At 44.5% G+C, this 60,948-nt stretch overlaps 2 protein-coding genes across 8 annotated transcripts; both read left to right on the forward strand.

The window, feature by feature from the left end:
* The first annotated feature begins 14,999 nt into the window (after positions 1-14,999).
* On the forward strand, positions 15,000-25,950 carry GGCT (gamma-glutamylcyclotransferase). Its single transcript, XM_059819074.1, has 5 exons — positions 15,000-15,005; positions 15,297-15,563; positions 19,090-19,235; positions 22,370-22,505; positions 24,489-25,950. The coding sequence occupies exons 1-5, from the start codon at positions 15,000-15,002 to the stop codon at positions 24,636-24,638; spliced, it is 705 nt and encodes a 234-aa protein (XP_059675057.1). The 3' UTR covers positions 24,639-25,950.
* An 8,665-nt stretch (positions 25,951-34,615) lies between these two features.
* On the forward strand, positions 34,616-60,602 carry NOD1 (nucleotide binding oligomerization domain containing 1). Of its 7 annotated transcripts, XR_009484031.1 has the most exons (12): positions 34,616-34,947; positions 36,809-36,983; positions 38,215-40,018; positions 42,046-42,129; positions 43,174-43,257; positions 44,809-44,892; positions 46,964-47,047; positions 49,181-49,264; positions 49,902-49,985; positions 52,066-52,149; positions 53,575-53,830; positions 60,466-60,602. XR_009484031.1 is itself a non-coding variant. In XM_009814428.2 (11 exons), exons 1-11 carry the CDS (start codon positions 34,732-34,734, stop codon positions 53,645-53,647), a joined length of 2,856 nt encoding a protein of 951 aa, XP_009812730.1. In that variant the 5' UTR covers positions 34,616-34,731; the 3' UTR covers positions 53,648-56,227. The 7 variants fall into 7 exon arrangements, 6 of the variants coding, with proteins under 6 accessions (XP_009812730.1, XP_059674448.1, XP_059674449.1 ...); XM_009814428.2 differs by lacking the exon at positions 60,466-60,602 and having other exon boundaries at positions 53,575-56,227; XM_059818465.1 differs by lacking the exons at positions 46,964-47,047; positions 60,466-60,602 and having other exon boundaries at positions 53,575-56,227.
* The last annotated feature ends 346 nt before the right edge of the window (positions 60,603-60,948 follow it).

Genomic DNA, 60,948 nt, shown 5'->3' on the forward strand with positions numbered 1-60,948 from the left:
TGGGCGGCAAACAGGAGGAGCTGGAAGCCATCGTGCGGCAGGGCAGCTATGACGTGGTCGCCATCACAGAAACATGGTGGGACGACTCGCATGGCTGGAGTGCTGCAATGGAAGGCTATAAGCTCTTCAGGAGGGACAGGCAAGGAAGGAGAGGCGGTGGGGTGGCTCTGTACGTCAAGGAGTGCTTTGATTGTATAGAGCTGGATGATTGTCACGACGGGGTTGAATGCTTATGGGCAAGGATGAGGGGGAAGGCCAACAAGCCGGATATCCTGCTGGGGGTCTGTTATAGACCACCCGACCAGGGCGTAGAAGCTGATGAAGTGTTCTTCAAGCGACTGGCAGAAGTCTCGCAGTCGCAAGCCCTTGTTCTTGTGGGGGACTTCAACTTACCGGATGTCTGCTGGAAGTACAACACAGCTAAGAGGAAACAGTCCCGGAGGTTCCTCGAGTGTGTCGAAGATAACTTCCTGACGCAGCTGGTAAGCGAGCCTACAAGGGAAGGTGCCCTGCTTGACCTGCTGTTTACGAACAGAGAGGGTCTGGTGGGTGAAGTGAAGGTCGGAGGCCGTCTTGGGCTTAACGACCATGATATGATAGAGTTTTCAATATTTAGCCAAGTAAGGAGGCGGGTGAGCAACACCGTTACCATGGACTTCCGGAGGGCAGACTTTGCCCTGTTCAGGACACTGGTCGGGAGGGTCCCTTGGGAGACGGTCCTGAAGGGCAAAGGGGCCCAGGAAGGATGGATGTTCTTCAAGAAGGAAATCTTGAAGGCGCAGGAGCAGGCAGTGCCCGTGTGCCGTAAGAAGAGCCGGCGGGGAAGACGGCCGGCCTGGCTCAACAAGGAGCTTATGCTGAGGCTTGGGGAAAAAAAGAGAACTTACCACCTCTGGAAAAAGGGGCAGGCAAGTGAAGAAGAGTACAAGGACCTCGTTAGGTCATGCAGGGAGGGAATTAGGAAGGCGAAAGCCCAGCTAGAGCTCAACCTGGCCACGGTCGTGAGGGACAACAAAAAAAGCTTCTATAAATACATTAACAGCAAAAAGAGGGCCAAGGAGGATCTCCATCCTCTACTGGATGCGGCGGGGAACCTTGTCGCGAAGGATGAGGAAAAGGCTGAGGTACTTAATGCCTTCTTTGCCTCAGTCTTTAACAGCCACACCGGGTATCCTCAGGGTATCCGTCCCCCTGAGCTGGATGACAGGGATGGAGGGCAAAATAGGCTCCCTGTGATCCAGGAGGAAGCAGTTAACGACCTGCTATGCCACCTGGACACTCATAAGTCTATGGGGCCTGATGGCATCCACCCAAGGGTGCTGAGGGAACTGGCGGAAGAGCTTGCCAAGCCGCTCTCCATCATTTATCAACAGTCCTGGTCAACGGGGGAGGTCCCGGATGACTGGAGGCTTGCCAACGTGACGCCCATCTACAAGAAGGGTCGGAAGGAGGATCCGGGGAACTACAGGCCTGTCAGCCTGACCTCGGTGCCGGGGAAGGTTATGGAGAGGCTCATCTTGAGGGCGCTCACGGGACACGTGCAGGTTACCCAAGGGATCAGGCCAAGCCAGCACGGGTTCATGAAAGGCAGGTCCTGCTTGACCAACCTGATCTCCTTCTATGACCAGGTGACCCGCCTAGTGGACGAGGGGAAGGCTGTTGATGTTGTCTACCTGGACTTCAGCAAAGCCTTTGACACTGTTCCCCACAGTATTCTCCTAGAGAAGCTGGCGACCTGTGGTTTAGACAGGTACACTCTTCGCTGGGTAAAAAACTGGCTGGATGGCCGAGCCCAGAGGGTTGTGGTGAATGGGGTGAAATCCAGCTGGCGGCCGGTCACAAGCGGAGTCCCCCAGGGCTCGGTTTTGGGACCGGTCTTGTTTAATATCTTCATTGATGATCTGGATGAGGGGATAGAGTGCTCCCTCAGCAAGTTTGCAGATGACACCAAGTTGGGAGGGAGTGTTGATCTGCTTGAGGGTAGGAAGGCTCTGCAGAGGGATCTGGACAGGCTGGATCGATGGGCTGAGGCCAACCGGATGAAGTTCAATAAGGCCAAGTGCCGGGTTCTACACTTCGGCCACAACAACCCCAGGCAACGCTACAGGCTTGGGGATGAGTGGCTGGAAAGTTGCCCGGAGCAAAAGGACCTGGGGGTGTTGATCGACACCCGGCTGAATATGAGCCAGCAGTGTGCCCAGGTGGCCAAGAAGGCCAACGGCATCCTGGCTTGCATCAGAAATGGTGTGGCCAGCAGGAGCAGGGAGGTGATCATGCCTCTGTACTCGGCTCTGGTGAGGCCGCACCTCGAATACTGTGTTCAGTTTTGGGCCCCTCACTACAAGAAGGACATTGAGGTGCTGGAGCGTGTCCAGAGAAGGGCGACGAAGCTGGTGAGGGGTCTGGAACACAAGTCTTATGAGGAGCGGCTGAGGGAGCTGGGGTTGTTTAGCCTGGAGAAGAGGAGGCTGAGGGGAGACCTTATCGCTCTCTACAACTACCTGAAAGGGGGTTGCAGAGAGGTGGGTGTTGGTCTCTTCTCCCAAGTGACTAGTGACAGGACTAGAGGAAATGGCCTCAAGTTGCGACAGGGGAGGTTCAGGCTAGACATTAGGAAAAAGTTCTTCACTGAGAGAGTGGTGAAACACTGGAATAGGCTGCCCAGGGAGGTGGTAGAGTCACCCTCCCTGGAGGTATTCAAGGAGCGTGTGGATGTGGCATTGTGGGATGTAGCTTGATGGACATGGTGCTGTGTGGTGTTGGGTGGGTTGTGGCTTGTTATTGTTGTTGTGTGGCGTGGGTTTTGTGGTTGTGTGTGTTGTTTTTTTTTTTTTTTGTTTGTTTGTTTTTTTTTTTTTTTTTTTCCCCCCCAGGTTGGACTCGATGATCTTACAGGTCTTTTCCAACCGTACTGATTCTGTGATTCTGTGTTCCAGGACAGGCACTGAGAAATTTTGTACTGCTTAAATTAGAAACAGACAGACTCTGGTCTTTTTCCTCAATTGCAAGGGTGATTAAATTCTGATCTACTTAAACTGGATAGTAATTACTTTGCTTGCTTTAGCATGCCCTCTAAAAACTGTACCATTGTAGTGGTCAGACCGGTGAGTGCTTATAAAATACTTCTCTTTTTTGCTGTCGGTGGTCAGAGGGAAATCCTGGGGGCTCCAGTGTTCACCTCCATCGCTGGTCAGACCCATTTCTGTCAGGAGCCAGATGTCCCTGGGCAGCAGAGAAGCAGCAAGCACCAGACATTCGGGAACAGAGAAACCCCCAGGAAACCTGAAGAGAAGGAAAGTGGTGACTAAATAAAATTCTCCTGTTCAGCTGGTGAATCTGTAAACAGCAAGACAAGAATATTGTCTCCACCAGGAGGCAAGTATGCAAGTCCTGGTGTAAAGTCAGCTTGTGGCTTCAACTGCCTGGCCCATGCAACTGCAGACCTCACATGGGATTATTTGGGTGGCACCACTGGCCTTCACACCCTATGCCTGGAGCAGGCGTCCGAGCATGGAAGGACCATTGCTTGCCCCTGTCCTCCTCCTTGCCATGTTTGACCCACCTGCTGACCACAGGGCTGGGAGGCAGAGGGGGAGGACGCCAGCCACTTCCAGTGCGTCACCCTCTTGCTCCTCTCACAGGGAAGTGAGTAATACTGCTTTCACGCTCTCCCCTGCTTATACCCTGGCTTGCACTCCCTCCACAAACCATCCCACATAAAACAAGCCTTTCCTCAGGTAACATCACTCCGCCTTCAGTGGGAGATTGACTGGAAATGGAGTAACAATCCAGATTTGGGTTGTAGCTGTGGGAAAACAACGTCATCCTCATAAGAGTTTGGTTATAACCACATTTTCATATTAGCAAGCTATTTAAAGCGTAAGAGAAAACTTCTCTCTTCTGCTCAGCTCTGGTATCTTAGTCTGTGTTCCAGCCAAGGAGTGCCTGATAAAGACTCAGTATTTTTCCATTAATTAAGATGCTTTAATTAGTTGGGACAGCTAATTTAAATTAGCTCTAGGAATAGGTATAGCCCTCAAGAGAGCAAAGGACAATGACTGCGGTTAGTGTGAGGGAAAGCTCTGCTTTAGGAAAGGCATGCAATCAGGTAGACCACGGCATCGTTGGATGCACAGCTGGTCACTTAAATGCATCAGATTTTATTTTATTTTTTTGCAGACAGTGCCTGTTGGCCCTTTCTGGAGTTACAGTTTTTTTCCCCATGATGTGATCCCAGATGGATTTTTGCCTGGACAAAAAAGATACTTTTGACAACCCTGTATTACCTTCATACAACATGAGAACTAGAAAGAACACCCCAGCTGTGTCTTTCCAGTGATGGCATACTGCATTTCCCCCAGCCCTGAGACAGTTGGGCCATTAGCAGTTCTTTCCATTACTGCCTTTCTTTCACCACACTGAGGGACCACGCCATGCGAAAAACCAACACGCTGTTGGCACGTACCAGGGTTGGCTCACCCAACTTGTTAGTGCATAGAGCAGGGGTGGAAAATGAGATCAGACGCTTATAAAGGAGTAGGAGGTCCAGGACTGATACTATAGAAGATCACCTGGTTCCTGATTTAGAAATGGGCAAAGAGCCTTTCCAAGGAGGCAAGCTGGACTAGAGGTGCAGAAAACAATCAGACATCTCTTCTTTCTCATTTGCACAAGCACACTTTTACCAACAAAGGAGGGAAATGTGGAAAACAAGGTGCAAATTTTGACTGGCCATTGTGATTATTCTAGCAATAGATTTGCATTTTAAACTCCCTGATGTGTTTATCACTGCAGGAAGAACTTGTTCTGCAGAACAGGTAGGGCCATCTGCAGGTGCAGACAAATCTATAGATTACTGTTCTCTATACTGAGACATGCCAGTACGCTGGCCTGTGGAAGGATTTTGACACTAGATAACAAAAAAACTGTTCACACAAGACTGAAATGTTCTAGCTAACCAAAACCTGCCAGAGCCAGGACAGACTCCTTATCACTGGCACAGATGTGCAGATAACAGCTGACTCCAAACCCAACAAAATACAGCTATTTTAGAAATAGCAGCAACTTCTCATCCTTGTATAAACAGCTGCAGTTGGACATTGTTTGCAAAGGTACAACATACTTGTTTCTCCCCCAAGCTGACATGAATCCTTCACATCAGATGTGAAGCAGGATCCCAAGCCAGTGACTTGGACTTCTTGAGATTATGCTTCTTTTTTCCCAGAAAATACCACTTTGAGCTTAACAAACACATCGCCCTGTCCTAACAGAGGCATAGGTTCTGCAGGACATGCATAAGACAGCAGATTAAATTTGGTTCTGCAGGTCCCCCTCAAGGGACCACATCAGAACAGAGACATGAAAATATGCTTGCAAAAGTCTCCATGGGGTTAACCACCCTACATTCAAATAAGGGTGTTGCATTCCCTGCTCTCCACCCTGTCAAACGTTGTAAATCCCTATCAGCCCTATATGAGGTACCTCACTCACCACTTGAAGAACCCCAAAGAGCTGGCCAGCACCTATGCGAGGCTGAGATTTTTCAACACATTTCTCAGTTCATATTTTTTCCAGGAAATCTGGATTTGTTTGAGGGTTTCTTTGTTGCTGGGTTTTTTTTAGCTCTTGTGTTTAAAATGGTAATCTGTTGAAAAACCTGATTGCTACTAAATACACCAGGAAGGCCTCTTCAGGCAAACAATTAAGCGATTACAACGGAAGATATTAAAATAAGGCTTCTGCTATATGATGGGATTGATTTAAGAGGGTTACAGGAAGCTGGAGCCTGCTGTTCTGTGACATATGATTTCACTGAGAAAACACAGTAAGTGAAACATAATCACATAATGGAATTGGTCTTGAAATATCACTAGCTCCAGGGTTTGGAAATCAGCAGCCCCCAGTGACCTTGTATTTAGTATCTTTATTCATGATCTACGAAAAGAAAAGGTAAAGAGCATCAACGATAAACCAGTAGACAAGAAGGGCCTTCAACTTTGAAGCAGAGGCTGGCAATGTCAGGTTTGTTTAGTCCATGGGGAACTCAAATGGAAAGAGATCTGATTAGAGAACTTACGTGAGATGATACAGGCTACATCAAAAACCAAGTCTGAGAGGTCATTTAAGGGCAGGACAGAATGGAGAGTTGTAGAATGGGAGAGCAAGGCAAGCAGAAGCAAAGGAAAAATTGAGCTTATTGGTGTGATTTAGGGTCATGTGAGAAATACACTTGGTGCACACCTGAACCTAAGAGGTCTAGAAGCCCTTTGCTTCTCAAACACCGCTGCACTCAAACATCAGTCCAGATCACCAAGATCAGAAAATCAAGAGTGGAAGTGCAAATTGTGCCTTCCCACCCCCTTCATCTTGAAAAATGAGAGCGGCTACAGCACCCCATCACAAGCTGACCCCTGGGGCCACTGGTAACGCCAGTCAGCCTTCAGGGCAACTCTCATGGTGGCAAGCAGCTACGAAAGCCTGCTTCTCTCCATGAAAACCAAAGTGTACTTGGGGCCCCAGAGAGTCTGGCAGTGGCTGTGGCTCCAGAAGGGATTGATTTAATTCACAAGTGAATATGGGGACCAGGAAATGCCGGGACCCTGTTCCCTAAGACACAGAAAACTGTGCCCAGAAGATGAGTAAAGCCAGGGAGGCTACACTGTGGAAACCTTAAGCTTGAATTCCACGGCCAAAACTGAAGGGGTAACTATTGCACTTAAAGCAACTACAAAATCTCTGTTTAGTGCTAAATAACACCATAGGGTGTTCATCCCTCTTGGAGGGGATGTGGGCTAGAGGAAGAACCAACTTTTCCCACATACGGCAGAATGAGGAGATGGTGAAAGAAGCCACAGCCTTCCCAAGCAGCAGCTTTCCATCCACATCCCTCTCTCCCTCCCTCCCTCTGCAAAAACGCTGCCGGCAAACTGAAACTTAGACCGGGGTGAGCGGTACCCACGGTTTTCCAGCGCCGGGGGTTTTCCAGCGTCCCCCTTACCGGAGAGTGGGGAGAGGCTGCTGTCTCAGCTATAGCCTGTAGGAAAATGGACAAACCGAGTGATGGGTGCCTGTTTTGGCCCTTCCTGCAAACTATGCCCGGCCTTGCAGCCACCCTGTATCCCCCGTGGAGCGAGAGTGGCACCTGGTGGTCACATCCCCCTCGCACTAGCCACAAACCGATTTTTTATTACTGTTGTTTTGAACGCTCAGTACAGTGGAAATGACGGGGGACCACTTTGTATAAAGCAGTCCTGATTAACTAGATCAGTGACAACTGCTGGCTGCAATTATTCCTGTAACTTACTATTTTTTGATGCCCCTCGTCATGCAAGTAGCACCAATTCACAATCTGTCGTTGCAGCATGCCCGCTGCATGAGCCTCCCTACCCACATCATTATGCTCCTGTGAGTGGGAAGGAAGGAATGAGGACCTGTCCTAGCTTGCTGAAAACATTTTTTTTTCCTGATTGCTTAAAAAAAATAATTCAGGGCTTCCTATGAGGGCAGATATAAAATAAGCCTGTTTCCAATCAGCTACCAAATGTCCATCCCTAGAGATGCTTAGGGCCACATGTGCCTTAGAAGAAAATGTTGTTATTCTCCTTCTGTCTGTCTCTGAGACATTCTGTGCCTTGGCAGGACACGACTTCTGTAAATCCCTGCACTCTGCAAACCCTGTGAATAATAGATGTGCTCTAAGGCAGAACTTCTGCCGCAGGTGCTCCTCACATCACTGATCTGTCTGGCAAGCTGAATTTTTGGTGCAGAAGTGCTCCTTCTGAGAGATGAACAGAAAAACAAGCCCACACAAAGCACTGAACCTGAGACAGCCTGTTTTCATTAAAGTCAGATCTTGCCTCTGAGTGATTTTTGTACGGCTGGAGCGTGAGTGCTTCATTACAGACCAGAGACCAAGGGGATGTCTGTCCCCTTACTTCTGACAAACATAAACTCCTACTGGAAGTTTTTCTGCAGCTGGGCCACTGCCACTCTCCTGGGCAGGGTCTTTGCTGCCTAAGACCAGCTGTACACAAACTGCTGCCATTCCCTGTTTGAGACTTAGATTTTGCCCAGCTGCCCCCTTTCCTAAAATTCACAGGAACATAACAGTCTCAGAGATCGGTACCTCTCTGCAGGCTCTTGCAGAGCTGCCCAATGTGTTCAGCAGTCACTACGATGGGCAGTGAAGGATGTGCATACAGTGGCACAGGCACACGATGTGATAGCACGAGCTGCGCTTCCTTAGGAAAACAGACTACAAAGTCTGGGGCTACATGAAACAAAATCCAGCGCTCCACAGCTGTTGTTGTGCAACAAAATTATGAGAGCAAAGATGAAGCAATTATACAGCAACTGCCACAGAGCAAAAGCTACTGGGGTTGGCCAGGCTCACCTCCCTGGGCACCATAACTGCACTCAGAGAGGGTGCATGCACCACCATGCACCAACACAGGCAGAAACCAAGGAAAGGGTGACTTTATGTGAGCACCACAATCAATTTTAATGATGACTGGGATCTGCAGGTACAGCCTGTGGATGGCTTCTCTGGCTTTTTTACCCAAGAGACCCTTCAGGTAACAGAAATGTGATAGTACATGATGCATCTCTGATGTATCCTGGAAGGTTCATCTGGTGAAAAAAGCAAAGACGTACTAGCACCCTTCCCTCCAGCAAGTTTTTTCTCCTGTCCTGCTTCAAGGGTTGCATCCCTGATGCAATGGCAAAGGCTGTGGAAGAAAGAGGTAAATGAGGGGAGAGAGATGGTAGGTAGAGCACTCCATCACTGGGAACAAGTGCTAAGAATATGGTCATTCAAAGACAACAACATAGGAGTGCAACATGAAAAGAAAAACAGCTTTGAGGGACAAAGGCTTCACTCTTTCTTGTTCCTCCTTGAGATCTGCCCGCAGATGGCAGAGGAGCATTAATATTCTTGCCCCATCTTCTGCAGAGATACAGAGCTTGCCCTCGGGCTGCTCTCTTCCCCGCTTGGTTTGCAATCATATGGCCCGAGTGAGGAAAACACTGCCAACCCCCTAACCACCGTCAAGTCCCATGCAGCTGAGCTGGACCATGTCTTGCCACTGGTTCCAAGATCTGCTTACATAGAAGAGCAGAGCAATGGTATGCCACAGTGCGAGCTCAGACTGCTGTTGTCACACCAATGCAATGCTGAGGGTCGACCTCTTTTTCTGACACACAGGGATTTTTCTGGTTTAGCTTATGTCATGCTGAAATGAGTTTAAAACAAGTGAAAAAAAAGTGCCACTTTTATTCCACAACAGAAACATCCACACAGGCCACCAGCCTAGTGGAAAGACTGAATTAAATTTACCAGTAATTGCTAAAACATTTCTGCCCAGAATCGCTCAGTGGGGACTTGTACCATGTTTTGCAAGATCTCTACAGAACTAGGAGGAGCGGTACAACCAGCGCCTGTTTTGGCATCCATGTCACATGCTTCTGCCACAGTGCTAGCACTGCACATGCAAACAGGAAAATGCTACTGCCTTTCTCCATCCCAACACCTCCCAAGCCAAAGCTGCCCTCAGAGCCCAAGAAGGGCAATGGTGCTGCTTCTGGGAAAGCATGTGGCCATGAGGCATGTTCCTGCACAGTAGCGGAGCTATGCGATGTGTTCTGCAGGCTGAAGGTTGGCAGCACAGAAATGGTTACAGACACAGCAGTGCAAAAGAAGTAGTACCAACCCACTTTGTGTGAAATACACTGCAGGGTTCAAATGTAAAGCCACAGGGTTAACACAGGACTGGAAAATACCATCTGGAACTGAATTTATTCAATAGTTTTCCTGTGCTGAAAGAGAACAAAAGGAGGAGGAAAACAAGAGTGCTCCCAGCCTATAGAAGGTAAAAGGATGGGAAGAAAGCAAATTAACATTAAACTGTAAATAATAATGGATATTAAATACAATAAAAAATCAGAAATAAATTGTAAAGGAACACTAAATAGCAGGGTTGCCTAAAGACAGCAGGATACATCCCTTTCATCTGCCAGTCTACATTCAATAGTCATAACATTCATGGAAAAAAAATTCTCAAGTACTCAACACCCTGGAGACACAACCTGTTTCGTGTCTGGTGAGACACAAGTCCTCACCAGAGGAGGACAGCAATGCGAACTGGTCCTCTGAAAGGAGCAATCACTTCTGCGGTGAGAGATGCTAATGCTCACTGAGACAACAGACCACAGAAATGTCACACTGACAAAATTCTCTTGACACAGCAAACTAAGAGATTTCAGTAACAAGGGAAACTATTTTGGCAAAATCTCCTGTAACCATTTGCTTTGTATCACTACAGAATTGTTATCATTCAGAAGAGCTTTGCAGTGAGAGAAGTAAAACACCAGGTCATAGGAAAGAAGCCAGATTTTGAATTGACTTACACAAAGATGAGCAGAAATTCAACATTAAGCTGTTCCCACTGTACACTCACATAGAAGATAAAAAACTGGACCCCAGGTACAGCCTGTGCAGTACAACACAGCATTCTTCCTTTGAAAACTGATGTAATATTTGGCAAGATTTTCAAACCAATTGCTGAAGTCATACCCACACGTACCTGTAGGTCTGTAAGCAGAGCAGATGCCCTCACAAGCCAAAGTGACTAAGGCCAGCTGCATGCCAGGACAGCGTGCACCAGAATCTGTTTGTAAAAGCTCTCTCTCACTTTTCATGTGTCCAGATTTCATGCACGTCATTCTTTTTAGCCTTTTTTTTTTTTTTTAATAGATGCCATACGTTTTGCCCCTCCAAGAGTTAGAAGGAGCTCAGGTGGCAAGAAGGCTGTCATAGTCTGTCTGTACAGACCTGGGCTCCAGGAGCAAAAACAAGACATGAATACACACCCTCCTCTTTCCAATATCTGATCTGGAGGAAGGATTCACGTGGCTCTCCTTTCCCTTTGCTGTTTCCTCCACCCCAAACAGCACACACCACGCAGTGACATCTGAGGACCGCGCTGAGTGGGCAGCAGCCAGGGAGAGCTGGGGGCTGCCTCATGAAGGGCTCAAAAATGACTGCACATGCTATTTGCAGAAACATGCAAAAACACAATTGCAAAATGAATGATAGATGATATTCCTCCTGGTCAGCAGGGTTACGAGCCCTGTGAGCCAGTGGCTCTTCTGTCAGGCAGGGCAGGGAAGGAGGATGGGTTTCTGCAGGACATCGTGGTCCCTGTTTTGTAGGGAAGGAACAAGCCCTGCAATACCATGAAACATTGTAAGATCATTTGCATTCATTTGCATGAACATGAAATCTCGGCAGACCCCCAGGCTGCGCACACTGTATTAAGAAGCTACCACCAGCTGTAACCATCTTGCAGCAAAAAAAAAAGTATCATTTCAATGAAATACTAATTGCAGAGCACATCCTACTATGGCTCCTCAGGGAGGAGAGAAAAGCTGTGGGGATGACTGCACATGCGGTTCATTTGCATCAGTTGCCCTTATTATTCTTCCAGGTTCTCTTTTTTTCTTCCATATTAATTAAAGCTCATGCTGTGACAACCATGGGGCAGAGAGGGAGTGATGGGGAGGCACACTGAGTGACTGGCAGATATTTCAGCAGGTTGAACTTATCCCACTACATCTTATTTTTTCCTAATTTCCTTATTTTTTCCCTAAAAACCTAAGTAGGATAGGCTCAGGAATATATTGCATCTAGGGATAAAAACCTGATGGAAACAAATTCCTGTTTTCTCTGCATAAATAACCCTGTTGATCTCCTCCATGGACAATGCACAAACTGCTGTGGATATCCAGAGCTTTCCCCCATGTTTGGGAAGCTCCCAAACAGGAGGCGTACTCCTGACTGCTTACTCTGCGCAGGTTTTGCAGTTACATCCAAGGGGAAACAATGCCTCCAAATTGTTTGGGGCTTCCAACAGGTTAACACAGGTCTCATGTCAGCAGCTCTGGAGATAACCTGTGACTTCAGAACTGATTTAACTTCAAAAAAAACAGGGTTTCATTTAACATCCTCCTCTCCAGGAGAGTTAATTGTCACCTGAAAAGGTCGTGAACCAGCAGAAGTGTGAAATATAGTAGTCCCACCAAAGCCCTGCAGGTTTCTACTCAAATTGCTGCAGGAAAGGTCCTCCCACCCTCCACCCTCTTTTTTCAACTGGAAACTCGGTTTCAAAGCAAGGTCTGCCCACAGTGCCCAAGTATTTCCCTATGCACATACAGCCATTCAGCCATGATGTGGACGAACATCATCGGAAAGGCTTGCAGAGCCTTCCCTCCAGACCAGATTCAATTCCCTTCTGTGCTGGCCTCACCATCAGACTGGCCACGCTGCTGCTTATGGCACCAGGGAGACCCAGGCTGGGGCACCTCCAAGGGTCATACCTGTAGCATGCCTCAGCCAGCCTGCCCAGTGCTTTCTGTCCCTTTTCTGGCTCATGGCAGAAGTATTGTTCTTCCATCCCAGGCCTGAGAGTATGAAAACAAAGACCAATGTAAGCTGTGCCACCTCACAGTGCTATGGTGAGAAGCTACAGACAATTCAGAGGCTGATTCCTAATAAGCACAAACACTGGCCTTTGCATCTTTGGATTAGCAAGGAAAACCTAGTTTTTCTGACAGTGGGATTCAGAGTTAACATTCCCTCTTTCAAGTATGCTTTTCATGCTCTGCAGACTCAGGAGGCATCATTTCTATAAGCTGCTCAGTGCTGTGCAGTGGACATTGGCCATCTCACTGCCCACTGGCTCAGAGCACGCAGTGCACATTCGGGTGCTCTATCAATTACAGTTTTTAATAAAGGATTTAATAAAAAAGGGTTTAATAAAGGCTGTTGGGAATAGAGGTTTATATTTTCCAGATAGTTTAAAGCCAAACCTTACTGTGACACTGACCCACACCATTACTGCTGGTTCTTCCAATTCAACTCTCACACCTATCACCCTCATGAATAGTTCAGAGGCTCAATGTGCCGTTTCCAAATTGCTCTGGGCTGTGCTGGGGAAGAAATGGGCTTCAGAAGTGCAAATTGATTGACTCAGTTCAATTAAAAATTTATCTAAACACCATAAATCTAGGCTTTACTTCAACAGCACTTGAATTAGCATTAGGCTATATCTAGAAAAGGTAAACGCAACTTACACCACGCACACCAAAACCATGCTCCTGGAAATACTGGCTACTGCTCCTTGGTCATAGAACAGGCTTGGTATTCAGTACAGACTATAAAAAATGGAAACCTCAACACATTTTAATGTGAAAACGCCTTTTTGAGTGATTAAATACTTAGAATTGCAAGTGGCAGTGTTTTAAATTAATTCCCGCCCCGTAAGTTTAACTGTAGTTTTGCTAATGAAGGCTTTCACATGCACAAACCCTGCTATGAGATCAGGGACTTGGTCTCCTCATTTGTTCATCATCTGACTTTGTAACATTTAAGTCTCAATTTGAATGGCATGAAAAAGGACAAAAGTTTAAGAGTTTCTCCTTGTTCAAAATATACATGCTTTTTGAAGGAAAAATCATGAAAATTCTTGTTGAAACTCTGAGTGTTGAGAAAAAATGGCATTTTTTGTGCAGAATGTCCGAAGTTCCAGTAATGTAAAAAGTGTTATGAAAGGCTGGTTGGGGTTTTTTTTTAGAAGGAGGTTGTTTTGAGATGAAAAAGTAACAATTCTTACATGCTTCATTCCAATTCCTACGTAAGATTTTTTCTGCTTAGAAAGAAATCTCAAGCTCGGCTCACAAGGGACAGCTCGCAGCAAATCCAAGCGAGCAGTTCAGCACACACCAATGCCTGGAAAACCTGTCCTCTGGCAGGCTTGGTCCCCGGGGCTGGCTGATTTTGGGGTACATGAAGCTGTGAGCTCTAGTCAAAAGCCAGGGGCCCTCCGGAAGCCTCTCCCGTGGGATCCCCACCATCTCACAGCCATCTCTGCCTGTTTTCTTTAAAGTGGCAGAAACTTAGTTATCTCTGAAAGCCCTTGCTTTCTGCCACCTCTGGTTGAAATTAGCCAACAGTCCAGAAGCTGCAGAAAGAGGAGAGAGATACACTTCTCCTCGTGGAGTTCACATTTCCTTATGGAGGGGACTAACAGCATATATCAGAAGCAGATTTGCAAAAGATACGTTCAGCTGCTCGCTGTCATAAGGAGTAAGATTGAGGAAGTCTTGCTGTATAATCCTATGACCCATGTAACGAGCGAACACAATGGTTCCCTCTCGTCCCAAAATATTTACTCCTACGTAAGAGAAAAAAACCTATAAAAATAGAAAACTGCTAGTTGCGAAGGATAAGAAGCACGTTTATTACTTCATGTGTTTTATGATGAATCTGAGTTTGCCCACACCTGTGTTGGGAAAACTAAAGCTGGGAGTCAAATGCAGTGCTGCACACGTCATTGAAGAAAGGGACTGCTTCAGCTCTCCTGCTCACTGCTTTCCCCTCTGGGTTGTGCGGGCGAGGGTGTGCCCAGAGACAAGGTGTTGCACTGCCAGGGATCCCGCAGTGAATCCTGCATGAGCTGCCTCGGCTCAGGAAGCCAATGTGGGCTGAGGGCTACTGTAACAGCATTAACGAATGGTGCCTCACCATTAATTGTTAGTATTGTTAATTAGAGCCTTCCATGGCCGTTTGGCTGTATTATACATATATACGTATATACATATATATGTACATATTGCTTCAGCAGCTTATGCTTAGGGGCAGCTGTCTCATTTGAGCTTTGCTTATGCCAGGGAAAGCAGAGACGCCTCTGAGGGTCTGCAGCTCTGCCTGCCCGCACCTTCTCGCCTTTTACTCCTGTATATTCCCAGCTGACTCTGCTCTGAGCGCTCCCAGCTGGGAAAAGTTGCACCATTTTACTTCTCACGGAATGTATTTGCAATTTGTCACTGTTTACATTTCTCTCGGAGGCGGCCAAGAGGCGCACAAGGAAAATGCATTGGCTTGAATTTAGGAGGGGGACTCTAACCCTCCCCATTTTGGTACCCGGGGCTGCGGGCCCTGCTCGATGACGGTACGTTCCTCCCCGCAGAGGATGCCTTTCGACAGGGCGTGGCTGACGCGCTAAATCGTGCATCGCTCCCGCCACGGCAAACGCAGCCTTGAAAACGCCTGCAGCGCGTCAGGAGGTGCAGGGGCCCGGGGCAGCGTGCTTCCCCCGCCCCGGCTAGATGGACGAAAGGAATGCACCTCGCTCTACGTCACTCGCTCAAAGGAGCCGGCATGACGTGCGCCGAAGGCGCTCCCCGCCACTGCTGCGTCACAGCACCACTACACACTGGTTCCCACGTGGCGGCGGAAGTAGCGACAGGGGGCGCGGCGCGGCGGCGGCGGCCAATGGCGGGCGGCCCCGCTCGGAGGCCCCGCCCAGGCAGCCGCCGGCGGGAGGGGGGCGTTAAAGCGGCGGCGCGGCGGGGCCGGGCTGGGTGCGGGCCGATGGAGTCGGGCGGCGGCACGAAGTGGGGGGGGCGGTGGCTGCTTCCTGTACTACGCGTACGGCAGCAACCTGCTGCAGGAGCGGCTGCTGCTGAGCAACCCCTCGGCGGCGCTCTGCGCCGTGGCACGCCTGCAGGTGCGCGCGGGACAGGCGCGGGGGGGGGCGGTGGCGGTGCCGCGGGGGGGGAAGCGAGGTCCTGTGGAAGTCCGCTTGCCGCGGTGGAGCCGCGCGTGGGTCTGGCTGTGCTGCGTGGAGGCCGGTGCTGCAGGCCGGCCGATCCCTCCCACCGGTGACGGGGGCGGCCGTGGCACGGTTCAGGCGGGGGGGCCCGTCGCCCTTAACGTCGCGGCGTGCCCCGTGACGCTTCGGGCTGCTGGCGCTCGGGGCCGGCTGTGTGGGCTGCCCTCGGCCAAAGTCAGTGTTTGCCTTCGTCCCACCTCTCTGGGGTTTATCCTGCTGGGCTTCGCCAAGCCTGTAAGGCTGCCAGCCAAGACCACGTGCCTAAAGAGTTACAAACCTGAAAATGTAAGTAGCAGGTGCTCAGTTGGGTTTATGGGACAAGTTTCTGGCAGTTTTAAAAGGATGATGCTGCGTTAAAAAAATCAAAATTCCTCCTTCCCCTCTGCTGCGCTGGTTACAAGTGAGGAGCCCTCCCCATGCTGTGTGTCAGGCGGGATGCAAGCTTTCACCCAGTACTGCACAGCTGCGGCTGACACCTTTCTAGGCCCTGGCAGTCCTGCCCCAGCCTGCGGTTATTAAATGTCCGTATATCAGCTTGGCTTTGATCTAGACTTGGAAATACAAGCTCATGGTCATTAAGCTGTTGATGTACAGATCTGTACAACTGGAAGGATCCTTGGAGGAGCAGAGCATTGATTGATACCACTTAAGGACAACTTGAAGGTTCTCTTGGGGTAACTGGCAGGAAGATAGCTACGTTAGAGTGTATGAAGAAGATCTGAAAACTTGTAATTAATAAACTCTCTATAGTCAGATACTTGATGTCTCTTGGGACAACCAACCTGGCATCTGAGGCCTGCTCCTGTAAAGTGTGAGGCGCTTAGAGATGCCACTGAGGAGCTGAACATGCTGAGAGCCCAGCACCTTGCAGGGTCAGACCTTGGAGGTGAGGAGGAAAGCAGTAGTATTGCACGCTTACCTTTGAATAAAAGAAAGCCCTATGCTTTAGCTCTCCTTTTGGGTTTCAGGCAGATCTTCAGGTGACACAGTAAGCGTGTCTCTCGCCACGCTGCAGTTGAAGAGCTGGCAGTCGGGTGCTAGCTTTTCTAGCCGGCCAGTGACCGATTGCTGTGCTCCCTGCTAACGCCGGGTGGCCTCCCTCCCTTGCTTCAAGCTGGAAAATCACTGATGCTTGGGAGCGAGGAAGCGTGCAAATGTTGGAGCTGATTTCTGTTAATTGGTCTATGGAGTACCACCTTGCCTTAAGAAAAGGAAAAATAGCCTGTAAACAAGGTACTTTCGATGTGAAACTAGAATATTAAATTCACTTCCCAGTTTTTATTTTTTAAAACTTTGTTAATCTTCATTCAAAAGCTGTAAGAAATGGGATGTGTAACAAGCACAGAAAGGGTATTACACTGGTACTTAGCAGAAGGGCCAAAGACCAAGCACTTAACCCAAGAAAGTATCTAGTGTGTTTGTTCCCTCTTCCCTGCAGTGTCTGCTGCAGTTGCCTGCATGGCATAACACAGGGTTTCCTGCTTCCAGAACTGGAGGTAACTGCGCTGTTTCTGTGCAGTCTCTGTTGCCCTTCTTGAGTGGTATCTGACTGTTTTATACACCTGACTGTTTTATACACATCCTTGCAGGTATTCAGTGCAGGTAAGGTCCAAGGAAATATAACTGGAGGAATAAAATAAAAATTGGTGTAGTTTTTTTTTAACTAGACTGCTGTGAGCATACTTGGTTCTACAGGAGTATTTCCTTGGGGCTGCCCTGCAAGCACTTGTCTGCATCTATAACTTCAGTCTGTGACTTGACTGGACTATTTGCTTGTGTGCAAATTACTCAGGCTTGACTGTCTGCAGGGTCTAGTCCAGAGTCCTCCTCACACAGTAATACAGTGACCCAAACATTGCAAAGCCATTTTGCAGCAGCTTGTTGAATGGTTGATGACTAGTGTGTCTGGGTAAACTTTTGTCTAGTGAAATTAGTTTAATGGGGGACATTTTATGGGGAAGGAAGATGACTCTATTGATGGAGTAAACAGTATGGCTTTGCCAGGCTGCTGATCATCACTTACACACACACACACACACACAAAATAAGATTAGTGTTCTGATCAGTGCTGTTCTTTTGTATGTAACCCTCCAACTGCTCAACTTTTGCAACCTTTTCCCCATGTCTGTTAGGACATATTACAAGAAGGTAATCTGTCTCAGAAAGTGAATATTAATATGTACATGCATATATTTCAAATCAAAATTATCTTATAGCTTAAAGAGGGTGATCATGAGAAATAAGCAAAGCTGTGGGGTTGTATAGGTTTCGGTTTTATTTTGTTGTTGTTTTTAATCCTTTTTGCCTTTGCCAGATTTTGTTGTAGTTAAGCAGGTAGTCTTCCTTAAAGTGTTTGTGGTTTGTTTTTTTTTTTCCCCCCTTCTCTGCTGCTAGGGAAGGATCCACAAATTGGCTAACAAGTAGGAGAGGAAACAGTGTATAGAGTCAGATGGGAAATTACACTGGAAAAATGCAAGAACCTCTTACTCTCTTTTGCCTATATAGTAATATTTGATATTACTTGTAAGAAAAAGTGATACTTGATTTCTAAAAAGGAGATACTGGATTTCTAAAAGAATGTTTCAACTGGCAAAAACCTGAATAAGCTCACTCAAGGAGGCATACGCCTTGGCTTAAAAATACACAAGAATGTTCCAGTTGAGTGATGAGATGGTACAAAACACTGGAAAATGCACAGCATGGTCTTTTATAATTGGGCAGTTGTATTAGAGCATGAGGACAAGACCCAAAGCTCACCGTCTTATGGGCTTCTTTACCCTTACTATTTTCCTGGACCCGGCATGGTAGCATTTAAGTCTTATAACAGCACCAAAAGCTGCAAAGGAATGGGCACCAAGTAGGCGTGTCTTTTGAGAAACAAGAAAGTGGCAGTAGTCAGTTACCTCCTTCATGGTACGCCTCAGCCAAGGGCCCTTCAGATTGTCTAACAGGAAGCACATCAGCAATCCTGTCACTGTCAAGTTGGACAAAAGTCAAGCTGACATTTCTTCAGCACTCCTGTGTTTACTGCAGAATTGGGTACCTGTGCTACTCTTGAAAAAGGGCTACCTCCACTTTCTTTTCACTGCTAGAAATTGTTAGCTAATGTTTAGCCCAGACTGCTAAGAGGTTTGGATGTTGATCCAGGTTACCATAGACCAAGACTTTTATCAGTCCTGTTCTCTGCCAGACCTCTCTTCCCTTTGTCCCAAGGCTGCCGTTTCTCATGGGGAGGTGGCAAAGGCTGACTTCAGCCCCTCGTGAGATGAGAGCTGGATCAGATCCCACCTGTCTGTTCCTCCTTCTGTGGCTCCAACAGACTACTTGCAGACTCTCCTTTAGCTGCCCCTTTCATGTCAAGAACAGCCAACAGCCCTTATCTTAAGTGGAAACTGATTCTCTGCATTGGTTTCATTTGCAGGATTTTAAGCTCGAGTTTGGCCATCATCAAGGCAGGACAAGTTCTGTCTGGCATGGAGGTACAGCTACCATTGTTCAGAGCCCTGGAGATGAAGTATGGGGAGTACTGTGGAAAATGAACACTAGCAATTTAAGTTCACTGGATAAGTAGGTGACTTAACTTTTGCTGTTTTCTACTATTTTAGAGAGCAATTGAAAAGTAATAGTTAATTTTTGGTAAAGAGCTGTGTGGAAGCTTTGGTGTTGGAGTCAAGAAGATGCTTTGGATTTTACGTGAATTTCACTTCACAGTACATTTATTGACTTCTAACTCATTTGTGATTAAAATGGCTTTGTTTTCAAGCTAAAGCTTCTTAGGGGTATTTTAATAAGGTGTGGACCTTGAGTTCGAGCTGATATATTGGTCAGGCTCCTTTTTTTTTTTTTTTTTAATTAATCCCTGTCCTCACAATGTCCTGTCCCTTAAATTACTCTATTTGCCCTATGACACTTTTCCCATTGCTTTAGGGAGAGTTTCCTTTGAGACTGACATCAATTTCTGTCTTTATACATCTGTAGACTCCAATTGTAGTGGAAAAGTAAGAGATGAAGACAAGACTTGGCAGAAGAGGAGATCTTTAATACAGGCAAAGGGACATTTTGAGGAGGTTATTTTGCATGTCTTCTCTTCTAAGGATTCAAACTTTTGTGAACTTGAGGTAGATCCAAGCAGGGAGCCAGGGTGTTTTGTTTTTCCCTTTGAATGGGAGAGGCTGCCTGCACCGTTACAATGCATGGCGGAGAATGTTCCGCCTGTGCCTGATAATTAAGACAAGTTTAAGGCAACCTGAGCAAGTCTCCAGGCTGAAGTCTGGAGGACCACCTGGGTAAACAAATCAAGGAGTAGCATAATTTCTTGCAGGGTCTAAGGCAGGACTTAGAACTTAATCTCCAAAACTTTGGCTGGTGTCATGTATTTATTGCAGCTTTGGGAAGCACCTGCACAGCATGGTGCTTCTGGTACACAAGAATTGTTTGTTCAGAGCAGTTCATCAGTGTCAATTAATTCCAGTAGAAATCTGGGCTAGTGAAGCTAAGGAAGCAGGGCATATTAAACCCATTGAAAGCATGACATTAATACAGTTCTCCTGCCTCCGGTATTGTTGCAATTTTGGTTGTGGCTGCACTGTGCTGTATAACCTTGGCCACGAAACTTAAAGGTCCAAATGGCTTTTCATTGCCTAGAGTGAACCTGAAATACAACAGAAACTGTTGCCCAAGTTCTGTTAGCACATCATGGGAAGGGGCACTCTCAGCACTCTCAAGTCCTGGTTGGGAGTGTTAGTCCCAAGCAGGAGAACATCTAGCTGGTATGTGTCTGGTTGGGGAGAGCTTCACATGTCCCTGCTTTATTATCTCCTCAGTTCCCCCTCTGTTGCTTACAGTAGCACTTACCTCCTTGTCCCCTTTCTGCTGACCTTTACTGAAATGTCCTGATGTACCGTGCTTTCCTAAAGCGTAAACTTTAGAAGTATAAAGATGCTGTCTGGCAGCATCTGCTTTGATAGTAATACTGTGTTCCCCCTACAGGGACAGCATTTTGCATTTTAACTTCTGGAAGTGTTGTTTACATACTATAGAATTGCAGATCCCTGGCATTTGTTTGACAGGGGATAAACTTTAATGCTGGCTAAGATGCTGGAGACTTTAGTGCTATACCATCACTAAAAACTGCAGGACAGACACTAGCATTAAAGATTGCTTTTTCCCAGCTGCCTCATTGATGCCATGAAGGTGGACTGGAAATGGAAGGAAACAGGATGTGCTCCTGGCTTTTATAATGATAGTTGATAGTGTTCTTCTAAGGACTGCTCCTTAGCTCGAAAGAGCTTGCATGTATTTCTGCTGAAGATCTTGGGATTCTTCGGCTGTGTGCAAGCAGGTATATTTCAATGTTCTCAACCAAGTAACTTCCTGGAATTTCCATATATTAAGAAAAAAAAAATTTCACTATTGTCGTCCCCCCCCCTTTTTTCCCTCCCAATCTGTATAAAGAAGTGTGCTTTGTTATGCAGAAGCAGAGAAGGGAATGTGTAATTGATGCTGCATGTTGTTAGTTGAAATTCTAGTAAAACAACGTAATACATAGCAAAAGATTCCCCTCCCATATTTGTTTTCTTAGATGGCTGAACTTTTTGGCTTCAAATTCATTTTGGTGGTGTCTCATGGTCAGATTTCTTTTTTCTTTTTGTCCTCTGTACTTCACAAATGTGTAAGTTACAGACTAAATCATGACTTTTCCTCATATATCCTAGCAACGGATGTTACTTAACTGTAACATTTTTCTTGCTCTCACATACCCATGTGACTTACTTTGCAGTCTGTTGGCCTTGAATCTGCAGTTAGCTTCCAGTCTCTACTTGCACTTAACCTAGTTACTCAAATAACATGGCCCGTGTTACGTACGTTAAATAACTTGAAATGGTAGTAAGTCTTTGAAGTTGTCAAAATGATATTTTGACGAGCAGCATTAAAACCCATGTTACCACTCATATCTAAAGTACATCTAAAGTTAATTGCACTATAAAGTCTGTCTTGTATTGCTTAAGCTTCTCGTTTACTTCTTACTATTTCCTCAGACTTATTGGTGGCTAAATGCTAAGGGTTAAAGACAAGTAGCCTTGTTTTTGAGTTTGGTTTTGTTTTCCTAAGACAGCATGATTTTGCTAATAAAAAAAATAACAATGGTTTTTGCCCTGATCTAGCTCATTGTTGCTGTACATGTCTTGCGCAAATTAAAGGGCGTCTTGGATTATTCATTGGACTGTGCATTGCAAAAGTTGTATGAGTTTCCCCTTACCCAAATGTAACACAATGGGCAAGATAAAACTTTGCAATTGTTTCATTATCTGAGTGGAAGGCAATGAATGATATGTGCCTGGCTCATTAATTCTGACAATCTTGGTTGTGTTTCTGTTGTAGATTACCAGACTCGCACAGTAATTAATTCACAAGGAGTATTCTCTCTTTAACTTTGCAAGTTAACAACTGGTCATCTTACAGAGCTGAAATGAAAGAAGTGAAAGCTGCTGCTTCTTTAGAAACTTATTTTTGGATAGGAAACAAGTTTGCACAAAAAGTACTGGAATATGTTTTGCTTATTTGTTTTTCTTTAAGTCTGTTAACAGTGCAGACCAGTCCTGCCTTGAATTCTGTTATAATAAATGCATATGTTTAATTGCACAGTTTGTTTGAAAGATGCATCAGTTATTTGGCATGAAAGGAACATATGTCCTTTACAGGCAAGAGGGAGTTGAAGATGGCATTTATGTCCCAATAGAAGTTGATGTCCACACTCAAGCAGGAAAGGTACTGACCTGTCGAAGCTACCAGATGAAGGACTATGTCTGTGGTCGCCCTTCTCCTCAGTATAAAAAGGTAGGTGTTGCATCACTGTAATTTTTGAGACAATGAACAGAAATATATAATGCAGTACTTCTATTGAATAAGTACTTTATTTATATTTATAGTGGATGGAAGGCATGAGTAACTCTAATGTAAAGGTATAACTTAATCCTTGTGCAATGTAATAGTGTAATGATGCTTGCAGAAGATTGCTAGCTCTTAAAAGCCTGCTAAATCAGGGGGTTTTTTGGCTTAGTTATGCCTTACATGAAGGCTGTATTTAACTTGTGAATTAGTTATGACTGACACAAGGATTTCTGAAGGATGTTGTTTACATATATGCAGCAATTCTCTGCTTGAAAAATTAAGGTACTCAAGTAAAAGGACAGAGGGAAGCTACTGTGGCGAGAATACAGCACCTGGCTTGTAGTCTCAAGGACGTGGATTATACCTATTGTCTTATGAAGTATCTGACTGTCATCTAATACAGTAGTCCACCTGCCTCCTTTTATTAGATGCATTATCAGTATACCGCAGGACTTCCAGCAACATTGCAGAGCACTGCAGGGTTCCCACTTGATGGCTGGTGAGGCAGAAGTGTTTCAACACTGTTCTGCAACACACTGACTCTACAGAGACACATGATCCAGTCACGCAGCAGGCCTGACCTGCTTAGCTTGTGAGATCTGATGCGGGCCTAGCCTCGGGTGGCATGACTGCATGTCTGGAATTGTGCAGCTATTAGCAATTGCAGATAGACATCACTGCTACATGTTGACTTTTTCTACCGAAAGCGAAGAAACAGGGCTTGAGCTTTTTAAATCCCAAGAGTGCTGCCTTCTCTTAACTGAGGAACTCACTCCTGTGAATAGGCTTCCAGGAGCATATAGCTAAGGCCAGCTGCTGCAGGACTTCTAAAGAGAAAGGTTGCTTAGAAAGCAGGCTCTCCTACTTCATAAATCTCCCTGCCAACCTGCTTTCTGTCAAGACAGATCTTTAGGACTTTTCAGGGAGTTAACGCATAGTCTGCTGCTGTGTGTCAGCTCTCACTAGTATGCTGTAAGAGCAGACCTCCAATATTGGCAATTTCATCTAGCTAAACATTCCCTCCTGCTGTTGTCAGGGTCAGTTGTTAGTTCTCTTCTTCCCCCATGCCCCCACCTTTTATTTGTTTAAGTTAACCAGGCAGGAGGGCTAAAAATTTAGTACAGGTGACTGCATTGGCACATAGTGATCTACATCCATCTACTGTTGTGTACTTTTTGTGGCAAAGTTCATTCTTTCTAGACACCTCATCCTTGAATTTCGTGGCTGTTGAATGCATGAAAGAATGTTTACAATAGTGTCAGCTTTTAAAATCTACCTATTTATCTATTCATTTCTATATGGGAGCTTGCTGGTGTCTCTTTCAAGCCTTGGCTCCTACAGGCTCCTCTTGTCCTCTCACTGTCACTTCTTTTCTCTTGAACCAATACTTAAGTTTATTTTGTATGTAGAAGGAAAGCTGCAGTAAAAAACTCTAAGGAATCTGTGCTTTTTCACTAAGCTAAGGATCTGATTCTGTTACTCCTCTAACCTGTCTAGGTACTCACTGTTGTGCCTTGGATTTGAACAGCTTAGTTTGAAAAATAACTTCAATAATATATGCTGTTTCTCATTCAGATGTGGTACTATGGCTGGCTAAAGGCATAAAAAGTAGTTCTCATCCTTGCTGGAAGAAAGAATGGAATAACTGAGTAACAGCTTAATTGTAGTCTTGTGCACGTTAGAAGAATCTTAGGGATATGCATTGGTAGTTACAAGCCTTTTCAGAGTAATTTTGCTGACACTATTAAGGTCTTCAGTGGTCTTCCAGAAGCCTTTGGCTATCTTGAGGTACAAATGGCACTATTAGGGATTAATTCTCTTGTTACTGTAAGTGGTTCTACCTGTACGAGTAAATGTTTGGAGGGGTCTGTCCTTCCTAATACTATTATTGAAGGCTTTTTTTTTTTTTTTTTCCCCTTTTGATTATAGGTTATCTGCATGGGTGCAAAACAGAATGGCTTGCCAGCTGACTATCAGAAGAATTTAGAAGCTATTGAAACCAATAACTATGCAGGACCGGTGCCAATCATGGAAGAGATTGAAGCTGCTATTAAAGCAAAGAAAATAAATTCTGCATAGAATACCTCTGCACTTGCTTGGCCATTCACCTTGATTTAGATACCTCTCCTCATTGTGCTGATCAGCAGTTTCTTTATTTATCAAGAAAAGATGAGTTTGCTGTGCATCTACAGTAAGCCATTAGACATAATTTGCAGTCTGAAGACACACTGACATTGGTAACTTCTTTGCTTTGTATGTATAGCTTGAGTACATGCTGAAGTTTTTGCAGATTTAGAAATTATATTTCTGTAATTGTCATGCAGTGCTGCATGCAAATTTGTGCTTAGTGTCCTGTTTACTGACACTGTAAAGACAAAGGCTATCTTGATGAGTATTGGCATCTGTTGCCTTCTGAGGAATAGGGCTGCAGGATCAGGCCCTTTGTTCTTAAATGTTGTATACACAAGTATCAAGAATTTCAAAAATTTGTTATATGCAAATAGGCTCAAAACTCTTAAACCAAGACTAAACTTCTTCCTCTGCTGCTTCTCTCAATGGTTTAAAGCCCAACCTATCTGAAGCTATGGAGTTCCTTTTTCTGTTTATATAGTTAAGAAAGAAAAGTAATATTTTTTTAACTATCTCCATGTTTTTAAGTGTTAGTCAAAAAGGCAACCCAGGCCTGAAGACAACATTCAGCAAAGGATCTCATTCAAAGCATAATGGCCTCTTCCTTTCTATGTCTAGTAATCATCATAGGTGAACTGGTTAGCTATAACCAACAGATTTTAAATAATACATTTTAGTTAGATAATTCCAAGGTTTTTTAAAATTACCTTTTTGACTGGCTTGTTTATCTAGGCCTTGGTCTCATGTCCAGTGAAGTCTCCTGTGAGTCCTAGCGCATTTGTTTCATGGTTTTGTCTATTAAATCTCAGATGACTAGACTTGGCCTCTTTTTTCCCCACAGCTTTGACAATCTCCTGCAAAACTGGAAGCTGTTGTAAGGTTTAGAGTACTTCTCTTCATGGTGCTTGGCAACCCCTGTAGTTAGTCTGTAGGGGACAAGGAAAAATTGGCAACCTGGAAGATGTCAAACAACTGAACTTTGGCTTATCATCTGTACAGCATTTTTGGGGGTTTTTTTCTTGATGTACAGAGGGGTGTAAGATATAATCAGTGTCACTGTGTGACTGCTTAGATAAACAAATGACAAAGTAACAGACTTACCATGTCTTCTCTGCATAAAATTTTTCTGTAAACTTCTGCCAGGGATGTATGGGTGCTGTCCTGATGTCATATGCCCTTTTCCAGAGCTGGGCATGGTACTTTCTGTATAACCACTGTCTAGTCTGAAACTGAGTAAATAAAACTGCGATTACCAAACCTCTCCACTGTCTGTTCATGCTTCAAGAATATCAGTGTTGCTTGTGTCGGTGAAAGCTGGAACGTGGAAATGTAACTGAAACTTCCATTGACTATTTGCATTTTTTTAATGGATATCATTTCAGTATGGAGGGCAAAACTATGCATGAACACACTCCTCAACACCAGCACCACTTCTTTTGCTTTACCCTTGCCATGCTCTTTCGGGCATTTGAATTTTTAAATGGGTATTTTACTCTTGCAAGAAGAAAACAGAAAAAAATACCCTGACAGCCTCCTTGGGGGAACTGACAGAAGTACTTGATGCCTCCTGTTGAGGAAAAGGGTGGGAGCTCCCGAGGGCCGGGGGAAGGCCTCCTTCTCCCGGGGTGGGACTCCCGGCACCTCTCTCGGGGGAGGAGGCCTTCCGCCATGCCGGCGTGGGGAGGGAAAGGCGGTGTTCGTGAAGGACAACAGGCCTTCGGCCATGCCTGCGTGGGGAGGAGCCGCTTCCCGCCGGGGAGGAGAGACCGTGTGTGGGGCGGGAGCTCCTTCCCGGCGGGCTGGGGGTTAGGGGAAGCGCCCGGGGGCCGACCCCCGCCCCGCTCCTCCCCTTGCCTCCGTCCCTTCGCCGCCGCGGTGAGTGCAGAGGAAGGGCCAGGGGCGGAGGAGGGTCGCCGGGCTGCTGCCCGCCTCGCTCACCACTCGCGGCTGCGTGTGTGTGGGCGCGGCCGCCATGTCGTGAGGGGTGGGCGGCGCGGAGGGACGGGAGGTCGCGGCAGGCGGGAAGGGGGGCGTTGGCAGCGGGTCAGCGGCTGGCGCCGGGAGAGGGGGTGAGGGCGTAAACCAGAGTTTTTGCTTTTTGTAAGCCGAAGTTTCTCTGTTACCGCGTGCAGTTCTGCGAGGTGGAAAGGGAAGGGCTGCGCCCCGGCGACTCCCGCTGGCGTCTGCCTCTTGGTGAACTTCTCGCGCTCCTGAACTGAAAATTTTGCGACTTTTTCGTGTTTCTTCAGAAGGGCCCCCTCCCGCCTCCGGGGAGGAGGTTGCTGTGTGGCAAGCGGTGCTCGGCAGAGAGTGAGGAGCAGGGCCAGCCCCGCCGGCCGGGACGGGCAGCAGTGCCCCCGCAGCTCCTCGGCGAGGGAAACAGCGCCTTCGCACAAAATACGGCAACGCTGCCAGGAATAAACACTGTTACAGATGCTGGCCGGTGATGTAATTTTCCTGAAGGCCGCTGGGGAAGGGTGGCGAGGTCCTGAAGGGGTGAGGAGGTGGGAGGCAGCGCCCCGCAGCCGGGCGGGAGGCGCGGGGTGGAAGGCATCGCCTACCTGCGCCCGCCTCGCCTTTCCCGTGAGCGACGGATAAAACAGTGAAAAAAAGGCATTTACTTGCCGTAAACCTGGCTGAAGATCCGTATGCATTCGCTGACTCACGCAGGAGTCGTTTAGGCCTCGGTGCTTTACTCACTTAACGCGACAGGAGCAGCAAGGGAGGGAGGCGGGAGCGGTTTGCCTGGGCAGCGTCGGTGCCCCGTGGCTGTGGGGAGGCCGTGGCACGGCATGGCGGGAGGGCGGTCTTCCTCCGCGCCAGTGTGCTGCTGGCGCCCGCACTTAACTCTGTCTCACCGTGATACTTGGGCAGCCCCTGCTCAGGACCCCGTTTTGCTGGATCGATGGGCGCGCAGGCACAAGCGAGCGGTGGTGTTCGGCAGGTGGAGTGGCTTTACCTAATTAGGTTTGCTGTTAAGCAGAACAAAGCTTGGGAGATAGAATTAGGAGAGCTGTGAATATGCGATTCCATCATTTGCAACTTTAATTGTAGAATTCACTGCAGGTTGAATGTGAAAATAGTAAATAAAGGTAGAAAAGCAGTTCCATTTTTTAGCTATACCAGTAAATTGTTCCCCTCCTCCTCCCATCTCTTAAAAAAAAATCCCCAAGATTTCTCTGATTGAAGAAAATTGCTTTTTAGTAGTGGTTCCTTCTTATTTATTGAACTTCTCCCACCAGGAAGGAGTTATCAGGAAGCCACATAAAATCTTTTTGACAGGGGCTTGTTAATTTGTCCAAACATTGTATACAAAGTTCTGTTTCTTTAAAAGTAAGTTGTTAGGAAATATAGCAGCAAAACCTGTGGGGGATATGAATATTTCTGTAAAAGCCTGTGCCTTTTAAACAAAAGCTTGTCAGTTTACCAGATGGAGGCAGAAATAAATTCTTCTGTCTTCTTTTATGCTGTTGCTCTTCAAACAACTTGGGATGGCTACAAAAGCTTATGCTACAGTCAAAGGAGAGAGAGAGGGAAGGGAGTGAAAAATCACTGAAAGATGCTCATCTCTGTGACCCCAGAGCAATGCAAAAATCACGAGTTGTAGTGGATTTACACTAGTGTGATGTTAATGTATGGCTCCCAGGGCATTTATTGACATATGTAGCATTGATGGTGATGGTTACACAGATATTGTAAACTGGGGTATGATGAGTGTGTTTTAACTCATAGATACAGAGTATCATTTAAGATCAGTACAGGTACTCTGTACAAGCTCTACCAATGCACCGTTTGTGCAAAAAATAATGAAAGGATATTTTTTAGTACTTCTGGGAAATACATTGCATCACTTCTCATCAAAACATGCAGAATTTTTGTGTCGTATATGTGCCCATTTGCTTCTAATCTCTACACAATTTTTACTGTTCTTGAACTATGTAAAATAGTTGAAGTTCTTTTAAAGGTGAGAGCTGCTGTATGAAATACGTCTGTCTTACTCACTTGTTATAGTCAAAGACTGGCTGCTGTGGCACACATGAAATAAGATGTGGAAAATCAGTCTCTCTTCTGTCTTTCCCAGTGATAGCAAATAGTTGAGTTCGGACTGGCCTGACTGAGTCTAGATTACCATTATAAATGAAAAAGCATGTCAAAGTCTCCAGTTCTCCTCTTGCTATAATGACTCTGCACTTCGGTGGCTGGCACTGTAAAACAGCTTTTCTCAGGAAACAAATCTGACTTGGAGACACAAAGGGAACAGATTTTCATGTGAAACCAGGCACTATTTCCATACAGCCACCTCTTGAAGAGTAATTGCATTTTGAATACTACGGACAGAAGGCTATGCCAGCAGAGACTCCACTAGTCCTGGGCTGGCAGTGAGGTTTGTGTGTGTGCTTCGCTGTTGTCCTGCCAGAGCTGGCTACTAGGTGCTGTGAAAATTCCAAAGATATTCCAGCTACTGGATGCTGATAGCTAGGTATGTGGCATAGGACTTTTTTTCACATGCAATTTAGAGGAACAGTTTTTGTCAGAATAGCAAGACTACAGAAGTGGTATTGACTGAGTTTTCAGCTCTTCAGAAATATTCTAGTTTGGTCTTAAATAGCTGCTTTAAGGGACAGTTGTTAATTAATTTGCTCCTTGTATTGCTTTTACTGCTTCATCCTACTCAGTCTCCTTGGGAGCAGCCAGCTCAATGAGGAGTGAATTCCCTAGTTCACCTGAAAGTGGAAATGTTTTTTAGCTATTCTTTAAGATCCTTCAGCCCCTTTATCTACAGCATTTACATTTGGTAAGACTTTGTTGTGATAAACCAGTGTATTCCTCACTGCCAGAGGACTTGCAGCACTGGAAGTTGAACAGGCATAGCAGTTTTGTTAGAAGAAAAGCAAGGAGATCTTAGTGAAAAGAGGATGTGAGAAGGGCAGGGCCAGGAAAGATATAAACGTATATATGCTTGCACAATGCTGAGAATAGAGGGAAGTCAGAAGAACCACTAGATAAAAGTGCCAGTGCCTTCATGCAGAGGCCATCGGCGCTGCTGCAGCTTATTGACATGGATTGTACAAAATCTTGCTGTAATCACTGATACTTTTACCATACCTCTTACTATGACAGTTTTCATTTCCCTTTTTCATTTCCCTCTTTATCCCTGACCTGATCCCCATCTTGCTTCCTCTTTGTTATTCTCAATTATGCAGGCTTATGATATGCATCTCTTGCCACACTTGCTGTTGCTACTTACATCACTTCAATCCCCATTGACACTGCACTTGGCTAAGGCCTGTCTTCTCTCTCTTCTTTGCCTTTACAATTGAAGTGTGAGCACTCTGCTATCTGGTTCTTTTTAATTCCTGGTGGTCTGTTTTCTGTCTTCTTCACTTGACCAAAGCTGCTGTCCTCAAAATGGCTAACTGAATTTCCTCTCCAACATCATTGGCAGCCTCTTGCTTAAATCATTGTTTTTTATTTTTCCTCTCAGGAACAAGAAGTCCATTCTGTTCCCAGATAGGAAGCTTTTCCCCATAGGCGTCTCTCCCATTGTCTCCCCGTACTAGACTCCTGCTTTGCCCAGGTATCATCTCTCTTGTCTCTCTCCATTCCTCCTTAGATGTTCTGCTGTTTCAGCTACTGTATCAAGCTTGCAAATCTTTCCCTTCCTCCCTGTGTACATACCTTTCTGTGTACAAACCTCAATGATAGGTGTGTTCACAAGCTGCTGCTGTTAGAACAGGTGATCTGTCTTTACCAAAACTTAGTGATGTTTTACAAAGGATTATAAGAACCTTAAGGTTGCTTCCAGAAAAATGTTTTTATTCATTAGCCCTTTCAGAAATGGAACAGTTCCAGAATGAGGCAGTAGTTCTCAATAGTGGATGTTCTTCGACCTCGGTCAGTGCATTGACATGTCTCACATTAATGTACGTCTCAGTCTTTTCTAACAGCATCCCCATGACTGATGCCACATCAATCACAAGAACTGCACTGGAACTGAATCCAGCATCTGGAGTGCCCAAGATAAGGCAAAGAACACTATATGCACTCTAGCAAGGAAATGCTTTCAACACGTATTTGTAAGCTGCATAAGCATTTACCTTTAAACATACCAGATGTGTAACGTAGCATTGTAAAACTAACAGATCCTCGTAACGAGTCTTAGTACTTTGTAACCTCCTGATCCCTCACTGAAAAGGCTCATGTTAAAACACTGTGGAAGCTGGGACTTCTTCCAGAAAGAGAGGTGATGGACTTGCAGATAAGTTGGAGACCTCATGATGTTAACACATTGGCCTCATGTTTATGGTTGGACTTAATGATCTTACAGGTCTTTTCCAACCGTAGTGATTCTGTGCTTAAAAAAAACCAAACAAAAAAACCAACAAACCCAACAAAAAAACCCACCCTAGCAAAACAGAATCGTATATGTCAGAATCTTACAGGCAGTGTGTTTCTCTGAGAGAACAGGCACGTTTCTCATGCTGATCAGGATTTTTAGGTGCCCTAGCACCTAAAACTGCTACTGTAGAAAATGTTTGTGTTTACTTTAGTCTGAGTAGGACCTGAAGTTTCTTCATATAGCTGATACACTTCGCTACAAACGTGCACATACCTGCCTTGCTCTTAACTACATGTGGCAGGAAGTCATTCTGTTCCAGCACTGTTTAAGGTGTTCAGCCGCTCATCTGATGTGGCATTTTCTTAGTCTATGGATGGTGGAAATTTCCATTTTTTCTTATTAAAAGAGACTGGTGAAAATGACTGTTTTCTTGAGTACTGGGTGGTGTGGGTTTTTTGCCTTAAAGTTAATATTGCCACTGAAAATATCACTGAGTACGTCATCATGCATAGAATTCATATTGCTAGCTCTGACTTCCCTGCTCGGCATTTTTTCTCTTTCTCCTTTTCTCCCCTGATACTTAGCCTCGCTTTATATTCTTTTTTGATTGCTCTCTTGTCTCTCCGCTCTCTTGCAGATCAGCCTGTGTGAAAGGGAACATGCTCTGTCCTGCAGCATACGTATGCACACCCCTTCCAGTAGCAACCAGGTTCTGTACTGACTTGGACTTAGTTGCAGGGCAGGCGTCTTTGAGACCTTCTGATCTCTCCATATTTTCCATGTTCTTGTCCTTCTGCTGTATTTCTTCTTTCTTTTCTTACCCTCTTTGTAGACGGAGCTGAAAGAGTGAAGAAAATACTTCTATTTGTTTTGTACATATGACAGGCCTTTGGTTCATTGTTATGGTTTCCTGGATGTTTGTCTCAGTTCTTCTCACAAAGTAGGAAGAAAGAAAATGCAGTAGGATAATGTGGTCCTAGAATAACCAAGTAACCAAAGCAAGCAGGGAATGTTGGGTAGATGCAGTATCTTGAAAGAAAAGGGTTAATATTTCTATTGCATGCGTATTAAAGTGACTCTATCTCTTTAACTAAAAGCTTGCAAAAGCTTTAGAGTAAATTATGTTTTCAACATTGTTTGGTCTTCATGATAGAGTTCATTTATGGAATGAGCTTTCTTGAACAAAGAGATGTGCTAGTGTGGCTTCTAGGAAGCTGAGTGACTCAGAAATCAGCCACTTCATCTGGTGGGTCATGTGAATGGCGTAATGAAAGGTTGATTTGTCTGAGTAGATGCAGTCACTTACTCATGTGGTAAGAAAGTCAGATCACTTGGTTACATTCCCTTTGGTTGACCGTGTTTTGCAGTTCTGGAGCTGGCTATGATCCAAAACAGTTGTGCTCGGGATTTGCCTGGTATCCGCCTTTGGAGAGCTCAACTCTTAATGCAGTTATCTGCATCTGTGCAGGTCAGCAGCTGTAAGTTAGGACCTATTCGTCTCCTGAAATCAGAGGAACTAAGTTGTTTTGCCCTGTGGTTTAAGTGTAGATAGGTAGTATCACTAAAATGCAGTAGTATAAACTGTGTCTTTTTCCAGTGTCAAGCAGGAGGAGCTACACTGATGCAGGCTGCAGCTTCTTGTATGGAAAACCCATAGAAACAAGTTTGTTCCAGTAGCAGGTCACCTAGAAGAATCTGTGAGCTGGCAGGGCTCAGTTATCGTTTGTCAGGGGAGTGTTGGGCAGCATTTGGGAAGTTTGCCGGCACTGTAAACGTCTTGGAAAATTGTGAGAATTTTGTAGCAGCAGAGCTGGCACCTTTACAGAATTGTTGAAGAAGGGCTGTGTGGTTTGTTTTTATTAATATGACTGTAATCAGAATCTAAGAACATTCTTCCAAATATCCCTTGACCTGCTGAAGCAACAGTACGTTTTGCCTGTTACTGAAACGTGCCACTAATTTGTGTCAATCATGCAAATTCTCATTGTCTGTGTGGAGGTGATTCAGTTGTGATCTGCTTTTTGCATGGGAAATCATATGTGCAAGTTTCGTACCTAAGGAGTACCTAAGTTAACTTACTGTTGAACTGAAATTACAATATAACTTCATGCCTGCTATATGGTATATTAAGTGCAATTAAGAAAAAACTTCTAGCAATACAATAGCGAGCAGTCCAATCCTGATTCCTACTGTTTTACGCCTTGTAAAGAAAAATGGGAATAAATGGCCATCTAAAAAGAGCTCTCAAGAGCTGGTATAGAGAACGAGGGCGTACACAGCATATATATTTGTAGACAAGGAGAGATCATTCATGCTAAAGAGTACGGTTTCTAAACAACATCTCTACAGCAACGAGAGGGTTTCCTGAGCCTGTAGCTGTCTGAGTTAATGATCATGTTGTGTCTCTAGGTGTACATACAAGGGCTGAGGCCAGGCATTCAAGCCTAAGTGTTTGCACCAGCTTTAAATTGATATCTTCATTACATGCTGCATTGTTTGCAGTCTCTTCCCTTTATGAAGATGGAGGTGGGTTGGATGCCCAGTCCAGTAATTAATATGAATTGTGATGCCATCTTCCAGGCCTAGTTCATCACACGGGGAAAGAGTCTGTGAGTTCAGTTATTCTGTGCAATTCCTGCTCAAGGAGAGGTTCAGAATCTTTGTGTGAATCACTAGGGATGGGATCTTGTATATTTACAATCACTTATTTCAGTCCTTTCTGTAACATTGTTATTTTTCAGATTCTGAAAAACTGTATTTTTAACTTTTATGGTTACTCACCTGAATTTGATAAGGTTAGCCAAATTAAAACAATGCAATGATATTTTCCCTGTTTTACACGCTGTCTGAACCAATAGCTTTAGGAGGTGTGAAGTGCTCTGTGCCCTTAAGTGGTACATTAGTTTTGAAATCTACAGCAGCATTTTGACTGTTAGCATCATTTTACTCTTGGCTTCCTTAACAGAAACATCTGATCAGCGGTTTTCCCGCAGTCTCACTACTGCCACTCAAACCTGGTCCCCTGAAGCTAAATGCTTTTTCCTAGTTTAGCTAAAACTGTCTCAGAGTTCACAAGGCCTCACTTACAGGGACAGTTATCATATTGGCAACACTTTATTCAGGGTCTGTTGTTGTAACAAAGAAAAAGCAAAGTGAATTCCTCCTACAAAATTAATTCCTCCTACAAAATTAATTCCTCCTACAAAATTAATTGCTATGAAATATAATTTTATTCCATTTATTTCCTTGTCCAGATATGTTTGGACAGATGCCCTGCTTTGTCTATTGAAACATGAAGAGCTAATAAATTAAATTATGCACTAAGAACAGGCAGTTAATAAAGCAGATGCCAGCGGTGTTTTTTGAGGCAAGCTACACTAAAGTACTGGTATAGAAGGGAGACTGCCTGCTGTAGATATTTTTTTTCCAAAACCTGAACAAATAAATGGAAGTACCTGAGGAAGAAACTTTTTGATAAAGTTGGCCATGATATTATGTAGATATTATGATAGCTAATTGAAGGATGTATCTGCATAGGATAAGATTTAAATCGAGGTTCTATACAATTACTTTTTACAGGCTCGGTAATGTGAAGGACAGATTGCCTGTTTCCCCAAAGTTAACTCCAAGCTGACTTCTCACTGCAAATGGACAGTTTGTCAAAGATGAGGCTAGGCGGAGCAGCTTCTTGCTATCTCAACTATGGAAGGCCAACTTTGTGCTAAGTTGGAGATTTCTGTGGAAAAACCTCCAGGAGCAAGTCCTCCGTCCTTCATTGCTTTGCTGAAGGTATACCGAGAACTTCTGGTCAGTAGAATCCGAAACACGCAGTGTTTGATTGACAACTTGATTAAGAATGACTACTTCTCCACTGAAGATGCAGAGATTGTTGTCCAATTTCCAACTCAAGCAGATAAGGTATTCTTTTTATTTCACTAGCCAGCATAAGCTTTTTGTTACTTTCAATCTACCACTGGGTTTCATGGGCTTATCTGGCAATTTTACGTCTAGTGTCTATTCTGAACAAGTGTCTCCAGCACATCTCTTTCCAGCACGGCTGGCACTGCTTGTAATGCCCGTTGGCAGCTGTAAGAATGAGCAGGGTGATAATTGCTGTTCTCTCCCCCCACCTGCAGCTTTGTCCTCTGATAAGGAGGTGACCACAGTGGCTGTTAGAGTGCAGCTTGCTACACGCAAGCCTTCATTATTGTGCAGGGTATTGCAAGGAAAATCGGCTTCAGGATGCCGTGAGACAGATCATCCTGCTTTAGAGGAGGAGAGACAGAAATGAAATATTATTTTGGAAGTTACTGATTGTGTGTTGTCCATGTGCACACCTTCCTTTCTCTTTAAAGACCAATGTACATTGTAACTGTTTGTATGGAAAATTGATATATCCCGACACATTTGGGTTTTTGATTCATCTTTGGGCATCAGTAGCAAAAATTATTTCCTGGTCTTTTGATAGGAGAAAATTATCACATGTACACAGTTGGTCTTTGCATTATGACTTAAAACAAACTCCTGATCCATTTCCCTGACCAACCAGTCATGCAGCTTCAGAATAGTGTCACACTTAGAGGCAGGCAAACCATAAAAAATTCAGAGACCTTGGACTTCACTAACAGTGCAGATTTTTATAGAACAGTAATTCTTGCTGGCAAGTTGAAATGGTAACACAGTGTTCGCTCTGTGCATAGGGTCAAAGCTGAATAAATACACACTGTATGATCATCTCCATTTCTTATTGTTTAGCATAATATACATGATTGTTGTAACAAAGCTGAGAGGGAGGCTGTGCATCAGGAGTCTAAGCAGAGGCAGAGAGCAGGCCACAATAGTAAGTGAAGTGGTCTCTGTGGGAGCTTCTCTGAAAGGAATAAAATTGCTTTTTGGAGCATACAGATTGTCAAAAAATAACATGCTTTTGCTGTGCTTTATGTACCTCACCCTGCTTTAAGCTTACAAGAGACCACAGTCTCTAGAAACCTTTGTCTGGTTTAGAACTGAATTCTTCATTAATTTCCAGCAAGAAGAGGTTCCAGACATTCAAAATGGGCCTCCAAATGATTGCTCTGTCTTACAGAGGGTTTTTTACTAGGGTTGCCCTGTACTGGTTGCACAGAGATCAGATTCTGCCTTGCCTTTAGAGGTAACGCTTAGTCTTAAACTGTTCCAGCCACTGCCTGGTAGCCATTAGTTTCAGTAACAGTTGCAGGCAACAAGGCCATTGTACAGAGAGAGCCTGCAAAGCTGCGTTGGTGTGTTAAAAGGAAGACTTGTAGGTTTTTGGATCTGCATTAAGATACGGAGAGAGATTGTGCCTACTCTGCTCTGGATCTGGCTGGATCCTGAGGTAAATCTAAATGTGACTGGAATATTTACAAACCACAGAGTGAAATTAGGGCACTGAGAAACCACCCCTTTCTTTTTTATTTTAACCAGCATGGGATTTAAAATATACTATCTAGCCAGGCTGAGGAAATCCTTTGGGTTCCCTATTGAGGAGCGGTATTTGTTCATTTTGTTTCTGGTTAGCGTACGATTTAGTTACAGGTTCAGACCTTAACTTGCAGAGCCAACTTTCTTGCAACATCCAAATACAAAGTCAGTTTTGTGATGGTCCAAATTCAGAGCTAGATTTTGAATTCAAGTTTTTGAAGCACCAGTTTTGATTTTGGTGCCCTGTTCCTGTCCAAAAAGGATCCTAAAGCAGTCTACAAGCGTAACTGTGATAAAATGCTGTGCATCAGTGATCTTTCATGTGGTGTTTTTTCAGGTTCGCAAAATTCTAGACTTGGTTCAGAGCAAGGGAGAAGAAGTCTCAGAATATTTCATCCGTGTCCTGCAGAAAGTCACTGATGCTTACTATGAACTTCAGCCTTGGCTGGATGAAATAGGTTATGAGCCTTCAGAGAATATTTGTAGTAAACTTGTGGTAAATACAGATCCAGGTAAGGTCATGCATCTATATCCCTTTCCTTAGACTTACCCTGCTATGTAGGAAGCTCTAACCAGGTGATGTGAGAGTAAGAGAGTCTAAGCAGGCACAGCCAGGGAAAATAAATATGCGCATAGTGTGCTTGCTAGCAGTGGTAGCCAGATAATTAAAAGGCATACTGTATAACACAACAGTCATGTTGATATATTACATTCTGTTTTGCTAACATCAAGCTCATTCTGCATTTGTTTGTGGACATGTAGCATAATGGCATAACCACCTTGTGCCAGCTGTAGTATTTTCTAGGCCTCTGCTACAATTTATTAGAAACATTGTGATGTTTTGGTAGTGGAATAGCCAGTATTTCATGATGAGGACAGTCAAGCAATGAGGCAGGTTGCCCAGAGAGGCTGTGCAGTCTCCATACTTGGAGGTTTTCAAGATCCATCTAGACAAAGTCCTGACTAACCTCATCTGATCTCACAAATGACCCTGTTCTGAGAAGGAGGTTGGACTAGAGACCTTCTGAAGTCCCTTCCAACCTGAATTATTCTGTGATCCTGAATGATGAGTTATATCAAAAGTCAGAGTTGAAGTATTGCAGAAATAAATGTTTTCCTCTTGAGAGGTTTTTTCATACTGTATAAATACAAGAATTACTTTGCCCCTGTATGAAGTGAAGTTTCTGTTGCAATAAAACCACAAGCCAATGTTGTACAATAACTGAGACCCTCTTTCTTTTTTTGTCCCCTTAGAAAAAGCTTTTGAGGTGCCTGGCACCCACTTTCTAAAATGCATGCCTTCTATTTACAATAATAAAAATTACCAAACAAGTTAGGAAAGAATAACCACCTACCTGATAGAAATTGCAGGTAGAATATAAATATAGTGAAAAGGCAGATGCCAAAACTAATCAGTGACCACCAACCCCTGCCTTTACAGAGAGTAAAACAGTCTTAAAAAAACAGGGGCTTGGCTTTGAGTCTCAGCTGAAAGATAGCAGCCCCTTAAAGCAATGTATTGTCAGTATTGGCTTTCAGGAAATGGTGGCTCACATGTTGCCTCTTTCATTAGCACCTGAATTTCCCAGGAGAGTGATGATGGCAGCACAAATAAATAGACGTAAACTGCCAAAGAACCAATTTTACATAAGAATTTTTTTAGTTTATTGCCCCCTCTCAGTTCCCAAAGAGGTGGGTCATCGTATACATAGTCTTTTTAATAATAGTTCACTGTCTTTTTAGTTAGCAGGTATTGCCAGAAACTCAGATATGAACTGGGACGGGACTCCAAGTTTGTTATGTCTTACGCTCAAAGGGAAGAGATGCTGCTTGAAGAAATCTACTCTAATAGTATTATGGAGCTGGTCAGTTTTACCAATGAGAGTCTAGGCGAAGTGTGTCAATTAGAAGCCCTATTTGATGATGCAGTTGGGCTAATTAATGAAGATGGAGAGACTATTTATGTCTTTGGTGATGCAGGAATTGGAAAATCCATCTTGCTGCAAAAGATACAAAGCCTTTGGGCCAGAAAAGAATTGGACATAGGGGCCAAATTTTTCTTCCGTTTCCGATGTAGGATGTTTAGTTGCTTTAAGGAAGATGAAGCCATATGTTTGAAAGACCTACTCTTCAAATATAATTGCTACCCAGACCAGGACCCCACAGAGGTATTCCATCACATCTTGCAATTCCCTCATACAGTTCTTTTCACATTTGATGGCTTCGATGAGATCTATTCCAGCTTTGATCTCAGTAGTGTTCCTGAGATGTGTTCGCCCAATGAACCCATCCACCCCCTCGTGCTGCTGGTAAGCCTTCTCAGAGGAAAGCTTCTTAAGGGATCCAAGAAAATTCTTACAGCGAGGACAGGAACTGAGATCCAAAGAAACATCATTAGAAAGAAAGTGTTGCTCCGTGGTTTCTCCACAAATAACCTGAAGGAATACACTGCCATGTTTTTCAAAGATGAGGGGCAACGAACACTGGTATTGAACCAGTTGGAAGCTAACCCCAATCTCTGCAGTTTGTGTTCAGTGCCTTTATTTTGTTGGATTATCTTTAAATGCTATGAACACTTCCATTCCATGTTTGACAGCCACGAGCTTCCAGACTGTTCTGTTACATTGACAGATGTATTTTTGCTTATGATTGAAGTCCATTTGAACCGATCTCTGAAAACAAGTTTGCTGAAGAACACCACCAGGAGCCAAGCAGAGATCTTCAAATCAAGAAAGGAAGCTCTTCTAGCTTTGGGTAAAATGGCATGCAAAGGGATGGAGAACTCTTTCTTTATCTTCGAGCAGGAGGAGGTCTCATCAGCGAACATCTCTGAAGAAGATTTGCAATTGGGCTTTCTCAGGACAGTTAAAGGTTACAGTGGCTGTGACAATCAGTCCACTTATGAGTTCTTGCACTTAACCCTTCAGTCTTTTTTCACAGCTTTGTTCCTGGTTATTGAAGAGAAAGTGGGTGCCAAGGAGTTGCTTCAGTTTTTCAATGAATGTTCTTCGACTGAGACTGCCCAGTCTACTTGCCTTCGTATTCCTTGGTTGAAGAAACAACTAGCAGGGGAGGATCCTTTCCGAAATAATGAACACTTTCATTTTACCAACCTGTTTCTTTGTGGCCTGCTTTCTAGATCCAAGCAGAAGCTCTTCAGACATTTAGTTTTGCCTGCAATCATTAAGAGGAAGAGAAAAACGCTCATCACATACCTTGGGGAAAGCATGAAATCCCACCTGAAAGGCCTCACTCGGTCCAGGCTTCCAAACTACAATCAGATCCAGGTCCAGCCCAACTTTGTTTGGATGCTGAGGTGCCTTTACGAGACTCAGAGCGAGGAAGTGGGGAAGTTGGCTGCCAAACGCATGCATGCCAATTACATCAAGCTCACATACTGCAATGCTTACTCTGCTGACTGCAGTGCTATTTCCTTTGTTGTGCATCACTTTCAAAAGCGCCTGGCTCTGGATTTGGACAACAACAACATCAATGACTATGGAGTAAAACAGCTGCTACCTTGTTTCAGCAAGCTTGCAGTGATCAGGTAGGAGTCTGTGCAAGCAGGTCCTTGTTTATCCTTGGTTTATTCCACAAACTGCTGGTCTGGAGGAATTGAGGAAAGTGGAGAAAGATGAGGATTCTTACTGCTGCTGGAAATTAGTTTCAGATCTTCTGAAATCTTTGTTCAGCCAGTCACAGGAGCAGGGACAAGCTGTGAATTTGGAAACGCAAATGGAAGGGATGATAAGAAGTCCTTGAAAGCCAGGTCTGTTTAAACCTGTAGGTTTAGTTAGCTCCGACTCAAACTGTTTTGCCTTGAAAGAGGATTTTTGTGGGAGAAAGTGCTTAAGGGAAAAGAAAGGAAACAGAAGTGCTTCCTCCATCATCTGAAGATTGCCTGAGCCTATCTCTGCCCTTGGTCATACAGGGTAAGAGAGGATCTACTATTCACAATAACCCTTGATCAGAAGATCTGAATTTCTTGCTTTTACATCCTGCCAAGATGTCTGGCTTTCACAGAACAAAAGCTAACATGTAGTACTCCATGAAAGGATGTAGTTGAAGTCTTTAGATGTGGTGTTTCCCTGAGGTGATGTGGAGGGAGGACACGGCTTGGTGTGATCGGGGAGAACTAACTCCACTTCCAACATCACAGGCCAGATTGTTCCACCTCCAGTCCTTTGAGATTATGCCATGTAGCTATACCTTATTTGTCCAAACATTTAGGTGCAGAAAACCAGGAACTTCAAATATATCTTTTTTTAAAGCTCCTTTGGCCTCATAAGAATTTTTTTTTATAAATGGATTTATTCTTCCTGGTTGGCTGTGCTCTGCCTTGTTTTCATCTAGGACTGAATCAGAGCAAGTGACATTCGTTTTTTCCAGTTAGTTGCAAATCAACTGGCCTCCCAAGAGAAAGCAATAAGGAAACTTCGGGGGAAAATGCTTGTATGTAAGACAAAACAAAGAGGAAATGGACAGACTTTCATTCTTTGTCCCTATCATATGATCATGCCATACACAGTGTGATCTTAACACCATCCCCAGCACCAAACCAGTCTGTTAAGTTGCCTTTTTGTCTTTATGGTTCTTCTGATGTTAGGGCTTTGATTTCTAATGACCAACTTCTGCAGGTCAGGAAATGTTGTTTCTAACAGCTTAACTACCCCTTTCAAAGAAGCAGACTGTTCTGATCTGTAGAAATTGGCTTTGATTTCTCCTATGTGCTAGTGCATTACAAAGTGACCGAGTTACTAGCAAGAGCCAGGGAGGCTGTTGGTAATAAGGCACTCTCAGCAGTGAATGTTCAGCTTCAAAGTTTGTGTAGAAACTAAAGCTGGTCAAAATGTTTTCAGAGGGACAGCTTTACCCAGAAAATGTGATTCATCAGAATTGGAATGTTTCATGGGAACCTGTCCATTTAGGCAAGGTGAAAAAGCTTGAGAAGTTAAAAAAAAAAAAACCCAACAAAAACCCCCAAAACAACTGTGGAAAGAAGTATTTTTATTTTGTGAATGACTGACATTGATTTGTTTCATGTCTAGTTGGGACAATAAAATTAGAAACATCTAGCACACCCATGGGACTGCAGTTCTATTTCCCGGCCAGAGCTTTTCACAACCTTTATTCAGTGAAGCCTGAATGTGTTGTGACTTTCAAGATGCCTGGCTTTCACTAGGTACTCAGAAGTTTGCAAGAAGAGTAGTTTGGAAAGCTTGCTTTTGCTAGGGAGTCAAGCAGAATTTCTTCCTCCAATCACAGTAAGCACTGGAGGAGGATGAGATGTCTGTCTCTGGTTTCTGATTTATTACATTTTATTGTTTTCAGTTCTTTGGACAGCTTCCAGAGCATTACCTTGGAGATTTGGGGCTTTTTGTTTTCTGTTGGTTTTGAAGTGAACCATATGAAACTGAGCTTACATTGCCCTTAATGGCTTTTAATATGTAGCATAAGGACCTGTTAAAATATCAGAGGAAAATGCATAGACCTCCAGTCATTCGTTAACTTACGGGCGATGAATGCTTGTAATCTGTATTGATTCATACTTTCTTTTCTTTCCCTTAATTCCAGGCTCAGTGTAAATCAGGTCACAGATCACGGAGTAAGGATCTTGTATGAAGAGCTCTCCAAGTACCAAATTGTGACGTTCTTGGGGTATGTACCAATCGGGAGCAAAACACCACATATTGATACTAGAAAGTAAAACTGCAATGCTGACAGTACTGACACAGCAAAGGTGGGGTGGAAACCACAGTTACCTCCTCATTTACTGAACATAAGCAACGCAGCATTTTGTGTCAGAAATGATTCAGCTGTAACATTTCACTGGGAAAAGAGCCACAGCTTCCTCTCCCATTGCACTGCCTCACAGGATGGCTTCTCGCTAATATCAAGCCCTTCTGTAACACAGTGCGGACTGCTTTCAGGTTACTGAACTGTGCGGACATGCTAGTTTTATACCTAAAGCTTTCTGCTAGCTGTGGAGAGGGGAGAGAGAATGCAAGCAAAAGAGTGGGCGCTTTATAGCTAGAGCCTTCTGTTCTCTCTGCTGTAAACTGATTTATTTCAACTATGCAAAGCAGATACAGCTTGGTAGAGACTAGTATCAGAAACAAACAGTTTCAAGTGTCATGTTCATCATACCAATTTCTTTAAGACCTTAATTAGTTCTTAATCAAGTGGAAGCTAGAAGGCATGTTAGCTCTGACTTCCTGCTCTTGGTTAAGTAGTCACATAAAAATGACTTTTTGAAAAGTGAACATGAATACCAAGAATCACCTCCTTCCTCCAGTGCCCTAATGTAAGTACGTCTGATCTTCAGTAATATTTGCAAGGGGATTTTTTGACTTTTAAAAGACAAAAAATATGTTCTTCTGGTGTTTTCTGACTTCTCTTCTGGCAATATTATTTCTGTATTAACACAGGAATAAAGGGAAGCTTTGTGTGCTTGGGGAGACCATTTATTAAAAAAATTATATGAATATTTTCCCATTATCTACAGTCTGGTCTACTTGTATTTTATATTTAGCCCTTCACAGTATGAACTGTATATCAAAATAGAAATACGAGCAACTGTGAATATGTATAAAGCCATACAAAAAAGATAGATGCTATGTGTGCATTATAAAACATTCAGGTTGTAAATATTAAAGTAATGACAGGAATAATCTGTTTTTACCAATGTGATTTTTCTTTAAGCTTATACAACAATCAAATCACTGATGTTGGAGCCAAATATGTTGCAAAACTAATTGAAGAGTGTTCAAGCCTTGAATACGTTAAGTATGTTGGATTTTTTTTTTTTTTCCTTTCTACAGTATCCTAACTAAGGTAAAGCAACTTGAAATGTGAGGGAGAGTGGAAAAAAAACAAAAATTATGTTTCAAATAAAATATAACTTAGGTTGCAGTTGCATATTCTTTTACAGTAGCCTAGCAGTGAATGGCAGCGGGTGATACTCTTGAATCCATAGTCTTTACTGGAATATAGTAGTAAGCAAAAGGAGAGCACAAGACCTGTTCTTTACCTAAATCCAGTCTGAGCACCTGAGTGAGGCTTAAGTGGTGCATGAACCTTGCTGCCCCTTGCAGTGGGCGAATTCACTTGGATTTAGTACCAAGCTTCTTTATATCTCGTTTTTTACGGGCCATTGGAGTCAGGCTATGCTGGTGTCATATCTCAACTCTGGAATTCCCCAAATTCACTTGGTGAGTTGTTCCCTTTAATTCCTGGAACTTCCCCAGATAAGAGTGTCCGGCCAGGCACAACGCTGGTTTGACGTAAAGGTAGATCATTAACCAATGGCAGAAAATAGAGGTAACTACAGCAGTATCAGCTGCTGGTATGAATGTAGCAACCAGCAGCCAGGGACTCTTGGGTTCTAGTCTTTGTTCTACCACTAACTTGTTCTGAAATTCCACACTGGCCACATCCTTCTCACTTGAAATATTTTCAGAGTTTTGAAACCCAAGAGCATTTTGGTTCTTTCACTGCTTTGACACAGTGCTTTGCTTATTTAATGTAACTTTCACAAAAAAGCATGTTGGAAGATGGTTACTTTCAGGCTGCATAGTAACCCCAGAGATTATTTTGAGATAGAATACATATTCATGTGCCTGAAATCAGTCAAACAAGCCAGTTTTACTTTATGTAAATGTAGTGGGTTGAGGGGGTTTTGGGTTTGGTTTGTTCTTTACATCAATGTACCTGCAATTGAGACTTATCTTTTCCTTGAACTCCAGCCATTTGATATCCCAACATAGGCCAAAAAAAAGAAAAGGTCTTCTGTAGAGTGCCAGCCAGAGAGCCACTGCTGCGTTGACCTATGCCACTACCTATAGCCTATGGTCAGAACAGAAAGACTTGAAATTATTACAATCTGTGCTTATCAGCTGCAGTCTCCTCTGGAGCCACACAACCAAGAAATACTCTGTTTCCTGTGGCATCATGAAATATGCCGCATGTAATTCATGTACTCTGTAGCAACTGCTGATATTATGAACTATATTAAAAACGAGACAGGGGACCTTGTCTTGAGGATCAGCTCCTAAGGCTAATTTCTGACATACTGAGCACCAAAACCAAGACTCTACAGTAATACTTCTGATTTGGAGGGTTGACATGCAAAATGTGTAAAAGACAACATAAAATTACGGCTTTTAATCAAAGGTCAAATGCCTGCACTATTTTTTTTACTCTAGGTTAATCTTCGATAACGGTAGCTAGCCTTCAGAGTTATTTAGCCTTAAATACTTGTATTGCTTTCTGAGCTGATGTTCTAATAGCTGTGTAGTTGTAAGTGATGTACCTCATCAATTCATGTATTTTGTGCAGAATAGGAGCAAACAAAATAACTAGCGAAGGAGGAAAGTGCCTTGCCCAGGCCATCCAGAAGAGCAAGACAATGTTTGAAATTGGGTAAGTTCAGTGCTAAGGAGCAGAGCTCAAGGCTTGGTCTTGCAAGGCATCTGTAAATCCCTTAGGATTCCTTCTTTCATGCTTACCTTCTTTCCTTCTGCCATTCCTTCCTCTTCACAGAGGCATTAGAACAAACTGGTGCAGAAGCACAGACTCATTTTCCACTCAGAGAGAAAAGGAGGCTGCTTTATTGTTATCAAGCTCACACAATGTTTGGTTTGGTTTTCTTTCCCTGTTCTGACAGAACCTTGAAGGAGGAACAAACAAACAAGAGGACAGTATGTAAAGATAGCCATTTTTCTTACAGCAACACAACTGTTCTAGAGATATCTGGTCATTTTTAAAAGTCTGGGTGGTTTTATAACTATTGGTAATGTACCTAGTTATTGAGTGCCATTGTTATAATTGTCAAACCTTCTGCATCAAGTCCTGATAAAGTTGCGAGCTGGGAGAATAAAAAGGAATTCCCACCATCCTTCTCTCTAGTCTGTCCCAAACTGGAGAGTCTGTTATTATTGGAGAGAGGTCTGAATGTACTCTAAACTTTTAATCCCTGTCCTCTTTCTCAGGAGAGATGCTAGACTTGAGAGGTTTTTTTGGTTTTTTTCTCCTCTGGCAAATCCCAGTTTCTGTTTCCACTCTACAGAACGTTTTTCTCAGAATCTAATACTCAAATACATGGAATTAAAACCTCTGTTTGGCCATTGTGAATATCACAATAACCCTGAAATATGAAAATCAGATTTGAGCAATTAGATTTTTGACCTTTAACCTTGTTGTTCTACTACTTTTCAGAAGTACAGTCAACAGCACGCACACTTGCATTGTCATGTAGTTGAGTCTGCTGTGCTGTACTTGCTGTAATTTCAGTGAAGGACTCCTATTTTCTCCTGTGGAGGAAATAATCACTCCAAATGGATTTAGGATAGCTTGGACAGAAATGTTTAAACAGATATATTCAGCATTTACATAACTGCATTGGGACTGAAGGACAAGGAAATTCTAGGGAACTTACTGGAAGTGGATGTGTTTAGATACCACAAAGCTCAATTGATTTTAAAAGAGCTGCCAACTAATTACCCATCAAGCTGAGTGTGGCTCTGAGTCATCAAGCCATGATCCCTGTAAAAAAAAACAAAACAAAACCTTATACCTCAGCAGAGGTGCTTTCAAGTCTCATAATATAGGGTGAATTTTCTAAGTGGTTGGTCTGCATAGAAAAGATTTGAACAGATACTGCTATTAAATGTTGATGAAATCTCTGCAGCTTTTACCACATTACCTTCTCTTATCCCTTTGTGTTATCAAGGGATATTTGGCCATTGGAAATACTACTCCTTACAAATGTGTGGAAGAGCCCAGGGGTCATACTGTCCCTGTGAGATTTTGATCTTTCTCTTGGCAGCTGGCGAGAGAGGAGATACCGCTTGGGTATAACGCTGAAAGAATTGTAACCATTTTGCCAGACTATTCTGAAGGAGAGGGGGAGCTTGTAGAGCAGTTCACTTCAGAAAGTCATCCATTTGGGTGTGGGTCCCTGTGCAGTCGTACATCTGGGGAGCCTTTCCCAAGACCTGTATTTTGCACTGTATAAAGGCCAGTCTGTGCCCAACAGGTAACAAGAAAACTGCAGCAGGGGTATGGGGAGGAAATGCTGAGCAGGGAAATGATAGGATTTATGTCTCTGTGTATTTTTCACAGCAGCTCACTGTACAGGACTGCAAGACTCCTTTACCCCATAAGGGTACAGGGCTGCAGAGGGTTTGCCCAGCGCAGCAAGGTGATCCCAAAAGCACTCCTGCTGCAGCATGCTGTCTCCTAGAGCTGCTTCTGTGCTGTGGCCTTAGGGTACTGGTGAGTCAGCAGAGGCTGGTGGTGTGGTGTGCAGGGAGTGGAACATGCCCGGCTCAGTGGGGAGGGTACCTGCCAGGTTTCTCGCAACCCTGAAAGACTGTGAAGTAATCGGGATGGGGGGGGAGGGGGGCGGGGGAAGAGAGAAAAAGGGACAATGCAATGCCGAGGGGCAGTAAGGAAGCACACCTGATATCTCCTGGTTTCCTCTCTTCACCAGGATGTGGGGTAATCAAGTTGGAGACGAAGGAGCAAAGGCATTTGCAGAGGCCCTGAGGAACCACCCCAGGTTAACAAATGTGAGGTAAAACACCAGCGGAGCCAGGCAGCTCAGCGTAGTGCTGGCTTTCCCATCAAGCTTTGAAGCGATGACTCTTCCCACCAAGTGTTAGCTTGGAACACCATCTGGTATTGCAGCCTTTGCTGTGTAACCAACAGGCTCCTGGTGCAAGCAAGAGGCCAGACTGAATCAAAAAGCCCTGTGCAGCCATTAAGCAAGTTAAAAATATTGCAGGGCTGGTATCCTTTCCTCTATGTGCTCCTCCTCCCCTTGTGCTGCACAGAGTCACTGGCATTTGTGAAAGCACATGGTCAGTGGGTGCCATTTTGATCTGGGAGCATTAGCAGAAGGATGCACCAGCTGTCACAGAATCAGGCTCCCAGTGAGCTCAGTGTTAACAGTTTCTGTTGCGAAGGTACAGCAGCTTTTACCAAAGTAATTTTTAGGCAATAAGCTGTTTGGGTAGGGACTAGGGCATTCTTCAATTCAGGCTCATCCTATACTCCAGTGGAGCTATGACACCCCACATTCAGTGCTAATGAGATGTAGCTCTCACTGGAGTTCAGTGATTCATCTCAAACTAGCCTTCTGGAAGCCCTAGCATGGGTGAAGTTGGTAGTACAGCACGGGGAGAAGCCAGCAGTGTAAAACAGCCCATCCCCTGCTAGACTTTCAAATGCTGGCTAGGGATTTAAAGATGCATATTGTGGCTGCTGCTGCTGTTCTGGAGTCCTTCCACACAACTGGAGCACTGGGTTCATGGTGATCCTTTCGATTTGTCTCCCAGTTCCACTGGCCTTCATGGTGAGGGAACAGACAAGGCTCCTCTGTTTCCCCACAAGGTGGCACATGGCACTAGTTTCTTTAGAAATATGGTACTCCGGGAGTTTGGGGATCTCTGGAGAGCTTATTGCTGCCACTTCAGATCCAGGGATTTCAGAGCTGGTGCCTTGTCCTCCTTTCTGCGAGTGGATAGCCGGGCTTTAAAAATTAAAAGCTGAACAGGAGCAGTGACCTAGATATATTTAAACTTAAAAGCTATCTGAAATAGCCATCTTCCCATAACTGTAGAATCCATCCAGACGCGTCAGACTTGAAAGAAAACATTTTGAACCTGAATCAGAGCTGAGGGATTCTCAGACGGGAACAAATACGCTGATGAATGTGTTTGCAAAAATAAGGAGGAGTATCTGTGCTGGCTAGGGCTAGGTTTTACTGGCAGCTGTGCAGGGTGAATCTTCTGCTCTGCAGTGTACTTGCACTGGGGTTCATTTCTTGCCTTCCACTGGTTAATCTTGCTTCATGATTTGAATTCATAGTTAACACCAGTGGTAGCTTTATGCGAAGATTAAGGGAAGATAGTCCCTACTACATCACTTTAGCATATTTACCATTTTTAGGCCCAGTCATGGTGGACTGAGAATATCTAGTTTCCGCTGAAGCTAGCAGGGACTTGTACTAACACATACTTATGCCATTGCCCCACTTGATCCCTCTTTCTACTTTTTTTTTTGAGACCTCGCGCTATTTTCAGGCTCTAGCCTTGCTTTTGAGGTGGGAAATACTTTTTGAACTCTCAAAGCCTGGAGCATCGCTTTAACTGGATGATTTTGCCAATGTCTATTCAAAGAATGAAGGGCAGACTAAGAAATGTTTTTGGTTTGTAATGGAAAGCATGCATTTACAAGCTCATCTCTCCATACACAAAAGAAGGTGTTGTGTTTGGAAGAAGAATGAGATATTCAGGCATCTGAAGGACTTAAAGGACAAAGCGCCCAGTTTGTACAGCGAGTTGGGATGACAAATACATGTAAAAACCTGTGTACTACTGAGTACAACTCTTTGTCCTTGTTAAAAGCCTTGACTCTAAAATCACTGGGTGCAACTCTGCTGTCAAGTCCCAAGACTACAATTCACTAACAGCAAACCTTATGGCTTGTATGATAGACCTGCACTCAGGCTGCAGCCTGTGAACTGTTCTCACTTGTAAAAGTCATATGGACTTACTGGTTTGCAAAGTATGTGAGCCTTTGAAACACCCAAATGCTGAACTTCACAATTGGGAAACAGATCATCCAGGATATTCATTAGTATTTGGCAGCAGAAGGGCCAAGTGGTGCTGGCTGTTTCTTACACCTTTGTATCTTTACTTCACAGTCTTGCATTCAACGGCATTACAACAGAGGGAGGCAAAAGTATTGCTGAAGCTATGCAACACAACAACTCCGTGAAAATATTTTGGTAATTGACAGTGTGGTCTACTTCTCCTTCTCTTCCTTCTCCAGAGAAAGCCTAATTTTATTTTTTCCAATCCCATTGCCTCCTCCTACTCTCCCCTGCCCCTTCTCCTTCTCTCCTTCCCCCCATCCCTATGCTTTCACTACCAGCAAGCTATAAGATATATCCCTCTGGAAGAATGTGGGCATGAGTAATGGATCAGCAGCATGTGTCCTTTAGGACACGTTCCAATGTCCCAATGTCATGCTTTGCTCTGCTCCCTCCATCTTGCTTTCCCCATCTTCTTTCACTTCCATCATCTGAAGTCAAGTTCTTTGTCCTCAGTTTTTGCATCTCTTCAGTGTTGTCTCTACCTCTCTGCCTTTTTCCACCACACCTCATCCATCTTTTAGACACTAAAACATCATGAGAAAGTATCATTAGATCACTGCTCTGAGAAATAAAGATCTGATACTGTTGTCTCTTTTACCTCCAGGGCTTCTCTTCAGTATCTCTTTGTGCCCAGCCTTTAGAAATTGCTCAGGGCAGGAACAGCACATCCCCCTTTGGCTGTCTAAAGCTAAGTCACAGACAAGCTGGAAAAACAGGGGGCTGAAAAATAATGATAACATCCTAAGTGAACGTTTTCTCTCCCACTTAGGTTGACTAAAAATGAGCTGGATGATGAGGCAGCAATGAGTTTTGCAGAGATGCTGAAGGTCAACAAGAAACTGGTGCACTTATGGTGAGTTACATTCCACAGAGGCACAGGCTCTTTGGCAGCCACTGCATTAAAGCTTCACCTTCCAAGTCTATGTAGGTCACAGTAAGCTTTCTGTTCATGGTCTGGATGCAGCTGACTGGTTGTAGACAGTTCTAATGGAAAGTTAATAAAGCTGCTGTCTAGCATTTTGAACCTGCTTTCATACAGGGAAAAGTTCAAGCTGTGTGTCCTGGTAACTTTTGAACTACTAGTAGATTTCATCTCTCCTTAGGGGAACAGTACTGGCCTCAGAAACAAAAGTTTCAAAAAAAATACAGGCAGACAGCTAGAACAGAGTAATCTTATTATGATACTTACTGTTTATCATCATACTATGAAAGTAAGAAGTTCAACTCTTACTCTTAAACCAAGAACCTACATGACAGACAATTAAATGCATGTCCCATTTGCCTGATGCTTTCTTCTAGGGCTAGCACTTTCACTCATGCAAGACACTCATCTATAAGACATAAATCCCCAGGAAGCTCAGGATTATTTCTAGCAATCACAAAGAGACTTGCTAAACTTCTAAGAAAACACAGCATTGGCTGTTCTAATCCAGAGGTTCACAAGAATTTATCCATGGATGGGGATGGGCAGATGTGGGCTGTGAAACTAATAGCTCTTCATTCATTCCAAGCGATCAAGAGAATATAATAAACAGAGTCCCTGTACAAGCTTTACAAAGACTTTCCTAACCAGACTTTAGCATTCCCTGTATTAATCCTAGTTCCTGCCCCTTGGAGAGCGTGCCGGTTGCCAGAGGTGCCAAGTACTTGTAGCCTCTTTGGAAAGCAGTAGAAGCTCTGGTGCCCATCACCCTGAAAATAAAAAAAAAGGGGGGGGGGGGGAAGGGCTTGATTTCTTTGCACACAGCTGCAGATATGCTTCACTGAGCAGTTTGGGTTTAATTAGTCATAAAACTTTCCCCACGCAAAGCAGGCATAGTAATCTAGATACATGTCTTTACCATGGCTCAGTATTGTCCAAGGGTTTCAGCCAGTAGACAAATTTATATCCTGCTTTGTTGGTTATAGCAGTGGATACCTCCAAAGGTAGTGACCTATATAGATAGTTGAACTTGAGGCAGAATTGAAGTGTTTTTCCAGTAGCTGAAAGAATCTACTGGATCTTTCTGCATTTTGATTCATTTACCAAGTGCAGAAAGTCCTTTAATGGGAATGCCTCCCTGCTTCCTTCCTTCCCTCCCTCCCTAAGAGATCATTCAATTCATTCCGATTTTCAGTCTCATCCTGAATCCTGTGGGATTCATGCAGCCAGTCACATGGAATGGTACAGCTATGGGGCACACCATGGTAGACTGAAAGGTAAGTATTGAATTAGGCTAGGCTGATGTGTATTTTTATACTCATGCAGATGAGGGTGCTTTGTTAATTTTTAGCTAGGGGGGTGGTCTACAGTGGTTAATAAGAGTTACCTAATGCTTCTTCAGTTGTGCTACTTGAGGATCTTTTGTTTCTCTTTTTTCCCCTCAGCTCGGATTAGACATACTTTATAGCTGCTAAGGTGGTTTCACTGGGACTTGCACCTGCGCATACCAGAGTCAAATTCAATGCCTTATTTTTCAAAGATCTTGCTGGTCTCATAAAGAAGACAAAAGGATTTGGCAACCCCTAGATCATAACTGCTAAAACACTAGGCTTACACAGGTTCTGTACTCAGATACTTAAAAATGTCTCACGGTGTTCTTAATAAGAAAACAGAGCTAAAAGGTTAGTCAGTCTCAGAGTCCCAATATCCAGATCCCATACCAGTAGTAAACAGTTCTCAGCAGAAATTTGTCAGCTATGTAATTAAGCTCGGTATCTCCAGAATGCAACCAGATCCAAGATTAAAAGGAAAAGACTGATACTCTGGGCTCTGTTTCTGAAAGTGTGTGTGGGGCATTTGACCAATACTGTGTACCATCCTCTCAGATAGAAATCACAACCACCTTCTTGTGGCAGACAGCTTTGCTCCTTGACGTCAAGCTGAGCGTAGGTTGTGCATGCGCTGTAAATTAGTTTGCATGTTAGTTTGACATGAAGTGCTTTCTTTTTAGGCTCATCCAGAATCAAATTACAGCCAAAGGTGTGAAGTACCTCAGTGAAGCTCTCAAGGAGAACACAGCTATTAAAGAAGTCTGGTAAAGATCCCCTCCTCAAAGGCTCACTTTGTAAACTTTCTTTCCCTTTAAAGCACTTTTGGCATTACTACTTTCCAGCCTAAAAAATTCAGAGCAAGTTCATGTGAGGCAGGGGTTGTAGTTCCAGCTGTGAGTTTCAAATAGGTAAAAAGCCTCTGTCATTGAAATGCTTCCCTGTGTGTTACGAATGTCAAGCAGTTTTGTTAGTTCGCATCTGTCTGTACGTACCACTGATTCGTAGAATGTGTGTGTTTGCAGAATTGGGGCCTAAATTTATAGAACAAGTTTTGCTTGTCCTGATTTATTTTTAAACCTCTGAACGTGTTCATGCTTTTCAGGAGCTAAATCCCAACAAGCAGGAGATGGTTACGTTTAATTAGCATTACTAATTTGGTTCATAGAATTTGTGCTTGGATTTTCTTTGTGTGGTGAAAGTGCTAAGCTACAAGAAGATTAACTTTTTGTAAGATTTGCTTGTTTTAGATTAGGTAGACATCACATAGTCACACATGTGCCTTGTAAGGCACAAAGCCAAACACCACATTCATTCCCTCACCTCAAGGAGCTCAGGAGTCAATAGAACTGTGCTGGTTTTAGCACCGCTGCTTTATTATTGAACGTGAAATTTATTTTTAAATATATATATTTGTTTTAGTGAAAGGATGCTGAATTCTTGCTCAGAAAGACGATGACTCACTATCTGACTAGTGGGTTCCCTGGAGATGTGGAAGATGCTTTTTTCAAAGGCCATGGTCAGCTTTCGTCTACAGAAGGGGCATCAATTCCCACTTGAATTATTCTGAATCTTCAGACAGAAATCTGTCTTTTGATTCTTGCCTGAATTTTCAGAGGTGTTCATTAACCCTGATAATCTCATAAGTCTAAATGGTTTAGTAGATTTTAACATTTCTGAAAGCTGCATTTACCAGGCTGCTCATTTTCAGGGGTGTAAATATCAATGTAGATTAACTTTATGTAGCCAGACTTGAAAATTTTGCCTTAAGTCATTTCACATTAATAATGACTGAGTACCTAACAGAATTTTCTTGCCATGTTGTCATGGAAGACACAAAACGCTCTGAAGACTAAATTTCTTTAAACTAGCCCACTGCGTGGTAAGAACCTTTGTCAGCTATATGCTGCTTGCTGAAATGCTAACAACTGCGTATCCAACACCGATTTTAGTTCAATGAAGTTTAGGTGTTAGTTCCTTTTTTATTTCTGAAGAAGTAGCCTTGTTCCTCGTATGTGCAGCAGTGCTGTAGCCTGCCTGTCTGAGGTCGGTTCCCAACTGTGAGCCCTGGAGAAGCATGCAGCTCACACGGCATTGCAAAGCTGTGATCTCTGCTCCAAAACCTTGGAAAAATAGAAGACGGGCCACAGTCACTACCTTACTTTCACATTCCTTTTATTTTTTGCCTCCAGTTTGAATGGGAACCTGATAAGCCAAGAAGAGGCCAAAGCTTTTGAAAATGAAGAACGGATCATTTGCTTTTGAATGAGGACTTCACCATTTTGACAAGCTTTGTGTTACAAAGATTACTCCTACACTTGGACTACAGACTTTATAAAGGTGTAAATCTGCAGTGCTCATAGCAGGAGAGAGATATGTGGTTAGCTGCCTTTTCATGAACATGCTGTGCTCCATCCCTTACCCTGCCTGTTACTCTTAATCCTTTTGGTGAGTGGGAAGTTGCCTGGGTAAATAATGTTTGTATGGTGCTTTGAAGATGAAATGCAAAGTGTTAACAGACCAAATCCACGGGCAGGTGTATGCATTTTGATAGCTGAGTTTAGATTTATTCTGTACACTGATGTAAATAATCTCTAACTTATTTATATACATAAATATACAGAGAGAGAGAGAGAGATATGCAAGAAGGGGTGCAAGATGCACAAACTCCACAAGCTCACAGTATTATCTGCCTTGTAAATGAAAATGAACGTATGTAACTTTACTGGAAACATAATCCATCTATAACAGTTGCATGGTACCAATGTTTTCAACATAAATACCTTTCTTCTGCTTAGAAATTAGGCCCTTATTTCTCCCCTGTCTACAGGCAGTGTTGTAGACACTGCTTTTTTCTTTCTTTTTTTTTTTTTTGAGGCTCAGATTACTTTCAGTAATTTATTTTTTTTCCATATTGAAGCCAATACATTTTCTTTTATATAACCAGAAGTCCTTACTGCCATCACTGTAAAAGCATAAAACTGGCAGTAAAACACTTTTGCTTAAAATTTCCTGAGGGCTGCATACAAACTGCTACCTCCTGTTTTCACAGTGTTTGTTCTGGGGAGGGGGTCTAGAGATAAATGTGAAATATTAATTAGCAGGCTGTTCATTGCCTTGGCTCTTGGCCTAGACACCATGCTGGTGGCAACACACCGATATTAAGTTGCCTAGCTTCAGGGGGGAGAAAGGACGATTGAAAAATCAATTGTGTCAAGTAGAAATCCCTTCTCACAGCAACATGTAAGCACAGAGAAGGACTGAGATTTGCTTGGAAAGCTTTTATTCTATGTTTGAATTAGTGGAAAGAGGAAGGCAAGGGGCAGGTAGCAATGATAAGGACCAGCAAGAAAACATTATCCCCCCAAAAATAATTAGTGTTTAGGGAGTGCAACTTTAGATGCCCTTAAAAGAAACCAGTTTGCACAGGAGTGGGGTATTTGACTATTTTTTTGTGTGCAAATTAGGCATGCTTTATAAAGGTAAACTCAAATTCTACCCCACAGTGTGTACAAGGAACCTAAAATGGAAGTGTGTGATCCATTTTCCTTCCTTCTCCTCTGTTACCACCCCCCAAAAACTTAATTCTCCAATTGCTGACTAACCCACAAAACCTGGTAGGCTGGAAGAAGCTCCAGTTAACATGCCAAACTAATGAACTCTCACCTTCCCATCTCCCAAATCTGCCCCATAAAGCAAAACATGAAAAAAGGCTTGCGTTGTAGGTCAGTTTCTCCCTTTCCTACATGGTAGCAAAGCTTTCCCAGTCCCCAATTCTGTCCACTTGCTTCAGCTCCCTTAACACATTTTAAAATACTCATAAAGCTTTTCACAAAACCAGCAGTTTAAAAAAAAAAAAAGAGAGAGAAGAAAAGCAACGTAGTGTTCATTATTTTTCAGTGGCTTTTCCTCCCTGTCCATGCTATCAGCACTGATTTTTCACAGGGAGACGGATGAGGCTTTTAGACCATGTCAGAGGAAAGTCAGCTAACTTGAATGACTTCTGCACCTGAGCCATTTGTTTACTGAAGCAAAAGGGCACATAGTTGCAGATGAGCTGGATTTCAATTGCAAAAACATCTGCTGAAGTAAGACCTTTAAAGACTTCGCAGCACCTTTAACAAATCAGACACCCATGCACCTTGGCAAAATGTTCCTGTTCTGCCAGCCTGCCCTTATGGAGGGGAGGAGACACTGGTGCCAGACGGGCCTTCACCAGAAGTGTCATTTGCCTGTATTGGAGGGAAGTGTGCTCCCCCTTTGCTCTAATCACTGAATTATTTGCTCATTTACCAGGTAGAAAATAAATAGAGTTACAAACTCCAGCTTTTGTCCTCATTTCGCTGATAGACTAAAGCAGTGCAAAGTGTCCCCGACAGCTCCCTCCAAGCTTTCCAATGCAGACACTTCTGCCCTTTTTTTTGGTTTAGAGCGGCCTTTGGAGCTATATTAGTTGTACCATGACACCAACCTCAACCCTGTTGCAAATCCTGTTACATGCCCAGCTGTTACCAGCCAGGTATCCAGGGCAGTGTTTTCAGGGATGGGAGCATCTATGGAGTTGCAGCAGCTAAACAGGGCATCAGAGTAAGTGGTGGCAGGATCAAGCCCAGCTTCACGTAGAACAGAGTTTGGCACCGATTACGGTGCTAGTGACTGCGCCAGTCATAGCCACTTGTTTCAGAGGTGACTTTGGGCTGCGAGCACTCATTTGGGCTGGGCTGAAGGTCTGAGCACAGTTCAGTCTGGCTTTGGCAAAACTGAGGTGTTTCACAGCATCCTGCTCCCAACTCACCCAGGGCAGAGGGTCTGCTTCATGGAGCACATCACAGCTTTGGGAGCTGTGCTGGGGAAACTGGTTGCTGTTCTGGGAGCAGCTGGAGTTTCCTTGTTTATTGGCACAGCATTCAGGCTGCAGTTCTTCCTTCATAGTCTTACTGGACTATTTGTAGAGTGCATCGGAGCAACACATTTGCAGCTTGCAGTGAGAGCCTTGTTTACTCGAATTCAGAGACAACTGTAACTTTTTTAAGACTTGTTTGTAGTTTGCTAAGTCATTCTCTGTACACAGCATTATGTTTTTTCCACTTGTGCACTATGATAATAAACAAACAGCTTTTTAAAGAACTTGAACAGGCTGCCTGCAAGGGCTTTGGCTTTGCTGAAGCCCTGTCAAGCAGACACTTGGCTAGATAGATTGAGACGGACTGTGACAGCCTCACTAATTCTGGCTGCAGAAGAGAGAGAGGAGCTGCCACAGCTGGAGAAGGGCGCTCACAGCTGCCACTATCCATGAGGGACCTTTCCAGCAGCGGGTGCCAACCCAGTTAGGGGCAGGGAGGGAAACTGACTGTGGCTCAGGGACACACACACTGCTGCCGTGCTGCGCCCCGGTAGTGCTCCTGCCACACTGACTGTAGGAGCTCTCTGGGTTTCCACCCACTGCTGGGGATGAACTCTTGCTGGCTTGAGGTGCAAGACTTGCATTTGGCTGCTGCAAGCTGTGCGTGCTTACCGGTCATGCCAGATAATACAGTGGCCCTCAAGAGAGGCCTGCTGCAACGCAGTGCTGTCCCGCTCTGGTCACACACCGCCAGGTCTTCTGGAAAAGATGCTTTTCTGAGCCTGGTTTAGTTCCGCTAACTGGGTGTCAGACCTGCACCTCCAGCTGTCAGACCCCAGTTCACGACTCGCAGGGTGGTGCAAGGCCATGCAGCCTTTGCTCTTCAGCCACCGCCAGCGCAGGATCCCAATCCCTCCATCCCATGCTGTAGGAGCAGCACTGAAGCTGAAAGGCAGCGAGAGACCCATGTCTGCCTCCCTGTAGTTTCACGCTGTTCCCTTTCCATGGTTTGGCAGAGGAAAACAGGAGCCTGTGGCAAAACTATAAATGGCACTTCCCCTGTCCCGGCCCCCACTGCAGGCAGCCGTCCCATGAGATGGCTGCTGGTGGCACGGCCGAGGGGCCACTTCCACCATTGCAGCGAGCCACTGCGCCCGAGAGCAAACTGGCCTCAGTGTGGAAGCATCCCCTTTGCTCCCGTGGGGAAGGGAGACGGAGCTCCAGCTCTAGCAAACCCTTTGCAAACAACTAAGTTATGCCCAACCACTCGTGTCTGGGGATTCATCCTATACACCAAAGTCAGCAACTTAATTAGCTGCTAAAGCCTCGCGAGCCAGGAGACAGACCTCACGGGCTGGAGCAAATTAAACTGTCAAGTTTTTATGCTCCCGTTACCTGCCAGGCTCTTTAATCCTGAGCTTTGCAGATGTTAATCCTGGCCCAAGTGACTTGTGAAGAGGAAAGCTGCGCCCTTTAGAAGTCACCTGGGTCTTCTGAGGCAAGGAACAGGTGAGGAGATCCCACAGCGGCACGGGGGGGATGGCCCCATGGTGGTTGTTCTCTGCGGTGACAAAGCTTATCTGGGCTCAGTCAGAGGCTTTGGGTTTTCCTTTTCGTTGAAGCTGGCTTAAAATCAGAGAATCATAGAATCATAGAATCGTTTAGGTTGGAAAAGACCTTTAAGATCATCAAATCTAACCGTAAACCTAACGCTACCAAGTCCACCACTAAACCATGTCCCTAAGCACCTCATCCACACGTCTTTTAAATACCTCCAGGGACGGTGAAGCAACTAGGAGGGGAGTGGGGGGGCGGGGGAAAGGCTTTATTATAATTTAAATGCGCATTCAAACAAAGAAATCCATAACCAGGGTGAAAATGAAAAGCAGGGCAGAAGCTCGTCACAAAACATGACTCAAAAGATAACGGACAAAATCCGGAGAGGCACCAAGCACCTGCAGTTTCCACCGAGCTCAGCTGAGGACCCATCCCCGTGCTTTTAATATCTGCCTCTTCTACGTTCTTGCCTTTACAAGGAGTGAGTCATCTTGTGTCAACTGAGGATGGGCTTTACACAATTATTTATTTATGTCAAACCCTCCTCCCTGCCCCCACGCATCCCTGATCTCATCCCCCTCAGAAAACAGACGTTTTATTAAATGAGGACTAGAAAACTCCATCTCACTTGCCTTTTGCTGAGGCTCCTTGTTGTCCACTGGCCAGCTGGTGAGGAGATGCTGGGCACGAGCTGTGCAGCACCTCACAAAGCAGTGTACTCTGTGGCTGCCTTTGGCTTTTTGGACATGGGTACCCCTCTCCCTGCAGGGTGGGATGGAGCTGGGCCCCTCCTCAGCTAAACGAACACGCCGGGTGATGCTTGCAGAGACCAGCAGGCTCCAGCCTGAGCCCCCCAGGCACAGATATTGCTCAGGTCTTGTAGCCTCAGGAGCACGAGACATTCCAGCACAGGGCACTCAAAAGCCAGGGGAGAAAATGCCCTCATTTAGCTCCAGCTGCTGCAGGGGACTCTCCCCTCCCTCCCTGCTCTCTTTGCCACAGGCGGCATGTTTTGCTCCCCTTCCTGCTAAAAGCAACGCCGCATCCAGAAGTGGACATGGACCACTGGCTGTACCAAGCAAAGGCGTGTGATAGCGGGGCCAGACACACACACACACGCGTGCAGCATCACCATCTCGTGCCGACAGCACCTCAGAACAGCCTGGGGCTGGCGCTGCCACCTGGTTCACCCCCCAAGGCAAGTAACTTGGGGCAAAGGCAGCAGGTCCCATGTTCCAGCTGTAGGCAGGAGGGCAGGACATGATACCAACAGGTGCCACTAATTTAAATTCCACACATGAAATCCTGTACCTACTGAACTGAAATAATTTCCAGCAGATTTTCCTGATGCAAAGCCAAATGCAGATCTAACAAGTTATCAATTGCTTCTGTAATATGGCTTGAGACTGAGGAGAAAAGTGCAGGAATTACTGGCAGTGAAGGAATTCAGGCTTCCCAGAAGGCGATCGGGGAGAAAAAAGAAAGTTAAACTAGCAAGAGATATGAACACGTTCCTTAGTAATTACATCCAACTGTCTCTTGGTGCAGACTTGAATAATTCATGCATTAAAACTATCACCTCCCACGGAGAGAATTGCGAGGGTCGTAACTGTCACTGTGCTTTAACAACGGGTTCAGCTACCCCTGGCCACACCAGAAGGCTTGTCTCAAAAGTGGAGGAAACAAGGACGGACACCCAGCCTCGGAGGAGCCTATGCCATGAACCCTTGCATCACAGCTCACCACCAGCTATTACCAGCCTGCGGACAGCCCCCAGCTGGAAGCAGCACCCTGTTGGGTTGAGATGCAACACACCAACATAAGAAGAGGCGTTTCCTGCCTGGAGAGTGAAGTCCTTTCATTTTCCCCACCCACGCTGCATGTAACCTTGGTGAAATGCACTTTGGTTTTGCTGAGAGCACCTGCAGCTCCACTCCCAGCTAGCACAGGGGAAGGGGTGTAAAATCACCCTCTCCCCCCAGCAGACTTACACCATACACCATCCAAAACCTGCATGTCCTCAGTAGCACGTGGCTTATCTGTGCCACCATCCTCATCTCACTCACTTTTAGCACAAGGGCTGCAGGTCCTTAGCTGCTGTCGGGGCAGGCAGGAAGATTTGGAGTAATAATGCAGCCATCTGGGTCTCTCACGCCTATAGCCACCTGCTGCAGGCAGCCCTGGGAGCCAGCCGATGTGTTTGTTAGCTGCAGCTGCTGCCCCAGCAGCACAGTGCTCTGCCCTCGCCAGGGAGCTCAACTGGAGAACGATTTAATGCCCTCTGTGGCTCTGGGCAGAAATTCCCTCCTCCAGCAACACGTCCCCGCAGGAGCCTGTTGTAGTAGCCTCCTCCCAGCTGTTTAGGACGGGAGAGTGTTGGTAACCATCAGGGACAAGGAAGTCCACGTATGGCCGAGCCATGGGTACACTGGCAGGGAGTCAGTTTTAAAGAGGAAACTATGAAGTGTTTTGGGAGGAAGCTAGAATGGTATTGGGGTAGAAGAAACTGAAGGAATGAGCAGCGTACTAAGCTTAGCTGGGTGCTTTGATGGAGCTTCCCAGTCCCTATGTGATGAGAAAGAGCTGTTTGCCACCCCCTTACCCCCTCTTTTTTCTTTTTAAACCACCCACATGAGTTTCCCACCTCCAGACCTGGCAGCTCTAATTTATGCTCATCTTGAAGGCCAGGCCATCATGTCTGCTGAGGATCACCAGAGGACACATCAACCAGAGATCCTCGCCTCCAGCCACCCTGGCAAGACAGCCGCTGTATCAGCTCTGCTCTGCCAAGACCGTCCTCGGACAGCTGGATGAAAGCCTGTCACATATCGGCTTTGCAGGATCTGCAAAGAGCGAAAGGGGCTCTGAGAGGGACCAGAGGCTGGCCCAGAGACTCTGCACTCCTGCCTGCGGACAGAGACATACAGAAGCTCTGCCCCACAGCGGTGCCTCTTTATTAATACTTTTTTTAAAAAAATCACCTGGAAGTGTGAAGAAAACTGTGCTTCAAAAGATTTATTACATATATTTGTACATATTTTACATGAATGGAATGTTAAACATACAACCTAAAAATCAATAAAAAAATATTTTCATTCATGATTATGTACTGGCAGACCACTGAAGAGTACCTTAGAACAACTTAAGTCAACTTGCAATCATACTG

Source organism: Gavia stellata, chromosome 6, assembly GCF_030936135.1.
Source record: "Gavia stellata isolate bGavSte3 chromosome 6, bGavSte3.hap2, whole genome shotgun sequence".
NCBI lineage: Eukaryota > Metazoa > Chordata > Aves > Gaviiformes > Gaviidae > Gavia > Gavia stellata.

Bases quoted from the DNA above. Each gene is read 5' to 3' on its own strand.
- GGCT (XM_059819074.1), top strand. The intron at 19,236-22,369 runs GTAGGTGACTTA...TGTCCTTTACAG, and splicing joins AATTTAAGTTCACTGGATAA to GCAAGAGGGAGTTGAAGATG. The intron at 22,506-24,488 runs GTAGGTGTTGCA...TTTTGATTATAG, and splicing joins CTTCTCCTCAGTATAAAAAG to GTTATCTGCATGGGTGCAAA.
- NOD1 (XM_009814428.2), top strand. From the start codon at position 34,732: ATGGAAGGCCAACTTTGTGCTAAGTTGGAGATTTCTGTGGAAAAACCT. The intron at 42,130-43,173 runs GTATGTACCAAT...TTTTTCTTTAAG, and splicing joins CAAATTGTGACGTTCTTGGG to CTTATACAACAATCAAATCA. The intron at 47,048-49,180 runs GTAAAACACCAG...TTTACTTCACAG, and splicing joins CCCAGGTTAACAAATGTGAG to TCTTGCATTCAACGGCATTA.